At 30.7% G+C, this 60,948-nt stretch overlaps 6 protein-coding genes and 2 pseudogenes across 6 annotated transcripts; 2 read left to right on the top strand and 6 right to left on the bottom strand.

The window, feature by feature from the left end:
- Positions 1-1,791: 1,791 nt before the first annotated feature.
- On the bottom strand, positions 1,792-2,976 carry LOC132948710 (uncharacterized; annotated as a pseudogene).
- Positions 2,977-11,211: 8,235 nt separating this feature from the next.
- Positions 11,212-12,294, top strand: LOC132948700 (uncharacterized; annotated as a pseudogene).
- A 97-nt stretch (positions 12,295-12,391) lies between these two features.
- Positions 12,392-15,757, bottom strand: LOC132948692 (uncharacterized). The gene is made up of 7 exons (XM_061019301.1): positions 15,587-15,757; positions 14,761-14,891; positions 14,516-14,663; positions 14,415-14,428; positions 13,657-13,772; positions 12,807-13,540; positions 12,392-12,487 (listed from the first exon to the last, which is right to left on the bottom strand). The coding sequence occupies exons 1-7, from the start codon at positions 15,755-15,757 to the stop codon at positions 12,392-12,394; spliced, it is 1,410 nt and encodes a 469-aa protein (XP_060875284.1).
- An 8,802-nt stretch (positions 15,758-24,559) lies between these two features.
- On the bottom strand, positions 24,560-25,373 carry LOC132948688 (uncharacterized). The gene is made up of 2 exons (XM_061019287.1): positions 25,370-25,373; positions 24,560-25,328 (listed from the first exon to the last, which is right to left on the bottom strand). The coding sequence occupies exons 1-2, from the start codon at positions 25,371-25,373 to the stop codon at positions 24,616-24,618; spliced, it is 717 nt and encodes a 238-aa protein (XP_060875270.1). The 3' UTR covers positions 24,560-24,615.
- Positions 25,374-25,388: 15 nt separating this feature from the next.
- LOC132948683 (uncharacterized) lies at positions 25,389-26,572 on the top strand. Its single transcript, XM_061019275.1, has 2 exons — positions 25,389-25,452; positions 25,926-26,572. Exons 1-2 carry the CDS (start codon positions 25,389-25,391, stop codon positions 26,570-26,572), a joined length of 711 nt encoding a protein of 236 aa, XP_060875258.1.
- Positions 26,573-28,782: 2,210 nt separating this feature from the next.
- LOC132948675 (uncharacterized) lies at positions 28,783-33,821 on the bottom strand. Its single transcript, XM_061019261.1, has 2 exons — positions 33,686-33,821; positions 28,783-29,518 (listed from the first exon to the last, which is right to left on the bottom strand). Exons 1-2 carry the CDS (start codon positions 33,819-33,821, stop codon positions 28,830-28,832), a joined length of 825 nt encoding a protein of 274 aa, XP_060875244.1. The 3' UTR covers positions 28,783-28,829.
- Positions 31,152-33,488, bottom strand: LOC132935076 (uncharacterized). Its single transcript, XM_061001531.1, has 2 exons — positions 31,840-33,488; positions 31,152-31,758 (listed from the first exon to the last, which is right to left on the bottom strand). The coding sequence occupies exons 1-2, from the start codon at positions 33,128-33,130 to the stop codon at positions 31,604-31,606; spliced, it is 1,446 nt and encodes a 481-aa protein (XP_060857514.1). The 5' UTR covers positions 33,131-33,488; the 3' UTR covers positions 31,152-31,603.
- Positions 33,822-45,699: 11,878 nt separating the features above from the next.
- LOC132948668 (uncharacterized) lies at positions 45,700-50,497 on the bottom strand. Its single transcript, XM_061019250.1, has 3 exons — positions 50,303-50,497; positions 46,279-46,621; positions 45,700-46,232 (listed from the first exon to the last, which is right to left on the bottom strand). Exons 1-3 carry the CDS (start codon positions 50,495-50,497, stop codon positions 45,700-45,702), a joined length of 1,071 nt encoding a protein of 356 aa, XP_060875233.1.
- Between the last annotated feature and the right edge of the window lie 10,451 nt (positions 50,498-60,948).

Raw genomic sequence — 60,948 nt, 5'->3', positions numbered from 1 at the left:
GTCTGTATGCAATGAGCCTTAAAAAACAGCAGGCTGTTTGGAAAAATAATAAGTAATTCGCAAACGGGCTACCCCATTGCAAAGAGCCTAGTCTTTTTGCAAAAAATCTAATTTTCCATACAGCCTACGACATATACATATAGGAATGCACATGAAATACACGTTTTACAACGATTTTTTTCGGATAATGCACATTTTAAATCATCTTCCGTATCTGTGTGGTTTTCATTTTCTTCTTCGAAAAATTCATCGTTACTATCTTGATACTGAATACTAGCATCTATATTTGCTATGGCCTCGTAATTTTGAGCAAATTCTATCAACTGACGTTGAATATCTAAAACATCGACATTGGCCATGGATGCGATTTTAGACAATGATACTTCTGGAAACATGAATCCGGGAGTTTTTAATTTTGAAAATGTTCTCGGATCAAAAAATGCAGCATCTTGAATTAGATCCTTGTTGATCATATACCTAAACAAGTAAAAGAAGTATGATACTAAAAAATATTGCTATAACTATAACAGTAAAAATTAACAAAACTAATATTTTCAAAACATAATTATACTAAAACATACCTATTGCTTAATTATCGAGAGCGTTGTTATAAACAACTTTATAAACTTCAACTTCTAACAATTTCTTTTCATCAACTAGTCTTTCGTCTGTTGTCAATTCACCTGACATTTTCTTTTGAAAACGCTTTCTTTTTTTCATAAAAGTACTTGACCAAAATATGTTATCTGTTCCGTCCATTTTTTCCAAAATCGTTTGTATATATTCAATAAATTCAGTAGTTCTTATAAAAATAATTTCAAAATGATTAACTCCTTCGATTAATTTTGCTTTTAAATTATGCAACAGTTTATATCCTTGGGTATAATTTAATTTTTTCGACCGTAAGGAAGATGATGCAGTTGAACTTAAAACGAACAGTGACTGGAACAATATTGTACTGTATAATATTCAGAGCTTCTAATTTTGCACCAAGATCAAAATCTTTACTATTTGCAACAGCTAGTAATGCTTTGATTACTGTTATAAATCTATGTTTTTCTTTAGTTGGTGTGAATAATGGATCAAATACGTTATTTAACGCAACATCTCTGCTCCGCCACCTAGTTTGTCCTATTTTTTGAAAGCGTAACATTTTTTCACTTCCAACAGAATTTTTAATAACATTTTGTTTCCACATTCCCATTCATTTATATGATTGACTAAAAAATACAGCCAAACGATCTAGTAATCCAAAAAGATTACGTTCAGGGTTAGTTCACGTAAAATTAAACGCGTTCTTTCAAACACTGCATAATAATATTTATAGTGACCCACTTGACATTTTATATACAGTAGAACGTTACCCACTTGCGACTAGCCCGCATTTTAATATATAAAATAATAATTAGTAATAAAATATTATAATTTACAAATTATAAATTGTATATTAAGATAAATTCAGTTTTTAAATTGTTTGATATTATTTAACAAAATTCAATAATTGTGACTTAAGTCTAAAGAAATTAAGCAAAGAAAAAAATTAACATTTATTTTATATTTTTCAGTTTTTATAGTCTATACCTAGCAATATAATTTCAGTTGTCTCGTAGTTATTAAGCTTTCGCGCCGGGCCCAATGCATGACCGTAATACGTTTAGTAAATATTATGTCATATGAATTCAATAATTATTTGCAGAAATTAATTTTATTTCTGTTTTTTGTATAATATGTTATGACTTGGTACGAATTAGTTATGAATTATGATTAATATTTAAGGTCTGGTTTGGCTGACTATTTTTGTTTAGGATTACTCACTAGATTATTTAAAATTGGATCAAATTCTGCCAATAAATTAACTGTACGTAAAAAATTTCCTTCTGAACACTTTTCTAATGATCCAATTTTTCCTCTGTGCTCTCTTAAGGCAGTATTTCCGGCTGTTAATGATAATATTATTTTAATCAAACGTAGCAAAATATTTCTCCAAAATGTAGCCTCTTTACTGTATTGTATTTCTATTTCCTTATCTATAGTTCTATTTTTCACCTATATGATCCTCATATTTGTTGACTCTAAGTGTTGAATTGATATTTCATGACGTTTAATGCTTTGTGATAAATGTTTCCAATCATCGATTCCATTTATCCATTCAGACTTAAAAGAAGTACTTTTTCTATTAGCAAACAACCAGCATGATTCACAATAAGCTTTATCTAAAACTGTAGAATAGCATAACCAAGAACGAGGTATTTTTGAACCAGACCGTGCAGAAACAAAATAGAAATTAGAAGAAAATTTTCTGCCCTCATTATTTTTTGGAAATTCAATAACTGGCTTACATGGACCAAATGATATAATGCTTCTTTTAATGTCACTGTTCTCTACTTCTTCATCAAAGTGTGCACGATCAGTTGGATTAGTCAAAGTAAGATTCAATACATTTTGTTCTGCAAAAATCAAATCATTATTTGTTAGTTCATTAATTCACCAAAATTTCATATTTAATATTATTTTAAAAAAATATAGTTGGTATTTAGTGTTTGTTAATTACCATTTTCTTCTTTATAATTACTATAATTTTCATGTATACTTGAATCATTGGTATTGGTGCACAATATTGAGTTTGACTTTAAATCAATTTTTCCTTAAAAATAAAAATTAGTTATGTTAAAAATTATAACTATTAACTTTCCAGGGTTTTTCTTGTTTAAAAACAGACCAAGGCGGGTAAAAAAATAATAATTAGTAATAATAAAAAACCAACGTCGATTCGCTTCCGCTGCGTTTCGCCTTGGAAACTGCGTTAGCATTGTTTCACCCTAGACTAACCATTTTTTACTTACCTATTCTAGGAACAACAGCAGGAGTTGTAGAAAAAAATGCGTTGATTTTCGGTATTTTTGACATTTTCTCTTGAATATCCTTCTTCTTTTTTCGTTTTTGGTATTCACTCAAACATTTTTTTTTATCAGACATTATATTGCGAATTATTTTTGATATTTTAGTATTGTTTTTAATAGCAGTATAGCACGTTTATTATAAACTGTCACTACTACATGTATTAAAAAGAAAATAATAATAATTTAATACTTAATAATAATAAAAATACGAACCATGTTATAACTTAAACAGTTAAACATAAAAAACAAAACACTTTCAAAGCTTCAAGGAAATTTTAATATTGGTAAGTGTGTACACTATACTGATCAGTGTAATACTGTCATTGTAATTTGTAGCACATAGAGCAACAGAGCTGAAGCTATGATATAACAGTATTGTTGTTGTTGGCTTTATCAGTTTGTTTTCCCATTTTATTTTTAGCCATTGAGTTATTAAGCCATTAGTTCCAGATATGAGATACGTTTTAGATAATATTTTTTTCCCAAATCGGGCCTCCAATAATATATTATTATTTATTAGCGTATAAACCATATACCTACATATAGTACCAATATAAGGTCCGTATTTCCTAGTATTTTTTTCAGATATCAAAATAATATACATATTTTTGTGAAATTTTGAATCGAATGACGAATATAGAAATAACCAATGGGCAATAGTGTAGGTATTGTATGTTGGGCTGGGGCCCCCTTCGGTCCCGAGGCCCGTGGCGTTTGCCCACCTTGCCCACCCGGTATTTACGCCACTGGATCCAACTAAATTAGTGAATGAATTAGTCACCCTTATATGCTCGATTGGAAAATTATTTGTTATACCAACATTTAACTTTAACCCAATAACTAAAAAATTTAGTAACTTTTTAAGTCCAAATCCATATTTAAGTTATGGTTTTGAAAAAAAAGTTGAAGATATGCGAAATTTAAAATTATTAACGAATTTGGAAGAAAAAAATTTAAGAAGTAGATGTATAAGTTTTGCGACTGTATTAATAAAACAACTCCAACAACGGCTTCCAGAAAATTTAGATACTCTACAGAAAGTAGAAATCATATCTCCCAGTAAAGTATTACATCAAATAAAAGATAATATAAGTCCATTATGTGAGTATTTTGGATTAGATCTCAAAAACATAGAACAAATTGAAATTCAATGGCGTAAAATTAATTTTATTACATGGTCCAATACTTCTTCTGCTGGAATATTTTGGGCAGAAGTAAAAAAATTCAAGGATGCTTCAGGTTCTAATCTATTTGAAGAGTTAGCTGATTTTGTATTCATGCTTTTAGCTTTACCATTTTCTAATGCAGCTGTTGAAAGAGTATTCAGTCAGATGAATCTGGTGAAAACTAAAACAAGAAATCCTATGGGATCTAATGTTTTAATTTCAATATTACATATCAGAAGTGGTTTGAAAAGACATGGGAAATGTTGTGATAGTTATGTATTACCAGATACAGTTCTACATAAAATTGGTACTAAAGAAAGTTACTTCAATGTTCCTGAAAACGAATTAGCTATTTTTGAAGACTTACCGATATAACATAGTTCCTATATAATATACTCAGTTACTTAATTAATTATGTTATTATTACATTTGTTGTTGTTTTTGTTTAATGATTTATTAAATGCCATACCTATAATTCAATTTATATTTTATAGTTAAGTTACTATGTTTATTAACTATCTTATTATTTTATATTTTTTTTTCATTGTTAATATAAGACAGTATTTTCAGTGATTTGTTAAACACTATAATTCAATTTAAAATTTATTATTTAGTTACTATGTTATTAATTATCTTATTGTTATATTTTTTTTTCATTGTTAATATAAGACAGTATTTTGTTTCAGTGATTTGTTAAAGGTTATAAAGCAATTTACTTTTTATGGTTCAATTGCATTATTTTATTTATTATGTTATTATAATTTTTTTTTTTTTTGCTGTAAAACAGTATTTTTATCCAGTTATTAAAAATTATATTAACAAAATACATTTTTTTAATTGTTTATTTTATAACTAGAACTGTACAATAGTCACACAACAGAACATTATGTTATTTTGAAATATTAAAAACGTATTAAACATTTAAAAAGCGACAAATTAATAAATAACCTAATAATCTCGATTTTGGTCTTTTTTTGTTTTTTTTTGTAATTAGATTGTTGGTTTCCAAAAATAGTTGGCAACACTGGTCGCCGCGTGCAGCTGCTGCAGCGACGGTCGCGCGTACTAGAGATGGTTTGTTTTCTGCAGTCCACTGTTTGCAGCCAGTTAATATTCTAGTAAATTCTAGTGTTCAACCGAACGTCAATCATGGATCATTGGACGCTATTGTCGACTTGATCGTGCACATCATTGAAGAGGAGGAACGAGATGAAGAGATAATTCGTCTGATGATCTCAAACAAAAAGAAGAAGAAAACACACGACATGTTTACGGCTCGACGCACACAGAATGTGCTTTTGAAAATCTTATAACCCGGTACCTCATAGACGATGAAACCAAATTTCAAGCTTATTTCAGACTCACAAGAGAGCAATTTGATTTTGTATTATCTGCTATTTCTAAAGACATCGCTACAAATCCAACAAATATAGTTAAATTTCACATTTCACCGAGAGGAAAACTGGCTGTAACTTTAAGGTACCCTTTTTTATAGGCTTACCATATTAACTCTATCTAGAATAATTCTATTCATATATGACCATTGTAAAAATTTTTTTTAGTTTATCTAAAAATGAATTATTAATACATTTATAACTATGATGAATAATACATATAGTGAATTAATGAAATAATTAATTGCAAAGAAATAAGGCAGAAATTTTTATTTTCCAAAAACAAATAAGTTATAAACAACTTTGACCTTTAATATCTAAATAAAGAAACAAATAAAATAAAAAACTGTTTAACAATATTATGAAAATAGTAATGAACACATGGTAAAATTTGGAAATCATAAAATTAATATACAAACTTAAAAAACTTTAAACATTGACTTTTGATATTAGTAACAATTTAAACAATTTATAATAATTTTTATCAAAATAAAACAAATCAGTTCTTTCTTTTTTAAATAAACAATATATAATACAGTAGGTATAAGTTAATATATAAAAACAATTTATAGTAGTTCTGAAATATCATGAGACCTAACCTAACCTAACCTAACCTGTTGAAGCTCTGAGATATTATGAGAAAGTGATGGTTGAGAAGATACTGAATAATGAGGTGGAGGAGTTTCCAATGGCTGGTAAAAAGTTTTTGGCATACTTGATTGTGGTTGATATGAGTACTGTTGCATTCCTTGTAGATTTGATTGTTGAGGTGGTAAATGGTAATAATATTGCTGTTGTTGATTTTGCGTGTATTTAAGTTGAGGAGCTTGTAATGTTTGAAGATGTTGCATTTTAGCCTCAGAAATCAGGTGTGGTGGTAATTTTTTTTACAGACATAGCAATACTTTTATAAGAAAGTCTATATCGTCCTCAACATTTTTAATTTTACTTAATGTTTCCAACATTTGTTTTCTGGAATCTTTATTCTGAATTAAAATTTCTGTAACCCTATCACTTTGATTCTTTTTTTTTTTTTTTTTTTGGAATGGAACATGTGTCACTTGTTGATGGTGAATTGTCTAATGCAGAATCATCGAAATAAACATTTTCTTCTGAATCCATTCGTTTCCCAAAAACACCATCTACATTTGCGCTGCTATTGCCAGATATGTTAGAGTGAGATCTGCTATGAATTAGTAGAAGAAAAAAGTTATAATTCATTTTGTACAACACATAGGAGTTAAAAATTAAGGTATCATTGTACACGAAAAATGATTCTGAACGAAGATGATTTGTCAGTCTAGGATATATTATATCTAATAAAGTTGTTAAATATTTTATTTTTAATTTGGACGGGTTGGTGGTTGCATACGGCCTGGTTATAGGTACTAATTATAACAAAAATCAAAATTCCTTTGATAGAAAATCATTTTTTTACCCGTTAATAATTTGATTTTCTCAAATTTAAAACTTCAAACACTCGTAAAATTGTTTGGTGAATTTTGTCCAATATTTAAACTTCAAACATTTATAAAAAAAAATTGTGCCTATGTTTTTTAATAAATTTTGAATGACAGTAAAGAAACTCATGTGGACTCTTCAAAATTTCGATTTCGATTTCGATATCGATCTTTTAACGGTTTTAACCGGTATTCAAAACCGATTTCAAGCCCTGGTTCAAATGTGACCCTGCTACTATTTATATTCATTTTAACTTATAGGTATTTAGCAACTGGTCAATCATACAGATCATTGGCATTTGACTTTCGGATTTCACATTGCACAATATCAACCATTGTAAAAGAAGTTGTTTCAAGTATCTGTAAAAAACTTGTACCAGTATTTTTACCTTCACCAACAGAAACTTATTTTAAATCTCGGGCACTACAGTTTTGGGAACGCTGGAATTTCTCAAATTGCGTGGGCGCCATCGATGGGAAACATGTTCGAATTGTATGTCCAAAAAAATCAGGTTCCCTATTTTTCAATTATAAAAATTACTTCTCCATAGTTCTACTAGCAATAATTGATGCAAAGTACAAGTTTTTAGCAAAAGAAGATTTTGAAAAAGGAGTTTTTAATTACAGATTGTCTCGGGCACGACGAGTATCGGAAAATGCATTCGGGCTACTTAGTCAAATTTTTAGGGTATTTTACACCCCCATTGCAATAAACCCGGACACGTGTGATTCACTCATAACTGCTGCATGTTGCCTCCATAATTTAATTAGGGATGGATATGAAAGGACGAATGTTCAAAATAATATTCATGAAGAGTTTGAATCAAATAACACAATTAATAATATGATTCCATTGGCAAGACACGGAGGGTTCGTAAACGCTGAATGATTTGAAGTGAGGGATAGTTTCAAATCTTTTTTAATAATGAAGGACAAGTACAGTGGCAATACAGAACTGTTTTAAGATCATAAATAAATATATTATAGTTATTATGATTTTTCTTATATAATTAATTTTGTAAATATACATTAATGATTAATACTTTTTATAAGGTACCTTTTCGTATTTTTATAAGTTATAACTAATGACTTTTAAAATGTATATTATGTTGTATTTCTAATCTTATGATTATTATTATTATTTTATCTTATAATTTAAAAAAAAAGGAAATGTATTAAAAAATAAATATTAATTTACCAGTTTTTCCACTGAATGCAGAGGCGACTTCCCGCCATATGTTGTCTTTCATATGAATGTCTTTAAAATATGAATCACTGTAGTCGTACAGTGATGGGTGATTCGAAACAAGTTCACAAAGTTTCGCTTCATCATCCCGCGGAAAATTCATTTTGTACTTAAAATTTAGGCTGAAAGCTCTGAAAATTCAACTACACCGTTGCAGTGACTGCAGAAATACTGGTATTATTATTAGTCGTTGCGGTCGACCGCACACTGCACCTGTGACGGACGCACCAGTGCAACCACTTATCCAGAAACTCCCAATAGGTGTACGCGCGACCATCGCTGCAGCAGCTGCACGCGGCGACTGCTGCAGTCGGTCGCAACAGCCAAATCAGACCTTTAGACTAAGAGTATACCTACATACTAATATGAAGAAAAAACGATGTCGTCCAGTTATCTAGTTATTAAAAATACTAGGTTTCACTACGTGACAACAATTATGTCGTATATACCTTTTAAAATAACCAATGACATAGCCATTTGCCAAACTATAACGATAATATTCAAATCAACTACCAACTACTATAATACCGTCTAAAAGTTATTAAAATGAAATATTTCTTACCTGATAGTTTATAAACGATGTTGTTGTTCTGCCTATTGGATAGAAAATAAACGACGTTCAAAACTGCCCCATTTTTAATTTGAATTAAATAACATTTCATATTTGTATTTAAAATAAAAATAAACAATGGATAATGGGTATGATATACACGATATAATATTATTAATTATTATGTTCTTCCGTCATCAAATATATGTATGATATATGCTGCGCGACGCAAGTATAGCAATAACCCGTAAGCTCGTATAGTGATTTAATCGGAACAATACGAAAATAGAATAAGCCGATAACAAAAATAAATTAATGTGAATTAATCTTCAGCAGAAGCATTGTGTATTATTATCCAGCATTTAGAATTCCGTCATATTATTATTATTATAAGATACATATTTGTCTGATTTTATATTTTATTTTTATAAATAATGCAGGGCAAAATTATATATTACGGCCGACAGGCCAGTCCGCGATCGCTGACCAGCGGACAGGCCAGTCCGCCCCTGATGGTATATTCTTAACAGTTTCATAAGTAATAATTTAATTTCTCATCACTTCTTTAGCCTTAAATTATAAATGTATGTAATCATACATAATAACATAATAAATAATATATAATATGTTTTTGATTATTCATAATTAAAAAAGTTAAATATTTTAGGATGATTTTTTTGACAGTGAAATTACAAAGGGGAAGTAATTTGTGTATATATGATTCCAGAGGAGCAAAGTATCTGTACACCTAAATCAGTGACACTGACTGTCATATCAACTTACAGTACTACTGAAGTCTTTAAAAGTGCATTATTTATTATTTATATTTTATAAATTAAAATAAATGCGTTAGTATTGTTATTTATATTATCTAAGTGGAATTAATTAATTATTTAGTATGGCAAAAAAATTAGACGATGGGTACATTTTGAATTAATTAGATATACCATCAGGTTCCGAAGATGGTTTTGAGATTGACGCTGATGGTGATCAAATAGATTTGTAAAGCGAATATAAAGATTTGTTAAATGAGCCAGATATAACAACTTTCAAGGTCCATTCCCACTGCTCCGGGACGGGCCGGGCTGGGCCGTGTAAATTTTTACCCGTCTAGGGAGCCCGGGTGTCAATAATTTACACTATTCAGGGATCCGTCCGGATTCCGGACAGCCGGGAGTCCATTTTCATCGGCTGTACTTCGCTGTACACTCATCAGTTGTAATTAAGCATCGAAACCACGCGTACCTATATTTCTGTTTGTTGCATTCAATTTAATGTTTAATCCTAATTAATTAATTTTAATTTTAATATTAATCAATAGTAGTAGAAACTATTTGTACTTCACTGAAGTCTGAAAGTGTATTTTAAGTCCTGCAAATATAAATAGTAAGTATAATTTTATAACTACATATTAAAAAAAAAGTTATAGAACACTTTAAATTAAAAATAATGTAATTTAGTATTGCTATGAATTTTTCCGACGACGAACTTGCAATGATAGCAATATTACTTGATGAAGAAGAAGAAGTGAAAACGGGGGCCTAGGAAGTTTTGGGCCCATGCGGGCTTGGAAAAAACGTGAAAATGAGGGTGAATTCGCAACTTTGTATAAAAAATTAATACACGATGAGATTAAGTTCTACGAGTACTTCAGAATGTCAATGTATTCCTTCAATGTCTTGTTTAAAAAAATTGAAAATGACATTCAAAAACAAAACACCAACTTTAGGCTATGTATTCCACCTAGGCATCGATATTAGCAATATGTTTAAGGTAAGAATATATTTATTTTCAACAAACATTAATTAAGGTATGTAACGTCACGGAATTTTTAGCCTTATTTATTATAATATTATTCCCTGAACACACCTATTGCTAACGTTGTTGACAAGTCAACGTACCTTTATTATTATAACCATTAGTAATAAAACGTAGATATCGCGCGCTAATGCACTAATGACCACAGTGTTATGCAATAATAGGAACAAATAGTCTGATAACGAATATGTGATAAGAATTACGAACGGTTCAAAACAAACCGTTATCACGGTTCACCCCATTTAAATTACACAGGCAAGAAATAATTTGAACTAGATATTCATTTTTAATATATTTCTGTTCAATTCTTAGCCTAATGACCATTCATTATTTAAAATATACATGTTTTGACAAATTTTAATTCAATAACCTTGAAGATTGGTGTATTTGTTCGTGATAAAATCGAATTTTATAAAAGTAAATATTGAAGCAGAACAATATAATTATTCACTGTCTTTGATAAAATAAGTTTTAATTTTTTAATTTCTGTTGAGGTTGTAAGAATTGTGTAATTCTCTCCTACCCTAATCCATAATTTAGGAGTTGATGCACTGTTGAAGATTTTATTTTTTGACTTTTATTACTTTGTGTTCTTAAAACTTTCATCTTCGTGAAAAAATTTGTGTAAGTACCTGATTAAATAGAGTAGGTTTATTTTTTTCTTGTAATTTAAAAATATGACTTCGCATACCATAATCAAGTTTCCTTCCATAATTAATTTTATTGATGACAAAAAGATATTCTCGAAGGGAGAAAATTCATTTGAAAGTGGTTATGTGGTATGCTTTAATTATTTGTCTGATGTTGGAATTTTAAGTGGCCAAGTTCATGCTAGCATGAAAAATAAACTGTATGATGTTAAGGTAGGTATTCTATATGAACATAATATGTTTAATTTTTATCTATTGATTATTATATATTATAAATACTTACTCTTATTCATATACAGATATTCTTCAAAGGTAGTGATGTTGATTATGCTACTTGTACTTGTCCAACTGGTCGTACTAAGTGTCATCATATAGTATCTCTGCTTCTTCATGGACACAACAATATATCTGTTACAGACGTTTCTTGTAGTTGGTCGAAAAAAGGTACAAAAGATAGTGAAGATATTCAGACTATTGATGAAATGTATCCAAATGATTTTAAAGCTATAAAAGATAATTCAGGTGTAGATTTTGCGGGTATATGCTATAACAAGTTGGTCACTATGGAAAAAAATGTTGGGTTTACTTGGTTACTAAGCCCAGAACCCAAATCTAATGATTTTAGTGATATTTTGAAGTTGGACCATTTCATACATTCTGAAGAATTTCGAGTATCACATAATTATAAATTTATGTTAGATATGTTTAAAGTAAGTTTTGATGATATAAAAAGAATAGCATCAGAAACTGTTGGTCAGTCTGAAAATATCAAGTGGTGCCTTTATCGAAAGTATAGATTAACGTCTAGTAATTTTCATAAAATTCTTCAGTCCATAAAGAGAAATCGTTATCCTACTTCACTATTCAAAACCTTATTGGGTACTTATTGTGTTGAGGGGGTAAAATCAATCGAATGGGGTAAGACACATGAAATAAATGCAGTACAAGAATTTGAAAAAAAATATAATATGCAAGTAATAAAAACTGGAGTTTGGTTACATGAGTCTGGGTTGTTAGCATCCAGTCCAGATGGTCTAACTTTTATTGATGATAACTCAATGAGTTGCATTGAAGTAAAATGTCCTTATAAATATAGGGATGAAGATTTAAAAGACTGCCTGTCAAAAACTAAAGATTATATAATTAATTTTGATGTTGCTAGTAATAATTTCATTTTGAATCCTATTCACCAGTATTATGATCAAATTCAAGCACAAATGTATATGACAAAAACAACATCTACTATTCTTATTGTTTGGACACCTAAATCTTTGGTAGCCTTAAAAGTTTTTAAAGATGATGCCTGGTCAACAAATATAGACTTGTTATTAAACTTTTATTATAATCAATTTATTCCTTTTATTTTATCAAATAATTCAACTTAATAATATAATTTTTATTTTGTTCTGTATAAAACTTACAATAAATTTTTTTTTTGACAAATGCATATTTATTTTATATTTAGTTTATCATTCTTGATTAATATTAAATAAATGTTCAACTTCTTTTAATATAGGATTTTGGAAATTTACTAAAGCAGCACAAAGTTGGAATACCAAAGAAGCCCTTGTATACAACGTGTTTGGAATGTGAGCTAAAATTTTGAAATTTTTAAGTCTTACCATAACTCTTTCTACGTGTATTCGGGCCCTAGCTATGTTTTTTGTACGAATAACTTCACTGGGCGTAAATTGTGGAGTCATTAAAAACGGAGGAATGTTCAAAGAAGTTCCATGAGGCAAAATGTCAGATATTAAAAATCCTTTGTCGGCTAAAACTAAGTCACCTGGTTGTAATATTTCTAAGACCCCACAATGACTTACAATTTTTTTGTCTGAAGTAGATCCTGGGTACAACTTACTAGCATAAGTAATTACACCATTAGGAGCCACTCCAACAAGTCCTTTGAGGGTATTTCTATGTTTATATGAGCTGTAAGTCAATTTCTGATCAACTAATGAGTTTGGAATATCACAGGATATTTCAGTGCAGTCTAAAGTAATCCTACAGTTTTTAAAATCATTGAAGCAATTAGGTAAACAGTTTTGGTTTTTATTTTGAGATGGTACTTTACTCATTAAGCTGACAAATAAAATTTCATGAAGAACACTAATGAAAGTTATTATAATATTGCCAACTGTAGATTCACTAATACCAAATCTGAATGCTAAGTCTGTATAACATAAGTTTAATCTTAATTTCATCAGAGTCATAAGAACTTGGTCATTTAAACATAACTTCTTCACACTCCAAGTATAATAATAATTGATTTCAACTTTAGAAACCAATTCAATAATAAGATCAAACATAAATTTACTAATGCCACAATAAAAATCAAACATTTTGCCATTGGATTCTATAGAGTGGTAACCAAAAGAACGGTTTTAAGAAACATAATTTCCTTGTTTAAACTATCATTTTTAGATTGAAGTGACTCAATTAATTGATTTTTTTCTTTTATAACATTGTTACTGGAAGCTTCTTCTTCATTGGGCATACTCACAGTTTCAATTTCACAATTAAGTTTAGTGTTCATAGATTCACCATTATCAATATCGTTTTCAGTCTCAACAAGTACTTTTTGGCGCCTTTAATATTAAAAACATCATTATTATACAAGAATGTTAATTAATTAATTAAATAAAATACAACATAAAACTGATGCAAAAATGTATTCTAAATCAATCATCTTCAGCTACATTTAATAATAGTTATATTAGTAATTACAAATAGTTCATGCACTATCTAATAAAAATAATATTTTGGACATAAAGAATGTTTTACAAATTCAATAAATACTTCTCCACACATAGAAATAACAATTATTTAAACATACAAAATTATTACATTACTAAAAATGACAAAGTTTAACCATAAAGTTTATAATTAAACTAAAAATAAGTTTACTTAAAATGTTAGTAATCACAAACACAGTAGCATAATTGAAGACCTTGGAGCAACAATAAGATGTCTCCATATTTTGGTTAAGATTAGTTTTTGATTGCACAGTAAGAAAAAAAAAACTTAAGCATTAGTTTGGAGGACACAGAAAATAATAATTAATTTAGGTAATTTAAATATAGGTAACATTAATCAGTAAATATTTTTTAAATTACTTTTTAAACAAAGATTTTCAAATTTTTTTGATTCAAATTAAATCTTTTTTTCAAAGAAAGGATTTATGATAATTTTAAATAGTATTTTTTTGTTTCCACCCACTGGCAACTTACCCCATTGGTCCACTCTGGGAACAAACATTGACATAATTAATAGTCACAACATATATCGTGCATCAAAATTCAACTTGGAAAAAACTACATAAGGATATTACAGCATACTTTGTGCATTTTTCTGGAGAAGCAAAATTAAAATGTGAATTTTTATTCCACGAAAAAATACTAGGACCATTGATTTTTAAACCTTCCTTAAAATGACAATTGCAAATTTTTGTGTTTTTTGTGGGTATAGCATCTGATCTTCTACATTGATAACAAGGAAATGTTACCAATATAAATAGTAAATAATATATTATTTTGATATAGTATAAAAATTGAACTAAAGTTAACAAGATCTTACCTTACTGCTTTGGCCCAATTATTGCGTAGTGCATCATTTGCAGGGAACCTAAAAAACTTACAGTCTTCTCTATTAGAAATATGGGAACATAAAGGAACCCAACACTGAACCATATTTATAAATTTATAAAACTAAAAACAAGTAAAGAACAAATATTTAATTTTTGTCATTGGGTAGACTTAACTTTTACTTATTGAAGTATTAGCTGATAGTCTATACGACTATACGCAATATTGTTCTGCTTCAATATTTACTTTTATAAAATTCGATTTTCTCACGAACAAATACACCAATCTTCAAGGTTATTGAATTAAAATTTGTCAAAACGTGTATATTTTAAATAATGAATGGTCATTAGGCTAAGAATTGAACAGAAATATATTAAAAATGAATATCTAGTTCAAATTATTTCTTGCCTGTGTAATTTAAATGGGGTGAACCGTGATAACGGTTTGTTTTGAACCGTTCGTAATTCTTATCACATATTCGTTATCAGACTATTTGTTCCTATTGTTCCCCATTCCCCCCTTCATCATGCAATGACCGTCATCGACGTGCCGCGGTTGTCCGCCACCCATCGCCTCCAGCGCTTTTGTCACGTCCACCGGCACGGCTGTATCTCGATACACCAATAATGTAACAAATCCCGCATCAACACGACACTGATCCACCCCACCACGACAACTCCACGGCAAGAAAGCTCCGACCAGAAAAACGGCGTACCCACGTCTCACTGTCTATTCACTTTTTGCTTTCCGTACGGCCTGTGAAGCGGACGTCTTCCCGATCGGCCTCCGAAATATTATTTTTTTTGGCAATACATCACCTCGTGGCCAGTTTTTCGCTCCACGGCCCTGAATCGGTTCAACGACACCTGTATATGAATATCTACGCGCTGTTCTACAACAACATGATGGGCTGAGACACGACTACAGGCCCGATGTCGGGCGAAGTATCCGTCACCCACGTCAATATAGTCAGCAGCAGTCACGTCCATGTATCGTAATTATATTTTCCCCTTGGTCCCCCCCTTTCAAAGCACGATTTAGAGGCGTCGCAAGACGCGGGTCCTTTTTTTTTTATCCCCATTCCCCTTAGTATGAAACATCCCGGCTGTAACGAGCCTCCACACACACACATTTTCCCGGTAACCCCGTGAGGACACACCATGAATAATATGGTGTGCCGCCTCCAGTGGGCCGGACAAAATGTGCTGAAAATTCTTATACTTATTGTAATTGCCATGTGCCATCTTATACTTATATTATATTTGCCATGTGCCACCTTATACTGTATTTTGTAACGAAATTATGAAAGTGTTATTATTAAATTATTTATTCTTTAACTTATGTAAAATACACCCACGTGATTACCTTAAAACTATAACTTATTATATCTTTATTAATCCACCCTTTCCCCAAAATAAATCTTGGAGTTTCAATACCCCATGCGTGTATCAAAGCCTGTGAGTTCCACCGACTTGGCCCTCGGGTCTCACGCGGTGCGGTCACAGGTCACGAGGAAAGTGTTCTCCTTTCTTCGTGGGTAGTTTTTGTGGAACTAAAAAGCCCAAATCCTCACAGGTACTAAATAAAATAAAAATGTTACAGTTAATTTTAACCAACAACTTAGACTTAGATTTTTATCAAACGGGTGATTCTATGAAAACAATATCATTCAGTTATCGACTAGGACATTCGACTGTTCACGAAATAGTGACAGATACATGTAAAATTATAGTAGACAGACTGATGTCAGAAGTAATGCCAGTACCCACATCTGCCAAATGGAAGGACATTTCCAACGAGTTTTGGAATTGTTGAAACTTTCCAAATTGTATAGGTTCATTAGATGGGAAGCATGTTGTAATTCAAGCGCCACCTAACCTTCGGTTCGCAATATTTTAATTATAAGAAAACATTTTCAATAGTACTCATGGCCCTTGTTGATGCACATTATAACTTTATCGCTGTTGATGTTGGTGCATATGGAAGGAACAGCGACGGCGGGATTTTTATGCACTCTAAACTAGGCAATAGATTAGATCAGAAGAAATTGAACGTGCCACCAAGCACTGCTCTCCCTGGAACAACAAATGTTGTTCCCTACGTAATCTTGGGGGACGAGGCGTTCCCGCTGAAAGAGTATCTAATGAGACCTTATCCAGGCAAACAGCTACATGACAATTTTAGAAGAATATACAACTATAGACATTGTAGAGGACGAAGAGTCGTGGAAAATACATTTGTCATTCTAACGCAAAAGTTTCGAATATACAACAGACGAATTCAAACCAAACCAGAGAACGCGGACAATATAATTTTGGCTACTTGTGTCTTACACAATTTTATAAAAATGTATGATGGTAAACAAGTATACAATCGAATAGATCAATCGAGAAGCGTAAATCATAATGCAGATGCAATTACATTACAAAATGTCCCTTTGCATGGAGGTAACGCAAGCCAACAAGCATTTCAGGTCAGAGAAACATTTAAAGATTTTTTTAATTACGAAGCCGGATTAGTTTTGTGGCAAAATAATTTTATATAATCTGTAATATTACTATATATAATATATAATATAACTTAATATATAAGTTTTTATTACATATTAATATTTAATATACAACTAAGTATTTTTAGCTTACTTTTAATTTTTGAATTAACTTCAATTTAAGCTTAAATACTAAATGAAGCTAACTTATGTTTTTTTATTACAAGTTTTTGAAACATTGTATTTTCACTTTTTATGGGTCTTATTTTATTTAACTATTATAGCAAAACAATAATTATACTGTAATACACACATAATATTACACAAATATGCTATAGATTTGTCTATTTTGAAATGTATTCGTAAGTCTCGTAATTATAAATTGTATCTAGGTACGAGTTTTTAAGTAAATATACTAAATATACTAAAATATATAATATAATACAATAGATTTTATTATTTATAAAATTAATTTAAATTAAAAATAAAATTGAATTTAAATAAAGTAAATAATTACCTGGTTGATTCAATTCTGTACCAATTACTTTCCAAAGTTTTTCTTTGTGTGTCACATTACTATACTTGGGATCACTCAAGTCATAAAGACTTGAATGACTTCGAACAATTTCGATAAGTTTTTCAGAATCCATTTTTTAAAAATTGAAAATATATGAAAATTAAAGATCGGAACAAAAGTTGAATGGCCAATAACTTTTAGATGGGCATAATTTTAAACTCGTCCATGTTCGCAAGGCTCGTAACGTGTCGTTCACGCTCGTAACTCAAACTTGTAGGGACCTGTACGCTCCTGTACACTCCTGATACAATCCTGTACACTTCTGATGTAATGTGTGTACAAAAGTATTTAAAATCAACATAGTTGCAACTAGGAGGGTTCTAAGAGCTATTTACCACCCAAGTTTAAAAATTAAAAAAATTAAAATTAACACTCAAATACTCAATAAGCTTTTTCATACCATGAGAAAAGGGTATTAAAGAAATGCATGAATGTAAAAATCACAATTTTTTTGTTTTAATTGGAAGGAAGGTCGTACGAATTTCGTTAGTTAAAAACGAATTGATACGAATTCCATATCAAATTATTAGGAAATAATACCTTCAGATACTCAGATCCATTTGAGGGATGCTGGAGTAAACAACAACCCGGATACTATACGTACCCGGCACGGTACATCGTTCACACTGGTCAGGACATGTCCGACCCGGGTCAAACCCGTCCGGGAAGCATATTAACAAAACGTACATGATTTCGGCACCAGCATAATTCTCATTGGTCGGTTCAAATCGACTTGTTTTCCCGCGCTAATAGTTATCACATAGTTATATATCTGTTATCAACAAAATATAACAAAAACTTGCAATAATAGTTTTCAACTTTTAAGTTTCTTTCTTGCATATATTATTAATTGTATAACATACTAGGTAATTAAAATGATTAATTACAAACATCTTCCTACGTCATTTACTAAAAGGGAAGGACAACGTTTTGTCTGCAAGTAAGTGGATATTGGTAAAATATAACATGATGCGACAAAGTGCACAAAAACAGTGGAATGAGTGTTTTCCAGGAAGCAAGTCTAAGTTTATGGGGAATCCAATACCTATATCATAATGGATTCAAATGTTAATAGTGTAATTTGTTTTTAGATTTATATTTTATGAGCATATTATTTTCTTGAGTTTGTGAAATAAAAATTGCTTTGCAGTTACCAAACAATAATCTGTAATTTTGATTGAAAATTAATAATCATTACTAAACAATTATAAATATGTGGTAGTTGTCAAATGTTGATGTGGAGGGCTGGGCCAATTACAAATTATTATATTATTATTTATTACTTATTCACAATCCAACAATCAAGGATAAATAGGTAAGTACTAGGTAGTATTAGAAAATCAAATTTGACATAAAACGTTACATCATGTTATATTTTACCAATATCCACTTACTTGCAGACAAAACGTTGTCCTTCCCTTTTAGTAAATGACGTAGGAAGATGTTTGTAATTAATCATTTTAATTACCTAGTATGTTATACAATTAATAATATATGCAAGAAAGAAACTTAAAAGTTGAAAACTATTATTGCAAGTTTTTGTTATATTTTGTTGATAACAGATATATAGCTATGTGATAACTATTAGCGCGGGAAAACAAGTCGATTTGAACCGACCAATGAGAATTATGCTGGTGCCGAAATCATGTACGTTTTGTTAATATGCGTCCGGGAACCCAGATAGAGAATTGTTTGGAACAATATTTTTTCGGCCCGGAGCCGACCCGGACGCCCGTTCAGGGCCCGGCCCGGATAAATGTGAATGTTCACATTTAAAATGCATTGGATAGAATTTTTTTCGTACCCGGACAGATTCCGGCCTGGACCCGTCCCGGAGTAGTGGGAATTGACCTTAAGAGAGTTACTATCGTAGAATTTCTCTTCTGACACTATACCTGAATTTCCTGTTCTGATGTAGATAATGGTAATTCTTATAATACAGGGTTAGGCAGAGCCGACTGACGAGTTTTGAAGGGTTATAAAAAACGAACAGTAAAACTTGGAGAAAAAAACTTTTTTTTATTAAAATAAATATTGAATCCCATTTTTAAAAATTATTGTTTGAAAATTATATCTCGAAGATGGCGGCCGTCAGCATCAATACACTGTTGTAGACGATCTCTGAAGCTCTCATATGATTTTCGGCACGTTTCGACTGGTATGGCTTCGATTTCCTCGGCGATTTTCTGCTTAAGGTCTTCTATGTTATGTGGGCGATGTCTGAAAACCTTATCCTTAAGGTAGCCTCAGAGGAAAAAATCACACATGCTTAAATCTGGAGACCGTGTTGGCCAGCCTATGTCTCCTCTTAGAGAGACTAACCGCCCAGGGAACATTTGTTGCAAGACACCAAGTGAAATTCGAGCTGTGTGTGCTGTAGCCCCTTCTTGTTGAAACCATACATTCTCTAAATCATGGTATTCAGCCATTTCCTCCAACCTATACTGCAGATAAGTTTTCAACATCACAACATAACGAGTGGAAGTGACAGTGACGGTTCAGTTCTCGTCTTCAAAAAAGTACGGGCCGATCACCCCAAATTGGGACACACCACACCACACTGTCACTTTAGGAGAGTGTAGTGGTCTTTCGTGGAGCTGTCGTGGGTTATTTTCAGCCCAGTATCGAAAATACACCACACTGTCACTTTAGGAGAGTGTAGTGGTCTTTCGTGGAGCTGTTGTGGGTTATTTGCAGCCCAGTATCGAAAATTTTGTTTATTTACAGTTCCAGAAAGATGAAAGTGGGCCTCATCGCTACAGAAAAAAGTTGATGTCGGAGGGATTCGCAAAAGAATTTGCTGACAGAGATTTTTGCGGTTGTCGTAGTCAGTAGCATGTAACTCTTGGACAAGCATTAATTTATAGGGATGAAATGATAAATCTTCGTGAAGAATTCTATTCAAAGAACGGTCTGAGATTCCCAAAGCTACCGCGTGTTTCCGGGCAGAGCGTGTTGGTGACTGCTCAATTGACTCTCTAACCAACTGCACATTTTCGGGGGTTCTTACCGTTCTGGGAGCTCCGTGTCCAAGTCCACTTAGGGTACTTCCAGTTTCTTCCAATTGCCGTATCCAAAATATAATAGTGTTAGCAGAAGGAATAGATTCGTTACGTGGAATGCCGAAGTGTATACGAAAAACCCTCTGTGTAGCGATCACAGAATGATTATTTCCGTAATACGCACGCACGACGAAACCACGATGTACACCTGTCCAGACCATGATTACGACTAAACATGGCATTATCGTACAATTCAAAATATACCACTAATTAAGGCCTGCTCTTATCTTATCTCCGGTTAGTTAAACTCGTCAGTCGGCTCTGCCGTACCTTGTATAAATGTGTCATCAACTTCATATATGGTGTTCAGAAGAACTCTAGCACCCCCTTAAAAATGAATAGTGAGGATTTGCAAAAACATATTGGTGTTCTTATAATTATGAGTTAGGTAACCACATCAAACGTTAGAAATTATTGATCTCCAAATAAAAAGCACAATGAGTGTAAATGTATTTGAAAAAATAAGAGCTAATCTTAATTTTAATGATAATATGTTAACTTCTACCGGCATTGACAGAGACAGAATATGTAAAATCAGACCACTAATTGAAACGTTTATAAAAAGATTTAATAGCATACCAATTGAAGAAAACTTGGCAGTTAATGAACAAATATGCAGTGATAAAGCACGAAATTCATAGAAAGTTTATATGCCAAATAAACCTCATAAATGAGCCTATAAGTTTTTTGTTCTTAGTGTTCTTCAGGTTTTGCATATAATTTTGAATTTTTTGCTGGTCAGGAGAATAATTGTGAAGGTAGAAAGTGAGCCCGATTTAGGTGCTAGTGCAAATTTTGTTGTGCGCCTTAGTAGAGTTCACGGATTAATAAACTGGATACACAACGAACCTGTGATTACTGACCTTCTCACGGTGCAGCAGGACTACTAGCGCTTCATAGAATTGTTCTGTGTTAACCGGGAGAATAAATAACTAAATGACTGGTTTTGACTTTATCAAAGAGATCATTTTCTTTTTTAAGTGTAGATTGAACAATAAGGTTTAGAGTGTGAGGAAAACAACCAAAATGTTTAAATTTTAACTGTCCTAATGCATTTTGGATGTTGTAGGCATTGTCAGATACAGAAAATACTATTTTTTCTATTAAACTCCAAGCATTTAAAGTTTTATTAATTTGCTCATAAAGATTATCACTTGTGTGATTCTTAATAATGAAATGGCAACTTAATAATATATACTTCAAATTAAAATTGTTGTTAATAAAATGAACAGTTATGGCAATGTAACTTTTGTTATCCCTAGACGTCCAGCAATATGTTGTAAGACAAGCCATGTCTAATTCATTTAATATTGTTGATTTAACCTCATTCACACATTTTTCATACGCTGCTGGAATAAGTGTTTTGGAAATGGTAGGGTGGTTGGGAATCTTGTAGCCTGGGTTTAACATATTTACAAACTCTTTAAACCATGTGTCTTCTACACTAAAAGGCTGTAGCTCTCTTATAAAAAGTTTCATGAGTGCAGTGTCTAATTTTTTTTGGCCATCAACAGAAATTTTTTCGGGAGTAAAATTTGTAATTGCCAACTGTCTACTCTGTTTTAATGGATTAGATTTTAAAATTGGTGTTATCTCATGCACAGCAGTTGCCTGATTAACAATACTACTACTACTACAGCTTTGTTCACTCAGTATACTTAGACCCTTTGCTACTTGAACACAATATGAAGAAGTAGGTACAGGATTGTCCATATCAACTTCAGGCTCATTCTATATAAATTAATAAAATATTTTAAAAACTAATTTTATAATATTATAAATAATATTGAATGTAAATAAAATGTATTGTATATTTGTATTTTCATTCAATACGAGAAGTAGAGTAAAAAAATTTAAAAAAAAATACTTCTACTACTTTTTGTGCATTTCAGTTGCATGCAATAATTTTATTCAGTGCAAAGTTTACAGGAATGTATCAGTTTCAGTATATAAATATATCAAACGAGCATTGTTGAGATGCTTTTTTAAGTTTGACAAACTAGTTTTGTATAAATATTTTTTTTTTACAAATATCACACTTAGCTATACTCGAGTCAACTTTAGAAAAATGCTTCCAAATGTCACTCGTTCTATTATCTTGACTCATTTTGAATTTTTTTACAATAAAATAACATTAAGTTCCTAGTTTATAATAAACGAAGTTTTATTTTTATTGTTGTAAACATATAAATTTAGATGATTAAGTATTATTATATTATATTATATATTATTAAAATTATCTAGTAAATAATAAATATGCCATAAATAAATATAAATATAAATTCTGTATACCTATTACACATTACCATTAACCAGTGGCGGATTAGGCAATTTTCCGCTTACAAGCGGGACATTTTCCACTCTTTCACTATCGACATTTTTTTTTTCAACAAAATACCTAGATAAAAAAATATATTGTTAGTTAAATTATTCTTTATTATTTTAATTTTAATGCAATAGTCAATACGATTACAGTAAACGACTGTTATATCACTTTGAAATAATTTGTTTAAAGATGTTATTTTAGGAAGAATATAGTTTAAAAATGTATAGTATATAAAAAGTGTAAACGGTGATAAATGTTTTCTCCCATTTTTAGCTTATCATCTTTATGATTTTTGGCAAAATATTTTTTTAAAGCCTCCTATTGTTCAATAATACGAGATACTGCCATACTAAGAGATAACCATCGAGTCTTAGCTGGTCGTAACATTTTATGGGGCTCTAACTCGCAAAGATCTTGAAATTCTTTAAACTGTGACATACGTTTGCAGCTTGATTTAAAATAATTGAATACACCATGTACCAGGTCTTCACAGTCTCTAGAAAGTGTTTTACAAGCCGCACTAGCGACGAGATGTAGACTATGACACATACATTTTTGTAGAAAGATACCTATGGAAATACAAAAATGATATAATTTGGGATAAGAATAAATTAAAATACCTATAGATTACCTGGAAATTGTTCTTTTAATTTTGCAGAAACTGAATTATGCTCTCCAAATATGGTATTACAACCATCTGCCGCAAAACCTAAATTAAATTATACATATTATAGTTATTTAAGAAAATAATATATATTAAGTGGGTAAAACTTAAATTTTTATTAAGGGGGTTCAATTATAGTCGATACTGACCGTTTTTAAGGAGCTTTAGGCTACATACGTACTACGCGGTTGCCCGCAATGCGGCCAGCCGTCCGGTTGACCGCAGTTTACGGTTGGTTCAGCGGGTAGCTGTAATGCTAAAAACAACTTTTAACAACTCCATTTCAACTATGGACGTTGAAGAAGTGATTGCTGTTTATTACATATACGATCGCTACATAAAAAAGAAAAAGAAAAAAAAATACTGGATACATCCTTTCCTACAAATCAAAGATGAAACCAGGCATTTTGACATATTTTTTGAAAACCTCAAAAAATATGAAGACAAGTTTTTTGGTTACATGAGGATGAGTTTAAAATCATTTGAAGAATTATTGAGGATTTTAAGACCATCAATAACGAAGGAAGACACACGATTCCGAAAAAGTATTAAGCCTGAAGAAAAGTTAACCATTATACTACGGTAAATAAAAAAAACCAAATTATTTTTAAATTTTATGTTATAATTTTTCAATTTTCATGATTACAAAAAAGTAGCTACACACTAATCATTATTATTATTTTAACATATTTTACTTAAGTATTATCATTATAATTAACATATCATTGTCTTATGGAATTGAATTAAAAAGGTCAATATAAGAAGTTTCACTTTCATGAGATTGGTATGTGTTCGTTGAGTCTGCATTTGAGAGAGGTGATAGTGTATTATTTATGGCAGTTTCGTGATGTGGGGTGGTTGCAGGTATAGATATGTGAATAGGCGTATGGTTGTAAGGATGGTGTCTCATTTGTGCCGAATAAGGTCCACGATGTGCATTATTTTGAGTATTCCAGTCCCATGTATTTGGATAATTTTGCCTCTGAGCGTCTTGAATGACCTTTAAAACGTCCAATTTCGTTTGCATGCGCAAGTGTTCTGGTATTTTTTTAAAGTCTTTTACCAAAGACATGAAAAAAAGACGATCTTCGTCCTCTCCAACATTTTTAGTTTCTAAATTTTTGTTTAAAATTCCTATCAACTCTCTACCAATGTCATCATTTTTATTTTTTTTGTTTCGTTTTGGTACCCACGAAGAATCTGAAGGATGAGCAGCTGTACGTTGACCTTCTACAATTTCATCTTCATTATGTGTTTCTATATTGGAAGTAATATTTGAACTTATTAAATTAACCGACACCGTATCTTTTAAAAATAAAAGGTTGTCGTAGAAAACGTAGGGGCATTTTTTTTTTGCTTCAGAACCACTTTTATTCTCCTTTGCTTTGTGGGCCTTTACAAAACAATCTCGTATATTCCGCCATTTTTTCTGAAGATTCACGCCTGAAAAAAATAATTGTTTCAGATATTTGGCAACAGGTTGCTCATTTGCAGAACTACATTATGTGTTTCGGATTGGAATTAGTACTGTCGCAGAAATTGTCTGAGAAGTATGTGCTGCAATATGGTATTGTTTAAAAGAAATATGTCTACCTGAACCAAAAAAAGAAATGTGGTATCAAATTGCAAATAATTTTTTTAAGAGAGCAAATTTTCCTCACTGCATAGGTGAGTATTACAGTGCCAACTGCTATTAGGAGCCTTCAAGATTTTTTACCCAACAAATAAAATTTAATTGATATTTATAGAAAAAAAAAACTAAAAAAAATGGAAACTTAAAATTACCGTAAACAGCTCAAAATAAATAAAAATATTTTGAAAATGTTATGGTGTGTATAAAATGCTCATATTTATATTCAGTCGAAATTGCATGTATCTACTGTCATTTATTTTAGAGTTACACAAAAAACCAAAATCGATTTTGAGTTAAATCAGTTTTGCGTAAAAATTAATACCTTAATTTTTCATTTGTTTTTCACGGTGCTTTTGAAAACTATTGGGAATTTTACATGATTTTACAGTGATACTATATTATTTTAGGTGCATGCGACGGCAAACATATTAGAATTATAGCACCTGCCAATAGTGGATCAATGTGCTATAATTACAAAGGATTTTTCTCTCTAGTTTTAATGGCAATTTGTGACAGTGACTATAAATTTGTGCTAATAGACGTTGGAGCGTATGGGAGATTTGGAGACTCGGCAATATTTCAAAATTCTAATTTTTATAAAAGAATTCAGGAGAAACGTCTGAACATTCTCGATCCATCACCGATTTCGCCAGATAGTACCACTTGTTTGCCGTTCGTTTTTGTTGGCGATGAAGCGTTCGCTTTAAGTACAACTATGATGCGCCCATATGCAAGAAACGATTTAAATGTTACAAAAAAAATCTATAATTATAGGCATTGCAGAGCTAGGCGTTATGTAGAATGCACATTTGGCATATTTGCTAATAAATGGCGCATATTTCATAGACCTATCAATGTAAATATTGATTTAGTTAATGATATAATCAAATCTGCTTGTCTTTTGCATAATTTTGTGAGAGATAGAGATAGTTATTCTTTTGAAGACACTTTAAACAACCCATTAACCGAAACCATTGCATCAGATAGTGTTCGAAGAAATAACAGAACTGCGTTGAGATACCGTGAATTATTCGCAGAATGCTTTATGACCTAGGGAAGATTAGACTGGCAAGACAATTACATTTAAATTTGTATCAAAAGCCACTAATGCCGACACCTCATTGGATGGTGCCGATCAACTACGCATCACGCCATTCCTATGACGTCAATAGCTCTTCCTTCTCTCCTGGCATGTCTCATATAAATAGGGGCCCTGTTTCACAAAGTTTTTAGAAGTAGTTATCCCAGCTTTCAGTACTTGTGGGTCGCGGACTAGTATCAGCCGCATCGCCGCCCACGCTAAAAGTACTTAATTCCCAGTCATAGTGCATAACATAATTACTCTCCGGTAGTATTAACATTCTACCGACAAATTTCTAAGTAATAAATTAAATATATAAACTTACGTAATAAACAAGTGTTTCATAAGATTATAATTGTGTTACAATATTATTATATCCAAAACTCATCTACCGTCTTCCGATCCAGAGTACCGACGTGTACGTGCCTTCGTCGTAAAAGAAGTGTGCAGTAACCAATCAGGTGAGAGTGACGGGTTACTACAGTAGCATTTCCCAATAACATTTTTTGTAATTGCCGTTGCTTTGATACGGCCGATACTTAAACTTTTTGCTATATTCGAATCAGTAAATGCTTCTTGACATAATTTACTTAAATGGTCTATACTATTTAAGGATAAATTATGCTCAGCTAAAAAGCTACATAATAACATTTCGTCACTTTTAATTTGTTCTTAAAGCTTAATGCTTTTTGGATCAAAATAATTATTAATTGGATGTTTTACATTTTTGGTTAAACGGACAGATAATTTATGTTCTTGTGAAATTTGATGTTTTTTCAAAACAGTTAATTCTGCAAAAAATGTAATTTAATAGTTAAATCGATAACACATAATTTACATTTTGCTTTAAGTGGTTCACCCACAACTGGAGCGAGCCAAACTTTAAAATCTTGATGATCCATCCATTCCATTCGAAATTTTTGTTTTTTGTGTTTGCAAACGTTTGGTTAGGTTTGGTTTCTCGGGGGTTCTTTCCCTTAAATATCTATCTTCCAAATCACTCATATTTATAAAATTGCACGTTACTTCCACTGTACATACTACTACAACACTAGTCACTAGTACGCTAGCTGACGTCTAGAAAAATGGCAAAGGCAATATCCGGTACGTCCAATAATCCGGGTATTTTTTCACTATAATAAGTAATAAGTAATAGCCATACAATTATTATCGTTATTTTATTTTTATTGAGTTACGTTGACATGTGTCTTATCTATCGGCTAGTTATTGTGTTATATTAAACATAATAAAATATAATTTATATATTAAATTTCAAAATTATCGTATTGGGTACGATCGCAATTTTACACATCGGTAAGGGATCGTACAAGGAGCAATATTATCGTATGTCCCCACTAGGATCTTACAATCTGGCAACACTGGAGTCGCCGCCCACCGGAACGTTCAGACCCCCCAGATCGGAGACCGGCGGTCTGTGATTGGTCGGCGGTGCTCGTCGTGGTATAAATCTGCCGCCGTGCATACGATCGCCACTAGCGCTCAGATGACGCGGCCGCGATCGGTTTTTGTCGAGCGAGTGGGTCAACTTACGGCGAATAGAGTATACCTATACTCTGTTCAGATTAAAGGTTCGGGCACACAGAACGCGGTCTGTCGCGGCGGTCAGCGGTCGCGGATTGTCGCGGCGGTCAGCGATCTGGTGACGCCACACACCATGCGTTTGTTTCATAAGCGGTCTAGCCTAAAAACATGATATTTGCCAGTCACATATCCACCTGCGGTTGTAGTCATATAGTTACAAACAAATTAACGATATATTCCAGTGTTTTTTTCATTATATTATTATTTATTCAATATGTCAAGTTCTGACGAAGAGCAACTTCTTCTTCTACTCGCCCTTCAAAACAAAAAAAAAAGACGATGTTGGGTGCATGAAATAAATACGAAAAGAAAATCATTTGGCGAATACCATCGTCTTTGTATTGAACTTCAATCACATGAAGATCGTTTTTTTCAATATTTTCGCATGTCACGAGAGTGTTTCGAGGAATTACATGACCTAGTAAAAGAAAATATTTCAAAATTGCCAACAAACTGGAGAGAACCAATCGAGTCAAGAGAAAGATTAGCTATTTGTTTGAGGTAAATTTCACAAAATAACATATAACAAAAGTTAAACTAATAATAAATATAAATACATTTATTATAAGATAGATAAAAATAAAAAAACTAAAAACATATTAGTTTTAACATTAGACAGTAAAATTTCTTAATTAATATATTGATTAGGGTTAGGCAACCCTAATCCAATAACCATGTTGCTCGCATTTTCATAAACATCCCTCGTCGTTGTATACGAAAGATTATCCGGCTGGCTCTGTGATTCAAAACTATACTGAGAATTTGGGGAACTAGTAGCTGAATTGTCACTATAATATATTGGTCTTACTTGCTCACGTAGCTCTCTTAATTCAGTTTTTGCGAATAATGTTGCAAGCTCTATCTTAAGTTCAGCTTGTATTTGAGGGTGAAATTTTTTAAAAGTGTCCGCGTAACTTAAAAACAAATGATCAGTACCGTCGAGTTGTGTTCTTTTTTTTGTTTGCAAATAGTCGATAACTTTTTCAACGTCATTAACTTCATGATGTGACTTAAGTTTTTTCCATGGTGTTAAAGGGGGTGGCATTTGTTTGGTACTTGGAGAAATAATACTTTCATGTGTATCTAAACTCTGTGCCGCCTGTGGTGGTGTTTCTGGTCTATTAGGTGATCCTATTGACATATCAGGTATATTACTGCTTGGAGGACGAAATTTGAGAGTATCATCTAAAAATTCCATGTGGCTACTCCATGGCCATTTATGGTATTTCTTAGCTTGCCCTGTTTCTCCTTTTACACTTTTTTTGAATCTCATATAGGAATCACGCAAATTTTTCCATTTAGTTTTGGCCAATTCACCTGAAAAACATTAAAACAATACGAGGTTGAATAGAATAAAATAAAATAGAGAGATTAAAATTACAAAAGATAATAATATATTAAAAAAGGGTGGGTAAGTGGGAGTCGCTCTGCTGTACAGTAGGTTACATATCATTGTATAAGAAAAATTATTCTGAGCGAAGACGGTCAGTCAGCCTATATTACTAAGTATATTAATCGATGATATTATTGTGAATAAAGTTATTAATATATTATAACATATTTACGTTGAACCTTGTTTTAAATTTTCAATCCATAGCTATAAAAGTTGAACATTTTATACATTTTTAACTACAAAATAATTTAAAATTTGATAAATTTTGTCTAAATTTGAACTTAAAATGATTTTTAAAAAATCAATACATTCATCGCTCCGCTAAGAATCTAAAAAGTATTTTATGAATCTTTATTAATTTTTTAGATATTTAGCTACCGGTGACAGCCACCAAAGTATTGCTTTTTCTTTTCGAACGGGACGATCAACTGTTTCAAAAATTATAAAAGAAGTTTGTCAAGAAATTTGGAACAATCTACATCCAACTTATTTACCTGCACCTACTGAACAGATATGGAATGAAGCTGTGGAGGGATTTTCAAAAGTTTGGGGATTTCCTAACTGCCTAGGAAGCATTGATGGAAAGCACATTAAAGTAAAATGTCCTAGTAATAGTGGCTCAAGTTATTTCTGCTACAAAAATTTTTTTTCCATCGTTCTCTTAGCGGTAGTAGACCCGTTTTACAAGTTTATGGTAGTTGATATTGGCAGCTATGGGCGTCACAGCGACAGCGCTATTTTCGAAAATTCCGCTTTTTTTCAGCAGTACATTGATGGAAAAACTATTCTACCTTCGAAGCCACTTCCAGGTACCGATAATCCTGTTCCCCACGTATTCATTGGTGACGAAGGTTTTGCTCTCCAAACTTATTTGATGAGACCTTACCCTAAAGCCACTATGATAAGTGACGTAAAAAAGAAAAAGTTCAATATGCGACTAAGCAGAGCGCGCCGTGTGGTCGAAAATGCGTTTGGTATATTAGCTATGAAGTGGCGAGTATTCCTAAGATCAATAGAAACGGATGTTAAAACTGCCGAATGCATTGTGAAAGCTGCATGCTGCCTACATAACTACATTATGATTAAAAATAATAACACATTCATTGAAAGTGAGGAGCAAACTGAAACTATTCGAGCTTTATCGGACATGAGATCGACTAATCGAAGGACAAATACGGCTGCATTTGAAATTCGAGAACAGTTTGCGAGTTATTTTAATAAATGAAATAATATGCTTTTAAATATTATTGTATTATTATTAGAATATAATATTATCTAGCATTTTAGTATAGTATTCAATATTTATTTCTATATCGGGTGTACACTGTTCGGTAATATTATTAAATAAACTATTAATAAATTCATCTTACGAATATGTATACAGTTTTTATCAATAGCGTGTAATAAAATTAAATACCAAAATATTTTGTCTGTCAAAGCAAATAAAAATAAAATATTTCTATAAAATAGGAATTACCTAATTGAACTTGGCAATATATTATAAAATCTATTATCTATAGTCCTATAGTATTGGTCCTATACGTACCATGGGTGTGGTACAATCGGCCGACAGACATTTGGTCGACAGACATTTGGCTGACACGCAATAGGCCGACATACTAAATGGCCGACAAATTTATAGGCCGACACGCATTAGGCCGACATATTAAATGGCCGATTAAGTAATTTTATGTTGAGATAGGTAAATTATGCACACACACAGATATATATATATAGGTGATACTTATTCTTAAAAATAAAATTTAGTGTATTGTTAATAATTATAAGTACATTTTATATTCCTAATATGTTTTAAAAATTAAAAAATTTGATATTTATACATAAAAATAAAAAATACTAATAAATTATTATTGAGTACATTTTATATTCCTAATATGTTTTAAAAATTAAAAAATTTGATATTTATACATAAAAAATAAAAAATACTAATAGTTTATAAAATTATAATTGATAATTATGTTATATAGTTAAATGTTAATAAATAAAAATTAATAGTGCAAATTGTATGCAATACCTCTTATTGTCTCGAGGGTTGTTCTGTTTTCTTTATCATTTAGAATAGTTTGAATTTGGTTTTGACGTTTTACGTACTTTGAACTTTGTTTTGGCCTTGCTTGTCCGGATAAAATAATTTGAATTTGCCCTGGAATCAAAATGTATGTATAAATAAATTATATTTTATTGTAATATTAGTAGAATATTTTTATTCGTGAACTTATCTTACCCACAACGTGTTGTTGCTCTTTTCTCATTTCCTCAATTATACGATACACCCCAACGTGATCAGCTCCTACTAATACTTTCCATCTTTTGTGCCATGCTTCGACTTTGTTTTGTGTCCTTGGAATATTGTTTTCATGATTGAAATGTATTGACCAAAATGATGGTGGAAACAATGGCTCATATCGAGATACTATTCCATTTCTAAATTTCCTTCGTACTTTTCCATGCACGTAATTTTCTTCAAAGTAATTTTGAATGTCATAGGGTAATGAATCTTTCAATTGATCAAAAGCATTAGGTATATCTGATGGGTGTAAAAATGCAAGTGACCACATACATCGAAGTTGTAAACTAAATTCTTCATTTTCTCCATATTTAGTAGCCAATCCACTAGACTGGATTTTTCGCCAAATATTTTGGCCTAAATGAAAAAAACACCCTTTTTGTTGGCATTCTGGAAATACTTTATTAGCTGCATTAATTGCAGCTTTTTCGAAATCTGTTATAATACATTTTGGTGAAACATCGAAACCGAAATCATCACAAATTGATATTAGGTCTTCGAATAAACGTTCGTAACAACATTGTTGTTTACTGGTCATTAAAACATATACTAATGGCAAAATTCTAGAATTATTTCCACCAACAGGTGCATGTATGGTGTACATTTGTAAAAATATACTTGGCACAGTTTTAAATGTACCATCCATAACCCAATAATTGGCATTGACAAGTTTTGATATTTCATCTTTAGTAGAAAAAATATATATTTTGTGACTCTCAATAGTACTTTCTTTTAGTAAAAATGTTTGACCATTAAAAGACTTACATAAGTTAAGAGGAATATCTATTTGTGAAAGACTTGTTGGTTCTGGTGGATTCTGATGTTTTCTACACCGTGAAATAATTTTTCGCGTTGCTTCAACTGATGGCATGTATGGCTGAGAATTGACGGGGATGCGACTCGTTGCTTCCTGTATTATTTGCGAAGGTTTATCTCTCGAAGACAGAGCTTTTGAAACAATATATTTTATGTTTTTCTTTACCAACAATCGGCATGGGTCAGGCCCATGGTTGTGATTTAAAAAAGAATTATCTTTAACAATATGATTACCATCAACAAGAATTGTTACTGCTCTTGCATTACAATATTCATTATTACTATTATGCCGTTTAGTATGTTTCCTCTTTTCACATTCCCAATAATATTTATTGTTACGGTTTTTGTTTTTAATCATGATAAAATTGTCAATTAATAATTTTGTACCAAAAATTTCAATTTTATATTCCATAATTATTTAATGCAAATACATAAATTAAATTAAACAACGACACAAAAATGAATGCAAAGACGCGGCGTGGTTACGAATCAACTGAAACAGTATTTATGAACATGCAATAGCAATACCCACTGTAGATTACAGGCTATAGGTATTAGGTATCGTTAAATTTCGATAAGTTATCGATAACATTATTACAACAAAAGACAACACTACGTTATCGAATTGAAAATGTATAGCTTATACTTAATTTATTTTAGTGTCGGCTTTTCGTAGTGTCGGCCTTTTGACCTTGTCGGCTAAAATAGTTTCGGCTATCTGACTGTCGGCCTATATAGCCGTCGGCCGTTTGGATTCGGCCGGATGTCCGTATTCCACGTACCATAGAATAGATTAATTCATTTTGAGTACGTACTACCTACTACAAGTGAATAAAAATACAAAAAATAATTTGTGAATACGTATTACCTTCAAATTACCATAAATACAATGAATGTAAAATTTAGAGGTATATATTCTATTATATTTTACTATACTATACTATACTAATATAGACTATACACTTACTAGTTATTCCCAGTTGTTCCGATATTTTAGTCCATGCTTCTGCTTTTTTTACAACATTTTTGTAATATTGGTGAGATGTATCGAATAAGAATACATATTTTCTGACTTCTTCAAACAGCATCTCAGTTTCGTCCATAGTATCAATTTTTACATAGGTAAAAAGTAAACAAGATAAACAGACCGCAAGTTGCCCGCGCGGTAATCTGTAATTTTGTACGACTTTGTCGCCTGTCGTCGCGATCTTAACTATCCCGCCGTGACAGACCGCCTTCTGTGTGACGGAGATAATGCGATATTACGTAATACAACTTTACCGCCTTACCGCCGCGGGAAATTATCGCTGACCGCCGCGACAGACCGCGTTCTGTGTGCCCGAACCTTAAGATTGAACCGCTCGCTCGACCAAAACACATTTCTCTGCGCATTCCGGACACCGGTGGGAGCGTATGCACGGCGGCCAGCACCAGTGCCGACGATCGATGACTGTCGGCCAATCACAGAACCTATAGCCATCGCATGGGGGGTCAGGCACTGTTCGGCGGCTCAGTCTGCATGCGCGAAGCCAGTTCAATCTTAACCTGAACTGAGTATAGTTGGTTATCATTATATATCTGACATCAAAAAACCTTAAAAATGCATTTTACACTCAAAATAAAAGTTAGATTAAATTACTGTAATTTAATAAGGAAAATTTGTTTCAACTTCAATTATTGTATTTCTATAATCTAATAATATATTATTTATTAAAATAAGAACTAAATTATAAACGTTTTCATTTATTATCATTTTTTAAGATTAAATGAAGTAGGTAGTACACAATTGTAATGATCCTTAAATGTTAAATCACAACCTTAAATTAACAATTACAATATTCTAAATTATTTTTTACCTACTTAAATAAGTAAAATAAAAATAATATTTGTATTTATTTATTTATTTATTTATTTAATGAATATAATACGGTACAAGCCTAATTTAAATGTACATTAACAAAAGGACGAGAACATTTTTTTTTAAATTAAATTAAAATTGAACACATAGTGATACAGTGATACATTATACTATAGGTAAAGTGTAGACATGTATTCATAATTCACTTTAACAAAAATTATATTTTAGAATAAAAAAGATGGTGCTTCGTTGGCCAGTTTCAACATTTGGCTGATAGGACGATTCAACATATAATTGGAGTAACAAAAAGGGATAGAGAACGGATATACTGAGCGGGAATTAAAGACAGGAACATGAAAATTAACAGTCTGTAGTAAGTCAGGTGTACCAAGGCTTCAACTTATGAGTTTACCCAGAAAAAGCAAGTGTGCTTGATCCCTCCTGTCTGCTAGCGTAGATAGGTTTAATCTACGAAGCACCTGAGAATAATCATGAGGCGGGCAATCTATTTGTAGGACAAATGCAACATATTTTAAAAATTTCCATTGTACACGCTCGATTTTGTACTGATCATCAATTGTACTAGGACTCCATACTACCACAAAATATTCCAAGTGAGAACGTACAAATGAGCAAGTCTTAAGTGAGTTAAAAAGTTTAAAATCAGATAGTGTTCTTTTAACAAACCCAAGCATTTTAAGGGCCTTACATGTTATTCTTTCAATATGTGAATAAAAGCACAGACGTTAATCAAACGTGATACCTAAATCTATTACACTCTCACCTGAGGAATCCAAACTAACACCGTTGACAGAATATATAAAATTAACATTTTCACGACGACGTGTAAAAGTCATTACGTGGGATTTTGATGCGTTAAGAGGACGCCACACCACTCGTAATTCGGTTGTAAAAACTGTTTCGCGCGGGACAACTTTTCTCGCATCATAACTATAATAGAATAACCAAAATTTTACAACACATAGAGAAGAATTTTATTTATGTCGTAGCGTTTTTATTTTTTGGAAAACATAAATACGATTAAAGTTATTGGTTTGAGAACATTAGGTTTTTTTGTATTTTTCAATTAATTATTAAAAATTATTGGGTAGTGTTATCAAAAAAATAACGACGCTACGACACAGATAAATTTCTTCTTTATAGGGATGTAAAATTTTGGTATTTTTTTGTTAATATTGAAGGAGTAAAGTTGTCCTGCGCAAAACAATTTTTAGCATGTGAAATTATTGTAAAATAATTTTTCTAATTATTATCGAATTATTCCCTGGTGGCGTAAAACGACACGACGCGGCTTCCCCTACTTCATTCAAGCACTCGTGTTTTTCGTCATCGGCCCGCACCGGACGACCGTCTGGCGTCTCGACGAATTATTGTGACAGAAATAAAAATTCCGATAATCAGAATTCGATAGACATAATATTGTTATCTTGAATAATGCATATAGACTATAGCCTATTAGCATACTATAATATAGTATATATAATCAATGGCTATTACAAATTAACTATTTATATTTTATAAGCTACACTTAGTCGTGCCATCGACAGTCTAATCTTGGTCACCTTATGACAGGATACACTGTGGGATTACTACATACTTGTATACTTGTCTATGACTACATATTACGATACTTGTCTAATATATACATAATTGTAATTAATCGAGATCAGAGTGGCCTTTTTATTTTATACATTGTACTTATTAATTTGTATACTCTTGAACATAACCATAACTATTTTTTTTTGTGACAAATTTGTTTTGTCAATATGTCACCAAAAAAAATTCGCGCCGTCGTAAAGAAAAGAACCCGATCGGTTAAGACTTCTTTAAAAAAAAAAATGAAAGAAGTTCGTAACGGGGTTCGTCGTAAGAATGTGAGGTAAGTACTTTTAAATATTAGCTTTAAAATAAAAATACATTATTTCATGAACATGGACTTATTCATTTAAATAATGACAATAATGTAAGTAGACACAAATCTAATAATTGTAAGCCAAACTTATGGAAAATCTTGTATTAAATTTTCAAGTTTTTTTGAGCACCCAAAATTTTTTTATCGACACTTTTTTTAGGTACCGCTTATAGCTGACTTATTTTTCATTTTTAGTTCTGGAACTCATGTGAACAATTTGGAAACTAATTTATCTGAACATGATAATTATCAGCCGTGTATAAATGTTATTTCAAATATTAATACCATTGAGAATAATGACATTTTGACGAATGACAATAATTTGAATGATATGAACCCGGATTTGAGTTTAAATAATTTAAATAGCACATGTTTTGATGGTAATTCGTTGTTAATTGCACATAGTACACCAGCTAGAGTATTTAGTGACTGTAGTTTTGTAAATAAAAATACATCAAGTGATATGGCACATAGCTTATGTGTTGAAAATGAGTCAAGCACTAATGACGAAACAACAACAATAACAAAGTATTGAATTTAAAAAAAAAATATTTTTTAATTTATTAAAAAATAAAATAATATAATCATTTTAACGATTTGAAGGTTACTTGATGGTCGCAGGGTAGTAGATATACGACATTTTTTTATGCAAATAATGAATAGTCGGCATGAGAGATTTGGGTGTTCATTTATTGATATGGATTTTAAAATGGAAGTTAGAAAAGGGTATAGTTCAACATTTCATTTTGAATGCAAAATGTGTGGCACGACATCATGTATTTCTACGGAAAATGAAAATGAAAATCCTTATTTACCAATTAATCAAGCGATAATAAATGGCAGTGTAGCTATTGGTATGTATTTTTTGGTAGTTCTGTATATAAATAGGTTCTCAACAGTTTCGGCGATAATATTGATAGTTATTGTCTATTATTTAACATGATTATTTTGATGAGTCTTATACAAATTTTAACTTCAAATGTTTTTAAAAAATATTTACGAAATAACGTTCGACTTTAGTTTATAATTATTTTTTAAATTTTTAGCTACAAAATAATTTGCACATTTTTGTGTTTTTGTATTTTATATTAAAAATAACATATATAGGCATAGGCCATACGCAACTCAGTCAATTATCAGCTTCAATTGAAGTCCCGTCGATATCTTCTACTGCGTATCTTAAAAATTTTTCAAACATAAGTGATGCAATTCAAGACACTGCTATCGAAGAAATGGCAAAAGCCGGCGACGAAGAACGAAGGATAGCATTAGAAAACGGCAATGTGGATAAAGATGGAGTACCTATGTGTACAGTTATCGCAGACGGGCAGTGGTCAAAACGGTCCTATAAAACCAAGTTTAATGCATTTTCTGGAGCTGTATGTAACATAATTTATTTTTTGATATTCTAATAGAAAAGAATATTATTGTATGTCGTATGTGTAAAATTGTTTTATATTTTATGTATTCTGTAGGCTACAATTATAGGGAAAAATACAAAAAAAGTTTTATTCATTGGGATTAGGAATAGATATTGTTCAGTGTGTCAACAATCATTCACAAAAAACCAAAATCCACCTACCCACAGGTGTTTTTTAAACTGGAAGAAAACTTCGACTGCCATGGAGGCCGATGCTGTCGTGGAAGGATTTTCTAGTAGTTTATACATGCATGGTTTAAAATACAATAAATTAATCGGTAATAAGACCAAATCATTATTAAAATAATATCTGTACTTATATATTATGTATATATTTTCATTCCTTATCCGGCGCTGCATATTAATAAATATATATACAAAAGGCGATGGTGACAGTAGTGTGTCAAGACGATTAAATGATGTTCAACCATATGGTAACGATTTCATTATTAAAAAATCGAATGCAGAAACCATCTGTTGAGAAACTTTTGCACAAAATTAACAGCACTTGCTAAACGAACAGACTTTGATAAGTCTTATATATCTATAAGAAAGTTTATAACTACCAATATTTTACGTTTTCGATCCGACATTACAAAAGCGATTGAATATCATTTAAAAAATAATTCATCCGTTGAACAAAAAGTGAAAGGTAATTTTATTTTATTGAATTACAACTAAATTGTATAATTTATTGTAAACATATTTTTATTTTTAGATTTGAAAAAAGATATAGCAAATTGTCCGTATCATAGATTGGGTCAGCATAATAACTGCGCTACCTATTTTTGTACTGGACCTAAAACAGGAGAACGAAATTTGGTTCTCGAAGCTGAAGAAAGTGGGATGATGGTAGAAATTAAAAATATAATGTATCGGTTGATTGTAAACGCTGACAGTCTTATTGAAAATGCAGATAACAACCCTTGCGAGCAATTTAATAGTTTGATAAATAAACATGTAGGGGGGAAGAGAATAAACTTCACTCAAAAAAATAATTATAAGACTAGAGTTGAAGCTGCAGTAGTAGCTTTCAACTCCAACAATTATTTACGGACAATACAAAAACAAATTATATCCTTTAGCCCAGGTAAATATAATATATAGGTACTTAGGTACTTTAATGCATTTAAATTACTGCACGTGAAATGTGAATATTATTTTAATGCATAATATTGACAAATCTCGTATTTTAAATTATTATCTTATTAATTTTAGGTATGCAAGCTAAACGGTATTCTAATAATTTAAATAGAATACGAAAAAATACAATAATGCGACGAAGAAAACTTTTTGAAAATGGCATAAGACGAAGTAAACCAAGTGGAAATCGCTTTAATGGACCCGACGAGGATTATGGAATGGCAGAGCCAATTGAAGACGATTTGGATGATTTAAATGAAAAAAAAACTGAATTTTTGAAAAAATTAAGCAAAGTTGATAGAAATGAGTTACAACTACGTACTGTAGAACAGAGCCATAACCAAGAATGGCATAATGAAAGAAAAAAAAGACTGACGGCATCTAATTTTGGCGACATTTGCAAAATGAGAGCAAATACGAGTTGTCGGAAAAAAGTATACTCGTTATTATACAGACCAAACTTTTTATCAAAAGAAATTATGCACGGAGTTGAGATGGAGTCTTTAGCGAGAAATTCATTTGAAGAATTAACTAGTAAAACAGTGCAGTTATGTGGACTTTTTACAGACAACGAATTTCCTTATTTAGCAGCAAGTCCTGGTAATATATTATAAATTATAATTTATTATTGATTATAATCTAGGGACCTGAATTTCTACCAAATATATTAATTACAATTTTTATTTTTACTTTTAGATGGTCTTGTTGGTGAAGACGGTATTTTGGAAATTAAATGTCCATTCGTGGCTAAAGATACATTGAGCGCCACTGAAGCAGTGCAAAATAAACTTGTAAGTCACGTGATTCATTGAATTTTAAAAGAATTTTTAATAACTACACGACTAACCAATGATGCATTATATTTAGTTGGATTATTGTAGTATTAATGACAAAACGGGTAACATTGAATTTAAAAAAAATCATAATTACTATTACCAAGTCATAGGTCAATTACGTATAACACAACGAAAAATATGCTATTTTGTAATTCACACTACAAATTGGACTAATATTCAAGAAATAAAATATGAAGAAGAGTTTTGGATTAATAATATGGTAGAAAAACTTAAACTGTAACTATTATTTTTATTATTATTAAATCCATATTTGTAAAAGTATATCTCAAAAAACATTTTACTTATATTTTTTACAGATTTTATTTAGAGTGTATGTTACCGGAAATTGTTAATCCACTTTTCAAATTAAGACTTCTCGTAACCGATATCAGAGAGCCAATACACATAATACATGCGCAAAAAAATAAGAAGTTAATGGTTAAAAAAAAGAAATAATATTGAATGAAAATATAATTATTTAAGTATAAGAAAACAACTTAAAAAATTGAAATGTATATTGCATACATTATAATATAAATCATACCTAAAATAATAGTGATCTTACATGGATCGCACTCAAATAATATATACGAGTATAAAGTATAAACTATTGTTTTTTGTTTCAACTATAATATTTAGATTTGGTTTTATGGAAATTATTATAAGTAAGATAGGTAGAAAGGTACGACCTTTTAAAAAATATACCTATGTGGTAACAGTATAACGTAAATAATATATTCAACTAATTTACCCACTTTTTTTTAAAAATTTTTTTTACAATAAGGTACTCCTAGCTTTCGCTATCTTTACCTAGAGATGAAAGATAAAATACATTTTGGCGTATTAAGTGCGATAATTAAATTACAATTTTACGTTAGATGATAACAGTAGTTAGAGACTTAAAATTTATCTACTAAAAAACTAATATTTAGATATTTTGGTAATACTAGTTTAGATTACAGTTATAAATTAGATATTATTTACTGTATTGAATATATTTTTTATGAAGTAAGTATTTAATAATGCAATAAATACAAGCCACGTAGGTACGCGCGAATATTAACATGATTACGGCGCGCCGCCGTGGCAATGCGGCATAATATACGTGTATGCATTGTATACATATATATATATATATAATTATATATACTCGACCCGTCACAGACGAACGTTGAGAAAATAATAAACGTCGCTCCGGAATGAGCAAAATCGTCGGCCGGTCGCCGACTACGAGTAATGGGCGTGACTTAAACGTCGCGTGCCTGCGCATCGCGAAAACACTTAACAGCGCGTTCTCTCGGCCGTTGTATACGTTTCGCTTTAGGTGTGGCGTCCTCTTAAGATCCAATCCTAATTTAGTAGCCCAACCTACCATATACTCCAAATGATGTGGAGCGTTTAATAAGTGCCAGTAATTTATTAGTCTCCATTACGTTCCACCATGAGTGTTTCAACTGAAAATATGTACTTATACATTCATTATAATATTACTTCCTTGTATGATTGGAATCCTAATATGTCAATTCTAAAATTGATGAATAGCAAAAAACATAGATTTATTAAAAGAACAAAGGCTAAGCAACAAAATTATTTTAATGGAGTCTTTCCAGATGCTACAAACAAACATCACTAAGTGGAAAATAGCTGATAATACTGATAAAGAGGTTGTCATAAAAAATAAAATAAAATAATTTTAAAATTAGATTAAAGGAATTTGTTATTTTAATTGTTAATATTCTTACATTATGACGTATAATATAATATTATTTAATATGTATGATAGTATGTGTTATTTATTATCAAATTTTTTTACTTCTGTAAAACAAACAGTATATTCAGGTCTAATATTTCTTTAGCGCAAGCTCTGTAGTATCTTAATAATGTTTTGTTGTATTCAATGATTTAAAACAATATTCACTTAATAGGTATTTATTAAAGATTTTTCATAGGTAACTTATATTATAGGTAGTTAAATTTTATTATTGAGTCAATTAAAAATCCACTTGAACAATATTAAAAAATTCAAAAACTTTTCAAAACACAAAAAGTACACAATTAAACCTGATATGCCGTAATACCGTATTAGTTTATTCGTAGCGAACTGTAGTTCGTGGCGAAAGCAAATACGGGAATGAAAAATATAATCTGAAATTTGTTTATATTATCCTTAACTAGTAGGTACCTATATAATTTGTGTCACAAAGTATCTGCTAGACATACAATATCATCAACATGACATTTTTACCAAGAATTTATCAGCTGTCATTCATATTTGGGTTTAATGTTGGATACATTCAACCACCAATTAAAAGTAAACTAAATTGTTTTATTACAATAACTATTGCATAATATCATTTAAATAAGTAGGTTGTACGTTGGGTTGGTATGAATACAACTTTGGAGTAAAATTTAGATACTTATACACTAGGTAAACTACGGGTTAATCACCGTTTAAAATATATTTTGGAAACCTATTTTAAGTCAAATTAACTTATAATTATTTTATTTTTAAGTTAATAAATAAAGTCTATATTACTGCTCTTCAACAATATTTTTACTATAACAATTAAAGTTTGAGACACAAAAAACAAATAATTTAGAATATATACAACAATTATTTTTATAATTAAATTTAGAAACATATATTATTGTTTTAATGAAGTGTTGTAGTATTTATTCGTTTTTTTAAATAATAAATAAAACTAAATTTATAAATTAATAGATTTGATATATAGTGATGGATGCTAACTCAATATATTATTCACTTAATCCAATTAATTTAAATAACTTACCTCAAAGTAAGAAATATCCTTTCTTCTACAGGTATTCAGAAGTTGGTGTCTTCTTTTTCGATCTCGCTTCTTATAGCTTCCAAAATTGTATAAAAATAGTTTCACTCATGCGACAGTACTCAAAAAACTTAACTGAATGATTTTTTAATTTACAGAAAAGCGTACGAAATTCCCCTTCAAATAGCCTATGCCTATGCTTATTTATTTCGTAAACCCATAAACGGTTCTTAACCAAATTTACTTTAATATGTATTAAAGCAGCACACTCAGCCAGCAACATTTTTCGGGACGTCATCTTGGTCTATGATCGAATAAACAAATGAAAAATAAAACGAACACTGGCGATGGAAAAATGCAGGAACGCATGTAAAATCGCTAGTGAACGTCGTGCGTGTAAAATCACAGAAACGCTCAAAACGCAGAAACGTAGAATCGCTCCCAGCGGGGCCGCAGCTTTAGTACCAGTGGCGGCTCGCAAGTAAATTCATTAGGGAGACTGACAATTTAATAAAAAAAATTTAATACAAAAATGACAAAAAAACCTTTTTTATTATTATAATTGTAGAAGCTTTTTAATTGTAATAATAGATAATTTATATTATTTTATATTCTAATTTAATTCTTCTTTCTTTTTAAATAATATAATTTCTACACGCGGCGGTACAATGTCGAATAACGAAATAATACGGACGCACGGGCACGACAAGCTGCAGGTTTTCGTGTTTACAGAAAAATACGTGACGACCGCGATGCGGACGACAGAAACTTTGAATGAGTCTAGTCTCAATGTACTGAATAACATCTAAACAATCTACCCCGTCCTCCGTCTTGTCATGCATATGAAATTTGTATACACAATTGAGTCTCTCGAACGACAGACTCCCGAACTAACGACCATCCGTCATCGTTAAAGATATTTTTCACCCGTATTAAAAATACCGAGCACACGACGGTCTGCGATACGGTTGTAATTAAATACAGAACTTGACCCTGACCGTCGCGATAATCATAATTATTATCTATACATATAAAATCCAAATACCACTGACTCACTCATCGCTGTAACTCAAAAACTACACAATGTACGAATTTGAAATTAGGAATAGAGGTTCTTCTCATATTTTCCCCGTGCAATAAGAAAGGATTTTCAAAAATATTGCGTTTTAGTGGAGTAATTAACAATTATAATTGTTCATCGCCAATACGTATTGTGCTGAACGTGCCGGGCTTACGGCGACTGCGAATTTTCAGCTACCTGCAACCTATCACTTTTGTCCGAAGGTCAACAATAAGAATTGTTCCGAGAAGTTTATCGATAAAAATAATGCATCGCGCGTACACCAATTATACTCCAATTATATTTTAAACGATAAAATGCACACCGATAATATATTCAATACACATACAAATTCTATTGATTAGGCCAATATCACACCAAAAGAGCAAAACTGTGTTAGTCATCGTTTGTCATATTTGTTTTAACTAACTTAAAACAATTTGTTTTTTATGTACGAATATCAGTTAGTCAAGACAAGTCTAGACAAACAATATTTAGTTATTTTTAGTTTCAAAAATGTCATCTGACGAAGAGGTTGCATTTGTATGTGGTACACTACATAATTTAGAAGAACAGGAAAAAAAAAGTTATGGTACACCCATTAAACCAAAAACGTATCACTCACAACGTAATTGTATCATTTATATGTGAGTTACGATCTGATGAAAAAAAATTTAAAAACTTTACACGTGTTAGTATTTCAACTTTTGATCATATCATACAGCAAATAGGAGATGAAATTAGAAAAGAAGATACTAATTTCAGAAGAAATGTGTTTCTCCAGAGCATGCATAATTACACTAAGGCATGGGCGCCCATAGGGAGGGTCAAAATAAAAAAATTTTCGTATGTAAGATAATAAAGATTTAATGTTATTTTTTACATATAAATGTATACATGCATGTTATATTAGATTATAAAAAATATAAATTAAATAATATAATTAAGTATATTATTCGGTATCAGTAAATAAGAACTGCAAATTTCTCTTCGTTTTATTCCAAACATATTAATGACATCCTGAATGAAATTATCCTTGTTTGCGTTAACTCTTTCACGATGAAGGCTCATCATACACAACCCATTTAAACGATCTTCTCCTGTAGTCGAGCGAAGCCACGTTTTTACTCGTCTTAATGTACTGAACGATATTTCTATTGTGCACGTTGTCGGAGGCAGTGATATAAAAATATTAAGTATTTGAAAAATAGCAGGATAATATTCGCAATGAGCCAATAAATCAACAAACGAAATTTCATCACACTGGGAGTCAGTCAAATTTTTATCAATCCAATACTGATACCAAATATTAGATTCCTCTATCATATTTTCAATTTCATAATGATCACTAATCAGCTTAATTTTTTCTTTGAAATCATTAATGGTGTACTTTTTAATATATGTAGGATGCAGTAGACTTATTGAGAATGCTATTTTATTTTTACTTGAAAATCGTCGTGAAAGAGATGATATTAGTGAATCTAAGTACGGAATAAAAATAGAGAGTCTGTAATAGTGTTCAGCAGAATCGGTTTCGTAATTTGATCTATTTTTTCGTTTGGATGTAATACGTGGAATTTTAATATCTGCGCCAATTTTTTCTGCCATAAATACGGAGTTATTAAAAATATCATTAAAAACGATATCTGATTGTTTTCTATAATTATTAAATATAGTTAATAAATCTTGAATATGATTTTGGACCGAGTATAAATCAATAGATTTTACCTGCAATTTATTTGTAACTGGTTCTAATTGAGCTGAGTATTTGGATATAATATTTAAAGATATAATAAATTGTGATGTTGATGTCGCACATAATAGTTGGTGTGCTTTTGTGCGAGTAGTGGTGTTAACTTTAAAATCTGAGTCATTATTATGAGATAGTTTTTCTAAAACTGACTTAATATTAATAAAGTTTTCAGCAAAAATGCGAATAGATTTATTTCGCAGACCAACGAGTATCACACAAAAGTGGTATATTTGTAACCAATTTTCGACGAAGTACACTTTCACGAAAAAAAATAATAACCTCTTTAATTACTCCTACAGTATTTTGTATTTCTGTCACTGCATTCAAATCATTTACAACGAGATTGAGTCTATGCGAAGCACAGTGGAAAAATTTTGCTTTAGAATATTTATCACAAATTATTTTCTGAACTCCATTTTCTTTTCCAGCCATTTCTGAACACCCGTCAAAACCCAAGCCAACAAGTTTATTCATATCCAAACCGTATTTTTCAACAGAAGTCAAAATAGAAGTAGCTATACCAACTTCATCTAATGTTTGTAGTGCACTAAATCCTATAAATTCTTCTCTTATAGTTTTTGAACTATCAACATAACGAACACCAATCGAAAGTTGTTCAATGCCAGCAATATCGAAAGTTTCGTCGGCTAACAGTGAAAAACTAACACGAAACTTTAAAAGATCATGAAAATTTCCACTACAGCTCAATTTGCCTCTAATTGCTAGATCATGTGTCGCACAAAATATTATTGATGACAAAATAGGGACTAGCTTTTTTTCTATTTTGTTCAATTTGTGAGTGTTGAGCAATATTTAATTGATCTATAACACTTTTTTTTTTGTTGGCCATAATTTTTAAAAATTCTGTTGATTGAGAAACCGAATCCCTATGCCATTCAGATTGCATATGTTTTTTTGCGTGAAAATGAAAATCTTTATACTTGGTAAATTCACTTACAATGAGCGCTCCTAATAATCCTCTTTTAACGACAGGACGAAAAACAACACAATGTTTGCATAAGCCGCCTTTTAAATGTCTAGAATAAACTAACCATCGATATTGTTTAAGCCATTCTATTCTAAAATTCTTTTTTTGTGCAATACTGTCATTCTTAAAATCATAATTATCAGAAGGAACATATGGTTTTGTTAGTAATTTATATTTAAGTTCATCTGATAAATTTGATTTATTAATATAAAATCCTAAATCTGGATATGACTCACAATCATTTGGCGTATAATTAAAAGTTAATGTAGGTACCGTATTTATTGACGTAGAACATTCCGGGTTTTAATTTACTTGAGCAGAAACACTTGTATTTTTCGATGTGTGTGGCTCAAGCACAGCAGATGCATTATCTTCATCAGATTTTTTTTTACTTAAAAACGATCGAATATCCATAGTAAAAATTGAAAATTTTAAAAAATAATAATCACTAATGACACTCAGCAGTCAGCACTAATTATAATGTCACACAGAAAGTGGACGACTAAAATGCAGTTAATGTTGTCTGATAAAATATTTGTAGTACCTATATTGTGATCTTTATGGATTTACCACAAATTATCTGCGATAAATAATTTTACGTATAGATACTACCTATACGAACTACAGACTACGACCTATCTGACTATCTATGATGTTAATATACGATAACAATGAGTATATTTTTATACTTATTTCATATCTTAAAAGTGATTTCGACAAATTTCCTCGGTAATAAGGTAATATTGTGGTAATGTTTATTGAGCTAAAAGTTCATAAATTTTTTTTCCAGGGGGGCAAGTGCCCTGTCTTGCCCCCCCCCCCCCCATGGGCGCCCATGCACTAAGGTAAGATTTGATAAGACTAATATTTTAGTATATTTGAATGTATTTAGTATCTTTATATATCTATTATATATATATATTATTATATATATTATTTATTATCTATTATATATTTATACATCTTTATTAAATTTTATGTATATAGATAAATAGATATAGTATGATATTATTTTATTTTATATAAATTGTGTACTTGTTAACTTCATCATATGAACTGCTACTATCTGTCATGATGCAACATCAGACGCAAAAGCATTGTAGAAGTTATTCATATTTTGCCCTCCATCTTGTCCTACTTGCAAAGAATATAACTGCTGTCCATTTTGAAATGAAATCATTTGTGCTTGTTTATTTTGTTCTTGGTCATCAATAAAATTGTTTTAAGTTGATAATACATCTTGTTTAAAGCGACGATGACTTTGATCGTTAAGTTTTTTGTAATCGGGAATCAAACTTTTGAAATATAATAGTTCTGATGAATTTTCAGTGTTAACTTGCTTAGTCCTTGACTTTAAAATTCTATCATTGGCTCAGCTACTTGTTCACTTGCTATTTTAAAGTGAGTTATGTTATTTTTTATCAACGTTAGCAAAAAAAACGTGATGACAGACACAAAAAAAAAACACACATCATTGTAAAATCAATACATTCATCGCTCCGATTGTATTTCGTTAACTTTAAAAAATAAAATATTTATAACAAAAATTGTTGTGATAGACTGTGAAACTCCCGCTATGAATACGCTTAGTGCGTGCGCTTGTACTGTTTGAGCTATTATATTAGCTTGAATTTGTTCCTTAACCACCGTTAACGCGTGTGTTAATTCGTGCGTAGTTTTTTCGATTCTAATAGAGAACTCCTTAACCGATTCTTTTGGATTTTGGCGCATTTGGCTCAGCTGTACTTGTAAGTACGACACAGAAAACAGTTTTGAATAACCTTTTTAATTCGTCCCAAGTGGTAATTTCTTTATACATAACGGCCTCGAATGCATTACCCTTTAGTTGAGCTATTATAGATTCTAAAATAATTGTTTTTAATGTATCGGGAATATTCCTAAAAAAATTCCTATTTAATAAATTTGCATTTAGTCAAAAATGAAGCTAAACCGGATTCTGATCCTCCCGTGAATGAAGGTACTAACTTGAGTGCCCCCTCGAACTGATTTTTATTTGGAATGCTCTGCTGACTTTGATTGGAATGCTCTGCTTACCTCCTTTTGACGTCGTGAACGTGGTTTCGTCGGTGGGTCTCAAAGTACTTTTTAGGAGGTACCCAAAATTTTCCTTTGATGAAGTGTGACCCCACACCAGACACCAAATTTTATGTAGTACCCTGTCGCTGTCACTCGACTGGTTACTGCAACGCTTCTTTTACGACGAAGGCACGTACACGTCGCTGTGCTGGATCGGAGGATTTCATCGTTGGTTGTATTAAAATAATGATTGTACACGTTTTTAGATAAATATAATATTGCTGTTAATTAACACAATTGTAGTATAAATTATAATTACGAGATTTTTAAAGTTTGTCGACAGAATATAGAATTCTGCTGGAGAGTGTTATAATTATATTAACTGGGAATGTACTTGCTGTGAACGGCGATGCTGCTGTTACTAGTCCGCGACCCACACAAGTACTGTAAGTTGGGATAACTACTTCTGAGGAGCTCTGTGAAACAGGGCCCCTATTTATATGGTACATGCCGGGATTAAGGAAAGGGTGATTGACGTCATAGGAATGGCGTGATGTGTTGTGGTATTGTGCTTATGCGGCAACATCAACGATCTAGATTGTTGATCCCGTCTGGCCTTTGGAAACAACAATTTCACCTTCAAAACGTCGGTTCACTACAGTAGGTATACGTGATAAATCAGTAGGTATTCAGTATAAAAATATTAGGAGCATTTTAACATCGAAGACATTCTACTAAACAATGGACAGGATGACAGTAAATATACATTATTCTGATCCTCGTGAGTTGATGTTTTTTTTTCTTAAACATATATGTATAATAATATATAACATATACTACCTATTATTTTTTTTCTCTGTCTTGCTTTTGTCTATGAGTAGTGATTGTCTAATTGTAACTACTATTCTATAGCTTATTAGTAGGGCAGTGAAGTTGTTGCATTTGCATATTTTTTGTAAATGCTTGTATTTATTGCTGAGTGAGCTTGAAATATGTTTCGTTAAACTCTTAATTTAAAAAAGAAAAATTATATTGCAATAAATGCAATTTTGGCGTTTTTTTTAATTTTACTGCTATTTTAACTATTTTTCATCATTTTTGTTTGAACTGCCTATTTAACCCTTTGAAGCACAGAATTTTTTATTTCTGATTTCTCGACTTTAAGTGACTGTTTCCTATTATTTTACAATACCATATTATAAAAAAAATAGAAAAAAAATAGTTTTTTAAATTTTTCATTAAAAAAAAAGGTGGTATACCATACTTACCACCATGCATGTAACACCTTTTGTATTAGGTATAACATAATTTTTTTTATGATACGTATTTAAGTACATTATTATAGATTTATTTTCTTTATTTTTAAATATTATAACATAAATCAACACTATTAATATTGATTGATAAACCTTTTTATTATTATCATGTAAATAGAATAGTTATGATAACCTTTTTCAATAAAAACAACACAAAATTAAAATTTAACATATTAAATGAAACTTAAAATCATTTGACTTCTCGTCAAAATATAAATGAAAATATCGTCTACTAAATAAAATAAAAACAACTTGTTATAAAAATATATAAAAACAAAATAAATTGAATAAAACTAATTTATTTTTGGTGAAATAGCGCAAAACAGTTCCTATTTTTCCCTAAACATAGTGGTATATTGCAGGTTACACACAGCCATTCTGTTCTTTTTTGATTTTTTTTTGTGCTACAATGTCCACATCTTCTTAACGTCCCACGGGTGGGCTGATGTACAGAACTTTGAAATCGAACTTCAGGAGAAATATGTGGTTTATGTTTGGAAATACGACAGGAACTTTTATTTATTTTTTGTGGTTGTAGTTGATTTGGAGCTAATAAACCATCAACTATTCGCCTCCGAAAGTCTTTCATAGAAAGCTTTTCTTTAGTTAGTTCTTTAAAAAGTATAAAAGCATTGACTATAGCCATATCAAGAAAATGAAAAAATAACCTATGCCACCATTTTTTAGCTTTTCGGTTGATTCCATATGCTGCTTTTAGCTGATCAAAAACATCAACATTATTCATATTATTATTGTAACCTATAAGCACTTTTGGACAGGGGACCATAGTAGTATTTCCATCTTTGAGTTTTCTTTTTACTTGAAAAGTGTCATTGGGCGAGTGTAAGGATGAGATCAAATACACAGGTTTATTATCCATCCATTTTTTTACAAATTATACTCAAAACGTGTCTGGATTATTGTCTTAATATCTTCAAATCAACAAAGATAGATACATATTAATATGTATACACTATACATATTAAGTTTAGTTTATTTTAAAGTTGTAACATGTAAACTGAATTATTATATAGTAGGTACCTACTAAAAAAAAAAAATACATATTATGTAAAATATTAAATTGGACTGAAATATTAAAAAATCATTACATTACAATATTAAATATGTAAAATATTTACTTATTGTTACATGTGTTTTTTTCGTTTTAGTTATAATTTATTGAACTTAGAATATTGATTAAAACTTTCAACTTATAAACTGTATTAATTGCCTTCAAATCGCATTGCCCAAAATAATGATAAAGGGCCAGATTTTTTAATGATTAAAGGATAATGAACCATATGATGGTGTTTTGGCTTTAAATTTATACGAAATATTTTAAGGTATGTAGTGTGGTGTTCGGTAATTAGAGCTTTAAGGAGTATTGAGTCTTCAAATTTAATCCACTTTGATAAAATTATACTTAACATTTTATCTAGTATAATGTAGATTGACCAAATTTCTGAGCTAAGAGGAACTAAATCACCAATAATAAGTCCCAAGTTTTTAACAAAACATAGCACTTCACTTGCTGACATTTTCAGTTTACTTCCTTTACCTTTCAATGTTTCACTAGCAATTAATGTTGGTCGATTTCGGATATCTATGGATCCATTGTCAAATAATTCTATTCTACTATTTAGTTTATCAACTGTAAAATATTTTAGGTCAATAATCATTATTTTTAGCATCAAACCTATATCATAATTACATACTCCCTCTAGCATGTCGTGCATTATGTCCACACAATAATTCTGTGTCACATGAAAAGAACTTATTTCATTCCAAACACATGATTCTTTTACTCCAGTTAATAATACTTCATTTATTTCAAGAACATCAGCATAATTTATATAGTTTCTAACATTCCTATCTACCTCTGTTGTTTGTACGTGGCATTCATTTTTAATTGTTTTACAAAACCTGCATGGATATCTGGAAACAAAACTTTCAGTAAACCCTAATATAGAATGTAGGCCCAAATTATCTCCTATAATCAAACCCAAAGAGATATAGAGAATATATGATGAACCTTGTTATTGACTGTAACAAAAATACCAGTATTTTCTAAATAATTTAATTCAGAAATTAAGTCTTTAAAAATAACACTATTTCCAAAATCTCTTTTGTCATTGGTTTTAAAAAGTGATACCAAATATATTTGATCTAAAGACGAAGACAACTCTGGAGGTAAACATGCTAAGGATACATATTAGGGTGGTCCTTATTTTTGAACTTCAAAATTTTTGGTTTCTTACCTTTCCATTTTGTTCATTACTATAAGAAAGTAATTGCTTTTAAATTTGGTCATGATTACTCAACCCCTTCACGTGCCACAAAGGGATTGAAAAATTCCAAAAAAGGGTTGATATGTACATTTTTAAGTTTAATTTAAAAAATGTTATACTTATCAATGAACGTATTAAAGGTAAATTATAGATATTTACTATTTATTTTGTCAATAAAAAATACATAAAAATACATTTATACAATTTCTTATGAATCTATTAATAGGTACCTACGTAAAAATATTGAATAATTTGAGTAATATAATTATTTCGAATGAATTTCGAAATATTGTCAATAAAAAATACATTTATACAATTTCTTTTGAATCTATTATTAATTTATAAATTATATTATTTCGATTAAATTTCGTCTGATATGATGGTTGATTTTCGAGCATCAGGGAATCTCTTTCTATGACTTTCGACGACTTGTAGAAGGAATTGTTTTTGACTTTCATTTTTCGTAAGAATCGAATTATAATTTTGAATTAGAGCCACTCCTCTTTCAGCAAAGTCATTGACAACTTTCATATTTCTAACCACACTTAGTCCTAATTGATAATCTTGCATATTTTCCCAATCTTCAGGATCAGACTTAAGGAACTCAGTTAGTATCTTCAATATATTAAAAAAATCAATTGATTTATGATTAACAAAATCAGCAACAGTTTTCTGGGTAAAATTTAAATCTACAATATCAATTTTAATTCGATTTTTATAATCTTCTGAGCTTTTGTTGCTTAATGCAGTGACCATTTTTTTTTTAATTGGATATGAAACATTTTGATCAAAAAATGAAAAAGATACAAGCAAGTCTGATAAATACCACTGATGACGTAAAAAAGCTGTAATTCCTGCATTCCATACAGCTTTATCTGGGTACAATGACAGTTCTTTTAGTAAATTTAAATCGTTTACAGGAGCAGATATAGCACAGGGAGCTTTAAACCAATGAAATACGTAAATTTGAACAATAAATAACGAAAATCTTTTCATATAATTTATTGTATTTTTAGATGTTTTGAATTGATTTTTAAATAAACATATTTTTATGGCATAAATAGCACGTGCCATCCATCGCGCCCGATGAACTGCTCCAGGTTGAATAAATATTATACCTCTTGTTGGAACACCGCCGAGATAAATAATTATAAGTTCTAACAGCTCCCTGTAATCGTCACGCGAATGAAATGAAATTAATTGTTCTTTGCAAAATATTATGACTTCGTCTCGATTACTTATTCTTTCTTCTAAGACTTGAAATGTATTCTTATCAATATTTTTCCACTGTTGTTGAAATGTTAGAAATATTTGAATATTTGGCCCAGTTGATGGACTGTTATAACAAATATTAAAAATAGCTCCTAAAACTATTTCTAATATATGATGTCGACATGCTAGGTATAATAATTTTCTACCAATTTTTTCCTCGATTAACTTACATGCTCCGTTTATTCGTCCTGTATTGCTGGCTGTTGTGTCAAATGATAGTGATTGAACGCGGTCTGTTATACCCCAATCAAATAATGACTCTATAACAGCATTTTACATCGCTTCCCCAGTTCCAGATTCAAGCTTTGGAACACTGAGAAGCTTACTTACTCCGTCTCCGGATACTAAAATAGGAAGACGATCAACATGACCTTTACCGGTAATATCGGGTAATATTTTGCAATCCCAGTGCACAGTTAGAGGACAATTTGGATTAAAAGATACTTTTATGTCATCGGAAACTCTTTGTCTTAAAATAATTCTATTTCTTCGAATAGTTGAACGATTTATAGCGATGTTGTTCGCATTACAGCCAAGACTTTGAGCTGTAGCAATAAGAATATGAACTGCATTTCGATCACTTACTTTTGTACGATCTAATGCTGTTACAATTTCAGAACTCATAAAATTTTGTCTTCCCCTTTTTCGTTTATTCGAAGTATTTGTAGTTTCTAATGTAAATTCAATATCTTCTTCACTACAACTATCAGAAGAAAATAAATCAACTGTATCAAGTACTGATAATTCATCTTTCGTTTTTTTACTTCTGTTTTTATAATTTTGAAACGCGATTTCACGTTGATTTTTCCGCATTTCTTGTTTTTCCAATTTTCTATCTATTCCAATCATACACCCTTTTCTACCTTTCTCGCGTTGTGCTAATAAGAATTTTTTGTCTTCGTCAATTTTAATAATTTGTAGAGCATTTAAATGAGCAATATCAAATAAATCTGTTAATTGATCTTTAAATACTTCTTCTTTTTTTATTTGTGGTTGGGATCTACGTGACTTACCTTTTTGTAAGGCACACCAGTTCATATATACTTTTTCTATTTTAGGAGTAATATTATAGTCATTCATTGTTGGTATCCTCGCACATTTCCAAAAATATAATAATTCTTGAGTTATAACGGATGAAGACTCTTTAACTGTTTTTTTTTCATTCCGTATCAAAAATAAAAGTCTACGCATAATATCTCCATTTGAAGGAAGCTTACTACCAGTAATTCGTTCTAAAGGCTGCCCAATTAACCATATATCAGTGTTTTGCCGAGTCGTCATAACGTTTCAAAACGTATATTAAATTTAAACGTTAATTAAAATTAATAAAAAGCCAGTAAATTAATTAAATAATTAATAATAAATATACTTAATACGTATTGTACCTACTTACAGTAATATTTGGTCATCTCTTCATGAGTGCGGTTCAATAAATAAAACACTTTAGACTTTACACTAGTATTATAGCACTATAGATCAGTAAATCGCATATCAGTATAATTGTCAGTGTACAAAAATAATATTTTCACATAGAGTATTTAACGCATGATCGTTAGTACCTAGGTAATTTATAGATAACAACAACGATTCGACGGGCGGCCTCATATTACGAAATATAAAAACCAGTGTTGCCAAACTAGCCATTTTATAGCTAGACCTAGCTTTTTTAAAAGTTGTCTAGCTATAAAATTCTCCATCTAGCCGGTGCCGGTTTTTCTAGCATTTTTATCAAACTAATATTGCCTTTTTTGGCTTTTTTGGCTCAATTACTATTTTGATAAGGTATTGAATAATTTTTATTTTTCATCAATATTATCATTTATCACACTATCACTATCATATAATTTTCTAATAAATTATGCTTCAAATTGATTATCACGTCTTATTATCATGATTTAAGATATTAATTAAATCTTGCTGACAATATTACAATCACTAACTTGTACAGTACTGTGACAGTAAATAATGTATATCAGTCTTGTGGATAAGACCATTTTATTATCACTCTTCAAAACATACCTGTATGGCTATATACCACAGAATAATTATTCTATTAATATTTATTCGGTGATTATACCATATTTTATACGTATAATATGTCTATGCCATGGAGTAATAACTAATAGATACTATTACCTTTGGGCTATGACCTAGGTCTGTAACATAATAAATAAACAATAATATTATATAATATATATTATTTTCTGTTGTTTATGCATTTATTGCATTATCTTATCGACTATCGTTGTCGAGCAAATAGTAATTAACAATTTACTAATTATTACCAATTAGTCATTCACTCGTTCCGTTAATTCGTATTTGTAGTTGAGTTGTTCCATGTCTTATATTATTTTTAATTTATATTTCTATCGTCCGTTGCTACATCCTATTGTTATTTTTTGAAAACTTAAACTGAAAATTTTAATTCAGTATGGGTAAACCTCAGTACAGTCAAAAATTTAGAGAGGAATGGTTAACTGACAAACTATTTAAGGATTGGCTATTAAAAATAGAAAATGATAGTTCGAAGACCAGGTGCAGATTTTGTAAAAGTGAAATTAATGCAAAACGTTATGATCTGGTACAACATTCAAATTCTAAAAAACACAAAGAAGCCTCTAAAGCCTTTTCGATATCCAGATCCATAACCTCATTAGGAAAAACCTCAACGATAAAAACTTCAATGGCAGAAGGTGGATTAGCTTTGTTTGTTGCAGCACATTGCTCTATATTGAGTTGTGACCATCTTGGTGAGCTGTGTACAAAACAGTTTCAAGACTCAGAAGCTGGAAAAGGTATTAAAATGCACAGAACCAAATGCACAACAGTGATATGCAATATTCTATCCCCTCATTTTGAAAACAATTTAAAAAAAAGTATTGCTGGCCAACCATACAGCATTCTGATCGATGAATCGACTGATATTAGTGTATTGAAGTTTCTAGGAATAACGATCATGTATTTTGACAAAAAAATTGGAAAAATAATGTCGACATATTTATCTTTGGTCGAAATGGAAGCGTGCGATGCAGATGCAATTACAGATGCTGTCTGTAAAACTATTGAAGAAAAAGGCCTCGACATCACGAAAATGGTAGGTATTGGTAGTGATAACGCATCGGTTATGGTAGGTATTAACAACGGGGTTTATAAAAAATTAAAAGAGAAAGTTCCCTCGCTTATCCATATACCTTGTGTTTGTCACTCACTACAATTGGCGGTTTCAGCTGCAGCCAGTGAAACATTGCCCAGGAATATAGATTATTTAATAAAAGAAACCTACAATTGGTTTAGCCATTCCACACTGAGGCAGGCACAATATAAAAATGTATTTAATGCCATAAACAATGGGCATAATCCACTGAAAATAGTGAAAGCTTGTGACACAAGGTGGTTGTCGATTGAAACAGCGGTTTCGCGGATACTTCATCAGTGGATTGAGTTGAGGACACTTTTTCAAATAGCTAGGCAAAAAGAAAAGTGCTATAATGCTGAAATATTGTTCAATATGTATAGTGATAATAACCTTGCTTATCTCACATATTTACATCCAGTATTACTTGAAATTCAAATAGTAAATAAGTCTTTCGAGTCTAATGTTAAACTTCTGTATATTTATCACAGTTATTTATTGAATCAATATTTGCTTTTTTATACCTACTTATTTATAATTTTGAAAGATAGGTGTTTTTTCCCTTATGTTTACATTTATCTATTTCATGAATTGTATTTTATTAATTTGTTTAGGTCAGTTAAGCGGGCTAAGTAAAAATTATCATCACGTTGTCACTCAGCTAGATAATGGACTGCAGTCGTCAAGGAATTTAAAGTCGAAGTTTTAAAAATAAATTCAAAATGTTATAATAAATGTTCCCATGCTTGTTCTTCTTATGAACAGAGACAGAGACAGTGGGCTTTAGGAGTAGATGAAGTCAATAACATTGGTGATGACATCATTGGTAACGGACAAGAAGTTTTGCCGTTACAGCCAATCATGGAAGATCATCAAGTTAATGTTGATAACAATGTATCCACTTGTATGACATGTTTAACACAAAAGGAAGAACAAACAGTTCAATTTATTGTACTGCCATGTGGCCATGCATGGGTTTGTGGGGTTTGTGTCGCAGTGTTAAACGACCAGTTCCCAAGGAGATGTCCCATGTGTCGTTCTGGTGTTGATACATTTCAACAGATTTTTTATGGCTAATTCATTTATTATTATTTTTGTATTAAATAGTACTTTTTTAATTATTTATTTGTTATTATCATAATTATTATATTTGTAGGTATATAATATATTATATAATACATTTATATACATATAATAATAAAATATTTAATAAAATTTGAAATCTACAGAGACTTTGTATTTATTATTATCATTATAGTATTAGATTCTGAGCGGAGCGAGGAGGCTAGTGGTATTACAATGGTGTTTATTTATTTATTTTTATATCCTGTACACAAAATTTATACCAGAAGGAGTTCTTCAGCCCTGCTATTATCGATATTCGTATTATAATTTTTATTTTTATTTTTATCTGCTAGAGGGCGCCACCGGTGTAACTCAGTTTTTGTCTCTAAATCTCTAACTCACATGAGTTAGGTCCATAATTTATGCTATAAACTCGCTCCCCGACATTCTCTATCATTTAAAAAAAACTTGAGCAAAATCGGCCCAGCCGTTCTCAACTGATGCAATTTCAAATAATTTGTCTCCATTTTTATATACCGTGTGTCCCAAAAAACAGGGGCCACTTTACCACTCATTATCATGTAAATATTTTTCAATTCTGTTTGCGGGACATTAAACTAGACTAATGGATCGTAAATTTCTATGACTTACAATGTTTCTAACTCGTGTATCTTGCGCATGCGCAATAAAACTTACATTTTTTTAAATGGCAATCTGTAATTTAAATACCATATTCGGATTCACCGATTTTTTTCAAGCCATTTTGAAGTATCAACTTGTGTCCTAAACCCAAAATTGACTAAACTAGAGCTAAGTAGAATTTAAAAAATTAAAAAATTAAATTAAATTATTTTTTTTTTCTAACTGTATGTACTTATTTTTTTATTCTAAGCACCATGAAACAAACAATCAAAATTATTATTAGTAAACTAATCAACTATTTACTATTGACACATGACTCTGATAATGAGTTCCATAATACCTAATATAAAAATAGCTAATGACATTTTAATAGTTATAGGTAGATTACAAAACTAGAAACACCAATGCTCATTATTCTTTTAATAGATGGGTACTTAATTATAATTCTGATGGAAACAAAAATACACTTCTTCTCTTTTGGTTTCAGCCAATTAAGAACATATGCATTTTCATAATGTGTAATAATAAAATAAGATAAATAGTAATTAGTTAATTAGTTTAATAATAATAATTTTGATTGTTTGTTTCATGGTGTTTAGAATATAAAAATAAGTACATACAGTTAGAAAAAAAAATTAATTAAATTACATTTTTAATTTTTTTTAATTCTATTTAGCTCTAGTTTAGTCAATTTTGGGTTTAAGACACAAGTTGATACATCAAAATGGCTTGAAAAAAATCGATGAACCCGAATATGGTATTTAAATATTACAGGTTGCCATTTAAAAACATGTAAGTTTTATTGCGCATGCGCAAGATACACGAGTTAAAAACATTGTAAGTCATAGAAATTTACGATCCATTAGTCTAGTTTAATGTCCCGCAAACAGAATTGAAAAATGTTTACATGGTAATGAGTGGTAAAGTGGCCCCTGTTTTTTGGGACACACGGTATATAGATTTTCACAAATTAGTAGATATTGTTATAAATCATACGTTCTGCGTTTCTGCGTGTGGAGTGTATAACAGTCAACATGGTGAATTGTACAAGTGAATATAAGTGAATATAATTTACATTATTCAGTCAAACTACTCTAACTCGATTTGTCTTAAGGGCAGGTCAAATTGATAATGAGTTGGTTATAAGTAATAACCATAGATACCTTATACTTATAAGGTTTATAGTTATAACATAATATACATATATCTTTGGGTATAATAATTACAGTAGCACAACTACCCTGGGGTGGGTGTTGTTGATCACTGAGGCCCACAGACTGCAGGGGCCCCAGGTCTTTTCAAGTGAAGAAAATATTTAATACTACCAAAGATATGAATTAGTTTAGTTTATAAGTATATTACTTAATTATTTTAATGGTGTGAATACATATTATTTAAAATATATTGCATGTAAATAAACTACCTACTATTGTAGTCTTGTAACTTAAAAGTATTAATATTTTTATTTGTTTATGTGAATATTGAACATATTATTAATATAAGTATATATATATTATAGAAGGTTTAACATGTAAGATTTAACACATTATTTACATAATTTTATATTCAATAGTATACAATTTTATAGGTACTCATCTTTGATATTACAGTATAAAAAGAAAAATAATACCTAAAATAAAAACACCAAATATTTCTTTTTATCATTAATTTTTTGACGGCCCCTAAATTCATAATACTTAAGACGCCCAAGAGAACTTGCCCAATTTGCCCAACCCCCTTAGGACGGCTATGAAAATTGTAAAATATTTAAGTATTATAGTAATAGTGAAATGTTTAAAGTTTATACGATTAATACTTTTTGAATTATAACAAAATAACAAAAATTGTTTGAAGAGAATTTCCATATTTTACATTTGAACTTAACGCTATAATTATTTTTTTAATCAAAACTTGAATTAAATTTTCACGCTTTTGGAATTAAAATTTATGATTGTATGAATTTTTCACTAGGTACAGTAAATAATTCACATATTTTGATGATTTTGACGAATTTTATAAATATTTTAACTTTAAACGTTTATAAAAAAAATTTCGTGACTATGTATTTGGAAATCTTTTAATTCGGCTAGAATAACTTATGAATTTTGTATTACATTTTTAAGTTTCTACACAGAGAAAAACATTTCAATATAAATTGAAAAAAGTCAATAGGTATAATAGTAATTTTCTACTAAACATTTTGGGAACCATTATTTTTATTCCGGATTATTACGGTCCGGGATTTTACATTCCGGAATTTTACGTTCCGGATTATTACGGTCCGGGCTTTTAAATTCCGCAATATTACATTCCGGATTGTTACGGTCCGGGATTTTACATTCCGGATTCTTACGGTTCGGGATTTTACATTCCGGAGTTTTACGTTCCGTATTATTACGGTCCGGGCTTTTAAATTCCGCAATATTACGTTCCGGATTGTTACGGTCCAGGATTTTACATTCCGGAACTTTACGTTCCGGGATATTACGGTCCGGTATATTAAATTCCGTGATTTTACGTTCCGTATTATTACTTTCCGGAATTTTATAGCCCCCCCAAAATAATAAGGAAAACAAATGTCGTTAGGGTCATTAGGCAATGGTTTAGGATGTGGCATATTTAAACCATTTCTTTCAAGCCACCGACTCATTCTTGATGCTCGAAAGATACCTCCATCGCTATTTCTACCAGCGAAAC

This window comes from Metopolophium dirhodum, chromosome 1 (assembly GCF_019925205.1).
Source record: "Metopolophium dirhodum isolate CAU chromosome 1, ASM1992520v1, whole genome shotgun sequence".
Classification (NCBI taxonomy): Eukaryota; Metazoa; Arthropoda; class Insecta; order Hemiptera; family Aphididae; genus Metopolophium; species Metopolophium dirhodum.
The sequence above is the reverse complement of the archived record's forward strand: the minus strand, read 5'-3'. Positions and strand labels throughout refer to the sequence as shown.

Coding starts and splice junctions, on each gene's coding strand:
- LOC132948692 (XM_061019301.1), bottom strand. CDS start 15,757: ATGGACGTGACTGCTGCTGACTATATTGACGTGGGTGACGGATACTTC. Junction 14,664..14,760: donor AATTGGGCCAAAGCAGTAAG/GTAAGATCTTGT, acceptor TTATCAATGTAG/AAGATCAGATGCTATACCCA. Junction 12,488..12,806: donor TACACGTAGAAAGAGTTATG/GTAAGACTTAAA, acceptor TTTGTTGACCAG/GCATCATCTTTAAAAACTTT.
- LOC132948683 (XM_061019275.1), top strand. CDS start 25,389: ATGTGTTTCGGATTGGAATTAGTACTGTCGCAGAAATTGTCTGAGAAG. Junction 25,453..25,925: donor GAAGTATGTGCTGCAATATG/GTATTGTTTAAA, acceptor ATATTATTTTAG/GTGCATGCGACGGCAAACAT.
- LOC132935076 (XM_061001531.1), bottom strand. CDS start 33,130: ATGGAATATAAAATTGAAATTTTTGGTACAAAATTATTAATTGACAAT. Junction 31,759..31,839: donor AGAGCAACAACACGTTGTGG/GTAAGATAAGTT, acceptor TTTTGATTCCAG/GGCAAATTCAAATTATTTTA.
- LOC132948675 (XM_061019261.1), bottom strand. CDS start 33,821: ATGGACGAAACTGAGATGCTGTTTGAAGAAGTCAGAAAATATGTATTC. Junction 29,519..33,685: donor GGAACAACTGGGAATAACTA/GTAAGTGTATAG, acceptor AATGTTTTTCAG/GTGAATTGGCCAAAACTAAA.
- LOC132948668 (XM_061019250.1), bottom strand. CDS start 50,497: ATGGCTATAGTCAATGCTTTTATACTTTTTAAAGAACTAACTAAAGAA. Junction 46,622..50,302: donor AAGTTCGATTTCAAAGTTCT/GTACATCAGCCC, acceptor TATGATTTTAAG/AATGACAGTATTGCACAAAA. Junction 46,233..46,278: donor ACAAAATAGAAAAAAAGCTA/GTCCCTATTTTG, acceptor CACATGATCTAG/CAATTAGAGGCAAATTGAGC.